This window comes from Haliotis rufescens, unplaced genomic scaffold (assembly GCF_023055435.1).
Source record: "Haliotis rufescens isolate VD_foot unplaced genomic scaffold, xgHalRufe1.0.p SCAF_15, whole genome shotgun sequence".
Taxonomy (NCBI): Eukaryota; Metazoa; Mollusca; class Gastropoda; order Lepetellida; family Haliotidae; genus Haliotis; species Haliotis rufescens.
The window spans coordinates 21,611,416-21,678,393 of NW_025963835.1; the positions used below are offsets into that span (position 1 = coordinate 21,611,416).

General features: G+C 41.4%; 1 protein-coding gene across 2 annotated transcripts; it reads right to left on the reverse strand.

Annotated features, from left to right (window-relative positions):
- Positions 1–29,341: 29,341 nt before the first annotated feature.
- Positions 29,342–60,743, reverse strand: LOC124135268. Of its 2 annotated transcripts, none has more exons than XM_048396297.1 (6): positions 60,597–60,743; positions 59,562–59,744; positions 54,431–54,550; positions 53,455–53,568; positions 52,726–52,920; positions 29,342–29,788 (listed from the first exon to the last, which is right to left on the reverse strand). In XM_048396297.1, the coding sequence occupies exons 1-6, from the start codon at positions 60,685–60,687 to the stop codon at positions 29,526–29,528; spliced, it is 966 nt and encodes a 321-aa protein (XP_048252254.1). In that variant the 5' UTR covers positions 60,688–60,743; the 3' UTR covers positions 29,342–29,525. The 2 variants fall into 2 exon arrangements, with proteins under 2 accessions (XP_048252254.1, XP_046356492.2); XM_046500536.2 differs by lacking the exon at positions 29,342–29,788 and adding an exon at positions 50,119–50,882.
- Between the last annotated feature and the right edge of the window lie 6,235 nt (positions 60,744–66,978).

The window sequence follows — 66,978 nt, forward strand, 5'->3', positions numbered from 1 at the left end:
AAATCTGTATGTAAATATATATGTCTGTTCGTTTAGGCTCACAGTCTCATTGCTATATGCAGTTACCACTTGAGGCATTCCCGTACGAGGGCAAAGTCAAAATGATAAGTGCGGTACAAACATAGAGAAGAGAACAGATGAATCATGACGACTTTCTTTATATTAATGGAAACAATCAGTATTTGTCAGTTATCGCGAGACAAGTGGAGTAAACCAAGACCAAATAATAGTTCCCTTTCTCAAGCAATGTTTTGAGGAAGGTGGCGTTTGAAAGAGGACACGAAAAACCAAAGCCCAGTGAAATTCAATTCCATCAAGTTTACCGGAAGAACAGAACTGCACATTTGCTGCCCATGATATAACGTCAAATATTGAGATAGTCAGTCAGGTAGAAGATCCACTGACTACTTTTATTGCATATGTTCCCTTGACGTGAGAGAGTCATGTTTGTCTTGTTGAAGGCAATACGAATGCCTAAAGGGAGGAATGCATTCAGTCATGGTCATGGAGTTAACGGGATGTTGACAATGTACAAGGAAAGACCACATTCTGTCTTGGCCGGGTTGTATGGCAACAAACCGCTTTCCATAAGAATAAGAAATAACTTCTACAAAGCAGTGTCACTTATAAGATTCCGACTACATCATAAGCATGTGTTGATGAATCAGTGTCAAATAGTTCGAGAAAAAATGTGCGTATCGTGCACTCCGATGGTACGCGTCACAAGTACACCATACAAAGAATGGTTACAGAATGGTTGTCTGGATGTTGACTTCACACCAAGAAATATCATATTTAACCATGGCCAACGGCTAGTTGTCTGGAACAGGAATTAAAATCCCCTGTTAGTTTTTGTGTCATTAATTAATATTTATATCGGATTGGATCTACATTTTGTATTTAGTCCAAAACCCACTTATTCTTCAGCCTCAACGTTGAAGGCTGCGACCACCACAAACAATTTTCACCACTTTTTTCAGTACATGTTCAGTAATGCTCATTAAATATGATTCTTTTTCAGCTCATTTTACAGTAGGATAAAAAGCGCAGTTGTTAAGTCGTTTGCCTTTTATGACTAAGTTTGATTCCCAATTTGGTACAATGTTTGAAGGTCATTCTTGATATTGCGGGGTTTCACTGCAACCACATTATCTTAAAATAGCTTTTGACTACACATCACAATCTTACCCGTGAAGACTCCGGGGTAGAATAGGTCTTCAGCAACCCATACTTGTCGTAAAAGGCGACTAACGGGATCGGGTGGTCAGGCTCGCTGACTTGGTTGATACATGTCATCGATCCCAATTGCGTGGATCGATGCTCATGATATTAATCACTGGATTATATGGTCCAGACTCGATTATTTACAGACCGCCGTCATATAGCTGGAATATTGCTGAGTGCGGCGTTAAACAAACAAACAAACAAACACATCACAACTTACATGTTTGTCGGTATTATAACATTATCGTGCTTTCTACGTGAATTCTCATAGCTGTTTGACAAACATAACGTCGAACTGGAATGCTATGACACATGGATAATAGATGACCTTAAATAGAATACTGAATACATATAGTAAATGCGGTATCCATTTCTCCATGCCGAAGCCCACGTCTGTCAGACTAAGGTATTGGGAAAATCCTATTTATCACGAACATAATAATAATGTTTTTCAACCAACCAGATAGCGAGTTTTACTTAAACGTCAACATCAGAAAATAATTCTCGATTGTCTGATTAAAACAGATTCCATTTGGCTTAAAAAGTGAGTGAGTTGGGTTTAACGCCGCTTTTTACAGTATTCCAGTTATGTCACGGCGTGTCAGCTTAATGTGGGAGGAAAGCCCGAAGTGATGCAGGTCTCGGACGTTTACCACTCAAGTGAAACCCACGAGCACGGGTATGGTGCTGACAAACCTAGAAACATAATCGGGGCGAACCGGGATTCGAACCCACAATCATAGGTTTCTGGCGTGCCCAGGGGAAGCAACTCTGCGATGTGAATGGAACACGAGAAATCAGTGCTGACACAAGGAAACGTTCCTGGTTTTCACGTATTGATGCCACCAGCAGAAGAGAGCACATATAGTACAACTGTATGTACAACCTACAGGGAACAATCCTGCATAAGGAAATGATGAGGACATGTCTACTGGTTCCACAGTGTCTGGCTATTGCGTTTGTGGTACGTACCGGACATACTTTGTGGAAAAACACTTAACAACGAAATATGCGGTCAGTCCTCTGGGCATGAAACACATGCATTTTTGACACATTACTTACTCATATCCTTTGAATGGATAATGAATTAGGTTGCCTTATTACCTCAATATTGTAAATACGTTCATACCACCTAAAGGTGTGTGTGTGTGTGTGTGTGTGTGTGTGTGTGTGTGTGTGTGTGTGTGTGTGTGTGTGTGTGTGTGTGTGTGTGTGTTTTGGGCAGATAATTTCTCGAGTCTTGAGCATAATCTTTTTAATTCAAATGGTCCGCCCCTAAACAATGTCCAGATTGAAGAGCGAGCAATTTAACGGTATTTGATGAAATGTTTTTAACTAAATATGTTAAGTGGCGACTAACGGGATCGGGTGGTCAGATTCGCTTACTTGGTTGATGCATGTCATCAATCACAATTGCGTGGATCGATGCTCATGATATCAATCACTGGATTTTCTGTTCTAGACTCGATTATTTACAGACCGCCGTCATATAGCTGGAATATTGCTGATTCGGCGTAAAACAACAAACCAAACCAATAAAGCCAATGTTGAATTGCAGAGGGAGGACTATCGTCTACTTACGAAGTCATTATTTTTCAACCTTTTGAATGAGTTCACATTCGCTCTGTTGCGACGAATACTGAAATATAATGTGGTTTATTCAACAAATCCTGCAACTTTAGTTAACCAACCTAGTTAATACTCTGTATTTCAACGTTCGAGTTCAAATTGTATTCTCTCTCAATGCGTTGATTGATTCTTGCAAAGCAGGTTAAGTATCGTTTGGTGTAGACAAATTATTCAAGGGATGAATACACAAACGCAGGAAGAACGTCTCCTTTATCAAGGAACAGCTCGTCCGTCTAGAGTACTTGTCAAACCTAATGATCTGTGATATATAGGAAGTCAGTGAGTGCGCTGTATATATGTTCTGAGGTCTGACAATCAGGGATGAAGGGCACATTCATCATTGAACGAGTCTTTTTGAATTAAGACAAAAACTGAAAAGACCACGTCAAACTGTCAAAGACAGTTTCTTGAAAGCGTCCCAGATGAAAGGAATAAACAACAGACTAAGTGGCCTATTATATATATTAACATAGTCTTGATGTTTTAGAACGATACAAATGATGTTTGGGCTTGGCAGCTACAGTTAATTGATCTCACGTCTTAAGCATGAAAGATTAACGACCGTTTAAACAGTGCGGTGAACTGATCTCATTGGCACGAGGTAATGGTAGGGTAAACGAAGGCAAACGTTGGTCCTCGCCGTGTGCAGCTGAATGTGGTGCTGTGTGGAGCCGAGTGGAGTTGAATGTGGCCAAGCACACCGTGGAGCTGAATCCGGATCTGTGTGGAACTGTTTCGAACAGAATGTGGCGCCGTGTGGAACTGAATGTGGAGCTGTCTGGAGCTGATTGAGGAGCTGAATGTGAAGCTGAATGTGGAGCTGTGTGGAGCTGTGTGGAACTGTTTCGAACTGAATGTGGCGCCGTGTGGAACTGAATGTGGAGCTGAATGTGGAACTGAATGTGGAGCTGAATGTGGAGCTGTGTGGAGCTGAATGTGAAGCTGTCTGGAGCTGATTGAGGAGCTGAATGTGAAGCTGAATGTGGAGCTGGGTGGAGCTGGGTGGAGCTTATTGAGGAGCTGAAAGTAAAGTTGAATGTGGAGCTGTGTGGAGCTGATTGAGGAGCTGAAAGTGAAGCTGAATGTGGAGCTGATTGAGGAGCTGAAAGGGAAGCTGAATGTGGAGCTGTGTGAAGCTGAATGTGGAGCTGATTGGAGTTGAATGTGGAGCTGGGTGGAGCTGGGTGGAGCTGATTGAGGAGCTGAAAGTAAAGCTGAATGTGGAGCTGTGTGGAGCTGAATGTGGAGCTGAATGTGGAGCTGAATGTTGAGCTGTGTGGAGCTGAATGTGGAGCTGACATAACTACATGACATCATCACACCACACTGTTACGACATCTCCCCGTCTTTAAACCACAACATGACAAAAGGAAATTGCATGACATGACAAAACACATGATACCACTAACCCGTGAAAATCCGGATCAGAATAGGTCTTCAGCAACCCATGCTTGCCGTAAAAGGCGTCTCTGCTTGTCGTTAGAGGCGACTAACAGGATCGGGTGGACAGGCTCACTGACTTAGTTGATGCATGTCATCATATCCGATTGCGGAATCAATGCTGATGATGTCGATCACTGGATTGTCTGGTCCAGACTCGATTATTTACAGACCGCCGTCATATAGCTGGAATATTGCTGAGTGCGGCGTTAAACAACAAACCAACCAACCATAACATCACACCACCAACTGAGAGTGAGTGAGTGAGTACGTTTGGAGTTACACATCGCAATAATCAAGTCATATCACTGCAGAGGACTATAGAAATTGGCTTCACACAGTGTACCCACGTTTTAAACCATTAGGTTACCAGAACAATCGCATCAGCTGACATCACACCAACACAGGATATGAGGACATCGAAAGAGATTATAATCCCCATCAACTATAGGTCCCATCAACCTATACTGGTCGTAAGAGGCGACCAAATGGATCAGTAGTCAAGCTTTGTGACTTGGTTGATTGCATGCCATCGTATCCTGACGGCGCTGATCGTAGCTTACAATATCAATCACTGGATTGTCTAGTCCAATCTTGATTATTTACAGAGTTAGGCGTTAAATATCAAAGAAAGAAAGACATTATGACCGGCGTCAACAAATAATATATAAAATAACATATAGCATCAAATACTGGCCCTGTGAACAAACAAATAATTTTTTTATGAAACAAACAACATGACATCAGCACATGATTTTACAAATTTGGTAAAAATAAAAATGTGTGTGAATTATGTCCACCGAATAAAACAGTAAAGACATATTTCCCCGTTTTCTCCTACCTAATATGCATGCACCTTATCATGATATATCGCATGATATCTACAGACACTCATCAAGAGAAAACGTTAAAAGAAACTCAAAACACCTGGTCAAAAAATTACAAAATACTTTACCACGACACGACTTAGGACTTCTGCAGTTCTGTAAGTGTTTATCGCCAAAAGCTCTGCAGTGTCTGTTTATCAGTTATGAGTTAAGCTCAGATGTTTCCGCAGACCATAAATCCAGGGTTTTATACACAGCGATGCTAATGAAGTATGAAAAAGCAATGTGCAATAATCTTTATGTTATCGATTTTATAGAAACGGTATTACACAATGTCATTCCTGGCAAGAACATCGAACAGCCAACACATGATGGAGTTTCACGTATTTTCCACATCAGAAGCTGTCATGTTCATGGGAATGGTATTTCTCCTACTCCGTCCTTGTGCTCAAATGCGTTACCCAAAAGACACGACCTCATAAAAAGGGAGAAATATTTTATTATTTCGGTGTATGTGTCTTAGCATTAAGAGAATCAATGCTTTGATCTGAGATGCCCAGGCCTTATGACATCAGTTGTCACCATCCAGCAAGACAGTTAATGTGAACACATCAATAAAACCTTCACAGCTACTCACATGATTTATAGCTGTTGCAAGTGCTCGTCGTACCGGTACTTTTGATGCGAGACAGGGGCAGCACGTACGGAACCATTCCAGGCTTGAAATTGGGCCTAAATCTGTGTTCGACTGACTGTCACTGCTATCAGCGCATTTTGTTAGGCGGGGTTACGTTCCTTAGTTAGGACAAGATCCGCGTATCGTATGTTCGAATCCCACATTCGCATTGGTATCTCTGGTTTGTCAGCGCCATACCCATGCTGGAGAGTTCCACCAAACTGGTAAACACTTTTATAAACTGTACGACCGCTCTAGTAGTAGAGCGTACGCCCGGAGAGCGGAAGGTCCGGGGTTCGATCCCCGACCTCGTCATACCAAAAGACGTTAAACGCTGGTACTTGTTGTTACCCTGTCTGGCGCTCGGCTTTAAGGGGCTAAGAGAAGGACTGGTCGGCTCGGAGTCCGTATACTGTGTCTGAGTGGGGTATTCATGTTAAACTGCGGCATGGTATCTCAATGAGCTACTACTATAAATCGGCACCAGTCCGGACTAGTACAAGCAGCCACACAAACACACACACGTACATGCACGTCGCTATATAAGTGCAATAATCTTGGACGCGACGTTAAACCCCATTTCACCTCACCTATAAACTGTACACATTTTTTTACGGATCTTGAATATGTTTGATGGTATTTTTTGTTGTGAAGACCCAGTTCACTATGTAATAAATATATCCCAAAAGATATTCATGATCCTTATCTTATTTTATTCAGTACAGTATATATTGCTTCTACCGTTTGGAGTAAATCTATCTGGTGATGCACTTGTAAAATCAAATCCGTGACAACAGCAGCAGTGCCACGAGCCCATAGCTTCCCGATATTACCGCAGAAACTACGTACGTCCATATATTCCCCACATCAGGTGAACGTGTTTATGCCAGAGAACGCAGTGACCCATGATCTTCAACTTGTTCTGCATCTGGCATCGGATCTATTATTTAACATTCAAAGCCTTTGACACTATTTCAGTCAACACGTGATGGAAAGTTCGAAAATCTGAAAGTCATAAATATCCACTTTGATGGTGAAACCTACGAGCATGGATGTGACTCTGACAGGGAAGGAAATAAAGGATTTAAACCCGCAACTAGTTAAGGAACACACTTCCACTCAATGGCTGTCAGCGATGGTTTTCATCAAGACCATCAATGCTCACTCGGATGAGTGAGTGAGTGAGTCGGGTTTAACGCCGCTTTTAACATTATTCCATTTGTATCACGGCGTGTCAGCTTAATGTGGGAGGAAAACCCGAAGTGATGCAAGTCTCGGACGTTTACCACTTCGGTGAAACCCACGAGCACAGGTATGGTGCTGACAAACCTAGAAACATAATCGGGGTGAACCGGGATTCGAACCCACAATCATAGGTTTCTGGCGTGCCCAAGGGCTGCAACTCTGCACAGCGAATCGCGGCGCCTTAGACGACTGGGCCACCCGTGCCACCCCCCATTCACACGGATGATAGATAAGATACCATTCTAAAATTCTTCACTGTTTCATTATTTAGAAGTCCACTGTACACACTGCAGGGATAATTATGTTCACCGCTTTGGCACCACACACACTGCCCCGTTGGGGTTCAGGGTTAAAACTGGGCCCACTTGCGATGTTAGCAGTAAGATGATCGTAACTCCCATACTTTAACATAGGCTTACAATAGTTGTAGCGCTATGATCGCTTTGTGTAAGTGGGCCCAGGGCCTCAGCAACCTGTGTTGGTTGCAAGAGGAGATTTAGTGGATCGGATGGTCAAGTTCGGTGACTTTGTTGACGGCGTGTCATCGTACCCCGACGGCGTAGATCCTTGTAATGAACGACGATCTACGTCGCCCGAGTACGACGACAATATCAATCAGTGGACTGTCTGGTACAATTTCAATTTTTTACAGGCCGCCATCATTTAGCTGGACTATTGCTGAGTGCGGCGTTAAACAAAAAAGGAAATGCAATCGCTGACTGACATACAAGATGTAAGGGAATTGTAAGCTTGGACTCCAACAATGAGTATCCATCAGTCAGCTACATCAGCATCAGTGATGAAGAGGTCTCTGTTGAAGCTGTGAGGTGGGTTCTTAAACATAATCAGAGCCAGATAGATCGTATACAATAAACTTGCTGTACTGTAGACCTGACAACTACACTTCAATTTATAAGAAATACCCCTCAAAAGCAAAGCCCCAAACAAAAAAAACCACAAAACACCCAAAAGCACACACCACATAAAAAGAAAAGATAAGGCAAAACAATGAATTTAATAACAATTAGAACGAAAAACAAACGTCAACACAAAAAAATAGGAAAAACAGTGCATTAGTCTTTGTCATAATGGACAATATGTTAACAGCTTTCTTTAATAAAGTAAAAGCTATGATTTGTGAAATACGTCATAGCAAACCGGAACAATTTTTCAAGATCTTTACAAAGTTTCAAGAATCTCAACCGAATTCACGAGATGTGCGATGAAAAAACCAATTATTTACAACAATATTTCTACAACAAACAGTCATTTCTACAACATACAGTCACCGTTACCATAATGAGTTGGCCCAATCATCTAAGGCATGCAGAATTGCGTCCCTTGGGCACGCCAGGAACCTACATTGTATGATTGTGGGTTCGAATCTCGGTTCGCCATTATGTTTCTCGTGAGTTTCACCGAAGTGGTAAACGTCTGAGACCTGCACAACTTCGGGCTTTCCTCCCACATCAAGCTGACACGCCGTGATATAACTCACTCACTCAAAAGACCCTGTGCCAATGACATGGTTAAATTCACAATGGAACAGTTAAAATAACGTTGTTAGGCTGGGACATTGTGTAATGCTGAATGTGTGAATTACATCAGTTATTTATCAGTAATCGCTCTTGTCATACAGTCTTGTGGATAAATTTTGTCATTTTGAATCAATTTGCAAAGATGAAAATATGCCACAAATGAGGAGGTCTCCTTGATCTCTTTTTTATTTCCAGCTCATGTTTGCAAATCAGCAGAAGTGAATTGGCCATGTGACAATTATTGAACGAAATCATATCACATAACTGGAGTTTAAATTGCCAAATTCCCATGGTTTGATATTACACGCCGTGATTTTACTGGAATACCGCTAAAAGTGGCATTAAACCCAACTCACTCATTACCTTATGACAAACGACATGAACTGTCTTTACTATATTGGGGGCGGTCGGGTAGCCTAGTGGTTAAAGCGTTCGCTCGTCACGCCGAAGACCCGGGTTCGATTCCCAACATGGGTACAATGTGTGAAGCCCATTTCTGGTGTCCCCCGCCGTGATATTGCTGGAATATTGCTAAAAGCGGCGTAAAACCATACTCACTCACTCACTCACTTTACTATATTGGTAACTATTTATTTTCTGCTACAGTTTCCATGACTTCAGTGATATGAAGATCTTTAATTCCCTCAAACCCTTGCGGAGAAAAAGTAAGCTTCAAATGTTGGAATGAGATTCAGGCGATGACTCCCAGCTGATGACGATTCCGACAAGCATCTGTCTACAATGTCGTTGCCTGGAGCGCGAGACTGTTGCCAGGTACAATTACAAAGTAATTTCATCTCTATTCCGTTTTATTTGATGGGTTCATTATGGGATGTGAATGATGCTTCGAATAATCATAAATGAATATTTTAGAATACAAACACCTGTCCTTTAGGGTGGTGGGCGGGAATATTGTTCGTAATTGCGGGTTTCGAGTTGGATAGTTTGTTTTGTTTGTTTTTTAACGCCGCACTGAGCAATATTCCGGCTATATGACAGCGATCTGTGAATAATCGAGTCTGCATCAGACAGTCCTATGACTGACATCATAAGCATCGATCTACGCAAAAGGCATACGATGACATGCATCAACCAAGTCACCTAGTCTGACCATCCGATCCGGTCACTCGCCTCTCAGAATAAACTTGAACTTGTTGCTGAAGACCAATGGATAGTCTGTTTAACCCACAGTCAGTTGAAGGGATAATCAGGAAACCTTGTGTTTAACACGTTCGGTAGTCACGCCGTATGAATGAATCAGTATTGTTTTATGCCGCATCAGCAATTTTACAGCTAAGGCCTTGATTAGCCATGAATATTACTGGATTATTGCGAAAAGCGCCGTAAAACCATACTCACTCATGAAAGAATTAAGAAATTAACGAATGGGAGTTGTTTATCGTACATAAAAAACACTGCAGGGAGAATAAACCATGAGGGGCGCAGCCTCGAGTGGTTCATTGTCCCTGCAGTGTTTTATTGTATGATAAACAACGACCACAAGTCGTAATACTTATATGATATATCAACATTATGTACAGGCTCTCTTAGGATGATGATGAAATGATTTACACGTATTTAAATAATGAAGACTCCCTCAATAGAATCCGACCTCGGCAATGTCGGACAAGTCCATTTTCTGCAGAGGTGGGTATTTCCCGCATATTCTCACAATCCGCACGTCGATTACCTTACCTTTTCTCCCACAACCGATTGTCACATCTCTCCCACGTTCGGATGCGATAGTTCATCCATTGCGTTTGTCCAGCTACATCTATGGGGAACAACTCACTCGACACTCCCCTCTCAAAAATAACGTCGTCCAATATACGACGTTATCCACTTGCGAGCGCCTGCTCGAATCTCCAGGAATGACGTCATGATAGAACAATGTTTTATTGCGTAGCTGTCTTATATAATGGCATAATGCATAAAATGTCATCCGATGGAGATGTTAATGGCGTCATATTCATGCTCTTTGACGTCAACGTCGTAGGCGTGATTTCACACTGTGCCGTGCAGCTCCGTGACGTCGTGCATCCGTGCGTACTGGTAAATATCAAAAGTCATATTTCACGTAACTGTTAAATATCATAAGTCATATCTCACGTTACTGGTATATATGACGTGACGTCATGCATCCGTAGTGACCTTGAGATTAATTAACATCATAATTAAAAAAGTATAATAGTGAGTGAGTGAGTTGTGTTATTTGGAGACTGCCCTCATATAGCTATTATAGAGATACTACTGCGTGCGGTGTTAAACAACAAACAAGCAGGCTTACCAGGGATGGACGATGGACTACGCGTTTGGGGTATATTTCTGTTTTCATGACGCGTTTGTGAACATTTTACGTCCGTTTCAGTTACTTCCTTCAGCAAGGACATGTTGATATGACATGACTATATTACCTCGTCCGGAATGGTGAATGAGTGAGTTATGATTTAACGTCACATCGGCAGTATTTCAGCCATATTGTAACGAGAACTGACATATAATACATGTATATAGATTTAAATGGAATAAATATCTCTCAGCGAAGGACAGTAAAAATAACTAGAGTATGACAGTTTCGATTTTAAAACTAGTTGAGAACATTAAAAAGATTATATTTTCAATCAACAATACAATATAAAAATGGGCTATAGATCACCAGCAACCAAAGTTAGGCCACCTTACTGGGGACCGTGGGGACTTACAATACTTCTGCTACCTGCACGACTCCCCAGCAGGATTTACACCATCCCTTCAGCCGCTGGTGATGATATGCAATTTAGCCAACAGTCGTCCAGAATGGAACATAAGGAATGTATATACATAATTTCATAGGCGATTAACTGATAACGGCGAACCGCTAGGTGTATTTACCGAAACACACAATCATCGGCTGTTATAAAATCAGTAATGATTCGCTAATCAGTACCCAGCCATTGTGGAATTTGTGGAAGTACTAATATATTTTAGATAAGATTATCAGTGTCAAATATGTATCTGGATATATGGATCTTCACAATCATATCTCATAGAATGGTGTATTATAACTGTCATTTCTGAAACAAAAGGTTGATCTGAACAGCGGATAGATACCAAAAGTCATATCTCACAGAGCGGATAAATAGAACATGTCATATCTCACAGAGCGGATAAATAGAACATGTCATATCTCACAGAGAGGATATATACCACATGTCATATCTCACAGAGAGGATAGATACCACATGTCATATCTCACAGAGAGGATAGATACCACATGTCATATCTCACAGAGAGGATAGATACCACATGTCATATCTCACAGAGCGGATAAATACCACATGTCATATCTCACAGAGAGGATAGATACCACATGTCATATCTCACAGAGAGGATAGATACCACATGTCATATCTCACAGAGAGGATAGATACCACATGTCATATCTCACAGAGCGGATAAATACCACATGTCATATCTCACAGAGAGGATAGATACCACATGTCATATCTCACAGAGAGGATAGATACCACATGTCATATCTCACAGAGAGGATAGATACCACATGTCATATCTCACAGAGAGGATAGATACCACATGTCATATCTCACAGAGAGGATAGATACCACATGTCATATCTCACAGAGAGGATAGATACCACATGTCATATCTCACAGAGAGGATAGATACCACATGTCATATCTCACAGAGAGGATAGATACCACATGTCATATCTCACAGAGCGGATAGATACCACATGTCATATCTCACAGAGAGGATAGATACCACATGTCATATCTCACAGAGAGGATAGATACCACATGTCATATCTCACAGAGAGGATAGATACCACATGTCATTTCTCACAGAGTGGAGAGATACACAAAGTCATTTCTCATAACGTGGAGAGATACACAAAGTCATATCTCACAAAACGGAGATATATACAAGTCATTTCTCACAGATTGGAGGGATACACAAAGTCATATCTCAAAGAGTGCATGGATACACAAAGTCATATCTCACAGAGTGGGGAGATACACACAGTCCTATCTCACAGTGTTGAGAGATACACAAAGTCATATCTCACAAAGTGGAGAGATACACAAAGTCATATCTCACAGAGTGGAGAGATACACAAAGTCACATCTCATAACGTGGAGAGACACACAAAGTCATATCTCACAGAGTGGAGATATATACAAAGTCATATCTCACAGAGTGGAGAGATACACAAAGTCACATCTCATAACGTGGAGAGACACACAAAGTCATATCTCACAGAGTGGAGATATATACAAACTAAGTCATATCTCACAGATCTGAGATATATACAAAATCACATCTCACAGATTGGAGAGATACACAAAGTCATATCTCACAGAGTGGAGGTATATACAAAGTCATATCTCACAGATCTGAGATATATACAAAATCATATCTCACAGATTGGAGAGATACACAAAGTCATATCTCACAGAGTGGAGGTATATACAAAGTCATATCTCACAGAGTGGAGCGATACACAAAGTCATATCTCACAAAGTGGAGAGATACACAAAGTCATACCACAGAGTGCACGGATACAAAAAGTCATATCTAATGGAGCGGCTCGATGCAAAAGTCATTCCTCAAGGAACTGGTTAATATCAAAGTCATATCTCACGGCACTCGTAAATATCAAAAGTCATATCTCGCTTAACTTGTTCATATCAAAAGTTATATCTCATGTTACTGATAATCGTAACTGGACAAGTAGACCAGGCAACACTGCATCCGGAACCTCTACAACGACAACAACTACGACAGCGCTGTCGACAAGAAAGACTGTTTGGTCACCATCTTCAACCAACTGATCTAAGTAGGTCGTGGTGCCATAGAAATTAACACTTCTTTCGTGATAAATTAAGTAAAATGACTTGAATGAACAATATTTGTGCATGAAGCATACAGAGACTAAAGCATAAAATAAGTCACTGGCATTCTGTAGAATTTTGTACACGGTTTGAAATATTTTGTTTAATAGAAACAATGTATGATAACGCAGTAGCTTGGGCACAAAACGAGTTGCTGATCATACATGGGTTTTTTCTTGGATTGTTTGGGTGGGGGTCGCATGTACTAAAGTGGTAAACGTCTGTATGACTTTGGGTGCTTCCTCCCAGATTGTGTATTGTTCAAAGCGGCGCAAAAGGTAACTCGCTAAAAAAAATGCTAAAGATGAACACAATGAAATACACACCAGTATTATGTCTGTTCTATACATACAGTACCCACAACGACTCGTGAAAGTTAATTGTATTCGTAACCACGCCCATAATTTGTAAGTGCAGGTTGCGATTGGAAAATCTGCTTCAGAACATACATAGACACCAACTGGGGAGAACAATATGAACATATTTGATTGCCTATCAATTCATATTGTAATGTTAAAGTTTGTAAAGAATGTGACGGGTGTACGACACGGAAATATGATCAATTATTGGCAGAACCATACCCGTACATGCAGGTTTTACTGTGTTAGTTAAAGCAGGTTTAAGGTTTTACAATTTGCCGCATTTCTAATTTTTAATTCACCGCAGTGCAGTCATTACACAGTTGTTACTACTATTCACTGCATTATTACAATTTAGCTTCCCAGCAACCTATGCTTACCCTCCGTACACATTGCCGCTTGTGTCACACGATGCACACTACATCGACTTCCAGGGGGACAGCCGTGATCTGCACATGGGCCCATCAGTTCCTTTTGACAAAATATACACGTTACAGAAAACTATGGGATCAGCAATATTTCAAGATCAAACCGTTCCCGAGTGAGTAAGTGAATAAGTGATTGAACTCTGCGTAATTGGTAGACAGCTGCATGATTGAATAGTCATTGGCCAGTGATTGGCTTCATGGTGAAATTTGAGAATGTAGTTGACACGTCATATAAAGAAATATTGGCACTATGAGAGCGTCAATAATCCGTGACCTCATTCCTTGAACAAAAGGAATGGGATACTGTGTAACATATTCATCAAAAAACATAATTTCTTTGAATTCCTTGTTATCAAACTGTCTTCGGAAATACAATTCGATGCTCTTTGTTTAAGCAGGAATATACAGAAAATGTTATGTAACAATTCCCTGTCTATTAAATCTGTCTGGTTATTATCTGTTCTGCGTTCTTGGGTACGTCATATACGTCATAAATATCTACCACATGCATGGACAGACAGATCACACTCACGGTGAGAAGGGTTGCCAAGACGCTTATGCGCCGGAATTCGCTTTGTATATTTTCGCACACAACTGGTATCATCAATTAATTGTCATTCATTAATACATACTTATGATATAGTCAGAATCGTACAACATTCTCTGCTTATAGTAGTAGAGATTTCTTTCGCGAACACCTGGTGTCAAAACTGATTTTTAGTAATCAAGTCATATTCTTTTCCCCGCTATTTTGCCTTTTACGCTCAATGGAATCTGTTTCGACTGGTAATCGTGATATGACTGGTTATTCTCCAACGTTTATGTATTATATTCGTCATATTTACGGAAGTGCCGTTGCAACTTTAATGTATATGATAAGATCTACGAGCAAAGCGGAAGTAAGTGGGGAGGGGAAGTCGCGTCATCCACTCCACTCTCCACATTGTGGGCTCACGGGAAGGAGGAAGTGTTCTGAGTGCTTCAATGGGGTTCACATGGCCAGGATTTCCTTACGTGGTTAGACGACTGTAGGATGACCTGAGTCCCAACCAAACGTTCCATCTGCCATCCCTGTGGGATCCGTCTCTGCTCAGAAGTAATGGCGACTTAACAAAGATGTTCATGCGCCATGACCATTTCATGGGTGAGCGAGCGCAGTTGGGTACAGCAAACAATGTCGAATATTATATAGCTTTTGCATTGTAACAGTGTAGTCACTGAGGTAGATGTAATTGTGTGGAGTTGATGCTCCAGGTCTTGGGGTATGTCGTGTTAACTGAAGCCTCGACAACATATTTAAGGATATGACCTTTTAACTATTGATTCGATGACACATATCTTTGGATATGACATAACTGTTGACTTAATTAATATATTTTAGGATATGACGTGATAACTGTTGATTCGATGACACATATCTTTGGATATGACATAACTGTTGACTTAATTAATATATTTTAGGATATGACGTGATAACTGTTGATTCGATGACACATATCTTTGGATATGACATAACTGTTGACTTAATTAATATATTTTAGGATATGACATGTTAACTGTTGATTCGATGACACATATCTTTGGATATGGCATAACTGTTGACTCAATTAATATATTTTAGGATATGACGTGTTAACTGTTGATTCGATGACACATATCTTTGGATATGACATAACTGTTGACAGGTAAATATATTTTAGGATATGACATGTTAACTGTTGATTCGATGACACATATCTTTGGCTATGACATAACTGTTGACAGGCTAATATGATATGCTAATCACTGACTTGTTAACTCATATCTCTGCGCATGACATGATAGCTGCTGACTTCAAACCACTGAATCGTTGACTCATGTTGAGATATGAACATGTGTTCTCTCAGACTCCTACCTTAGCATGCGACATGCTTACATTTCACCGTTAGACTTAAGTCTTAATCTGGATATGACTTGTTGCCCTCTGACTTACTCACTGTTAGTTCGCCGACTCATATCTTCATTAGGATAGCATAAATTAACTGATGTCTCACTGCGATTGCACCCCATTTGTTACACCTCAGTATCATATCGTATATGCAAAGGGAATTAATCAGCATCTTGTAAATAGCAAATCAAGTAAGCCATTCAGTTCATATTCGGATATCAAACGCTTAGCCTCAGTGAAACATGCTGGCCTCTGTAAACACGTTTCTCGTGTAAACCACCTTTGAACGCACGGCCAACACGGACATGACGTAAATACGTAGAACAGGAGACGTTGCATCCGGCCACTGAAGTAGAGACTCTTCACATCTACTACATCACAACAATATCGAGCCTCCTCTACGCGTATTCACAAAGTGAAATATTCAGTGATCAGTATGGACGCTGCAAGAGTTTTTGTCATTGGACTCTGCGTTGTTTTAATAGCTGTCGGCATTGTGACCAGTTCGGACAGCACTGTTATTGCATATCTTTTAAATGTCAAGTTAGAGGGTTGGCGAATTGAGGTCACCCAAGATATCAAGAAACAAGTACTGGATGACACTGCCCGGTCCCGCGAACATCAGATGAAATACTTGCAGAACATGTTCCTGATAGAGAAACACGAGTTGCTGGGCTTGAAAACAAGAATGGATAAACTCGAACAAGAAAACTCTTTGCTTACAGAAATCATAAGCAACCTTAACAACAAGGAAGATGAACCCCAGTGTTCATGCATCAGATCGGCAACAGATGAAAACAAGGGCAACTCGGGAATAAGACTGGCTGTTGGTGAACACAAGTCTGGGGATATCTTAGTTTTTGACACTGCAAGTAAAGCAAGATGGACGCTGAAATCCCCACCTGGGATCCTGGGTATTGCATATCACCCTATCACGATGCTGCTGTTCACGGCAACCGTTACTGATCGCAGTGCCATTAACACAATAAACTTAATCAGCGGGAAGACAGAAAGGTTTAAAGCATGTGCGCACTGCTTTTCGTTGGGGATAGACACGAGGGAAAATGTTCTTTATGTCATAGAGAAGGTTACACGAAGACAGAAATATTACGTTGTGCGGGTTCCGCTTAACCACGCGAAAAACAGTAGATTGGTCGAATACAAAATAAAACAAAAGCCATCAGGAATCGCTGTTGACGACATTTCAAGGTGTGTGTTTGTTTTTCTCCGTGGTGGAAGCATGATCGAACAGATCGACTACACAGGTAAGAAGGTAGGAGCCGTACTCGTAGACCCACTAGTCAATGATGAGGGTATTACTGCTACACTTACCCTGGACAAGACAGCACGAATTCTCTATTACAATATTGGAGATGAGATATGGCGAAAGATTCTGGACAGCGATGAGGATCCCGAATACATGGATACTGTTGAATGGTCCAGCCCAACAGCAATGGTCATTTTTAACAAGACTCTTGCTGTAGGCTACTGGGATACTCGACGGATTGAACTGTGGTGGGAAGAAGACAGTTTTCAGAAATGGTTTGAGCTGGGCCCAGAGGGAGAGACTGGTTCAAAACACATGTGTGTCTTAAACTGAGTGTGAAGAGAATCACATTGTTCTGTATACATACTTGTTGGATAAAAATTAGAATATGAGCTTTCTCAACGCTGGTTAGTAATGAGGCTACCGAACAAGACAGATTCATCGATATGGGTCTGTATGTATAGGGATAAGATTCATAACACATAATTGTAAGTAACGAATTTAGAAACGTTTCTAAACTTGTTTGAGGCAAATACCTTTGAAGCTAAATATGTCGTGTGGTCAGTAATCATATATCGTGACAGTGTACATCAGTTATTTTTATATACTTTTAAAAAAAAGATGGTCGAGAGGCTAATTGTCGCGGCGGTGGTAAATCGTTCGTCGCAAAACCGGGTTCAATTTCCCACATACGTAACATGTGTGAAACCCATTTCTGGTGTCCCCCGCCGTGGTATTAGTGAAGTTATGCCAGACTCACTCACTCAGTCATTGCCCTATGTGATATTATCTCTGTCGCAATCACTCAGTCATTGCCCTATGTTATATTATTTCTGTCGCAATCACTCAGTCATTGCCCTATGTTATATTATCTCTGTCGCACTTACTCAGTCATTGCCCTATGTTTTATTATTTCTGTCGCATTTACTCAGTCATTGCCCTATCTCATATTATTTCTGTCGCACTTACTCAGTTATTGCCCAATGTATTATTATTTCTGTCGCACTCACTCAGTCATTGCCCTATGTTATATTATTTCTGTCGCACTCACTCAGTCATTGCCCTATGTTATATTATTTCTGTCGCACTCACTCAGTCATTGCCCTATGTTATATTATTTCTGTCGCACTCACTCAGTCATTGCCCTATGTTATATTATTTCTGTCGCACTTACTCAGTCATTGCCCTATGTCATATTATTTCTGTCGCACTCACTCAGTCATTGCCCTATGTTATATTATTTCTGTCGCACTCACTCAGTCATTGCCCTATGTTATATTATTTCTGTCGCACTCACTCAGTCATTGCCCTATGTTATATTATTTCTGTCGCACTTACTCAGTCATTGCCCTATCTCATATTATTTCTGTCGCACTCACTCAGTCATTGCCCTATGTTATATTATTTCTGTCGCACTCACTCAGTCATTGCCCTATGTTATATTATTTCTGTCGCACTTACTCAGTCATTGCCCTATGTTTTATTATTTCTGTCGCATTTACTCAGTCATTGCCCTATCTCATATTATTTCTGATGCACTTACTCAGTCATTGCCCTATGTAATATTATTTCTGTCGCATTTACTCAGTCATTGCCCTATGTAATATTATTTCTGTCGCATTTACTCAGTCATTGCCCTATGTAATATTATTTCTGTCGCATTTACTCAGTCATTGCCCTATGTAATATTATTTCTGTCGCACTCACTCAGTCATTGCCCTATGTTATATTATTTCTGTCGCACTTACTCAGTCATTGCCCTATCTCATATTATTTCTGTCGCACTCACTCAGTCATTGCCCTATGTTATATTATTTCTGTCGCAATCACTCAGTCATTGCCCTATCTCATATTATTTCTGTCGCACTTACTCAGTTATTGCCCAATGTAATATTATTTCTGATGCACTTACTCAGTCATTGCCCTATGTTATATTATTTCTGATGCACTTACTCAGTCATTGCCCTATGTTATATTATTTCTGATGCACTTACTCAGTCATTGCCCTATGTTATATTATTTCTGATGCACTTACTCAGTCATTGCCCTATGTTATATTATTTCTGATGCACTTACTCAGTCATTGCCCTATGTTTTATTATTTCTGTCGCATTTACTCAGTCATTGCCCTATCTCATATTATTTCTGATGCACTTACTCAGTCATTGCCCTATGTAATATTATTTCTGTCGCATTTACTCAGTCATTGCCCTATGTAATATTATTTCTGTCGCATTTACTCAGTCATTGCCCTATGTCATATTATTTCTGATGCACTTACTCAGTCATTGCCCTATGTTATATTATTTCTGATGCACTTACTCAGTCATTGCCCTATGTATTATTATTTCTGTCGCATTTACTCAGTCATTGCCCTATGTTATATTATTTCTGATGCACTTACTCAGTCATTGCCCTATGTTTTATTATTTCTGTCGCATTTACTCAGTCATTGCCCTATCTCATATTATTTCTGATGCACTTACTCAGTCATTGCCCTATGTAATATTATTTCTGTCGCATTTACTCAGTCATTGCCCTATGTAATATTATTTCTGTCGCATTTACTCAGTCATTGCCCTATGTAATATTATTTCTGTCGCATTTACTCAGTCATTGCCCTATGTCATATTATTTCTGTCGCACTTACTCAGTCATTGCCCTATGTAATATTATTTCTGTCGCACTCACTCAGTCATTGCCCTATGTTATATTATTTCTGTCGCACTTACTCAGTTATTGCCCAATGTATTATTATTTCTGTCGCACTCACTCAGTCATTGCCCTATGTATTATTATTTCTGTCGCATTTACTCAGTCATTGCCCTATGTTTTATTATTTCTGTCGCACTCACTCAGTCATTGCCCTATGTATTATTATTTCTGTCGCACTTACTCAGTCATTGCCCTATGTTTTATTATTTCTGTCGCACTCACTCAGTCATTGCCCTATGTATTATTATTTCTGTCGCATTTACTCAGTCATTGCCCTATGTGGTTTTGTATGTATTGTACATCATGTCGTTTCTAAATATCGCACATGATACTAGGTTATGTTAACATTAAGTCATTCTTCTCGTCAAAACACATCCTATCTGTCCTGTATATTTGTAATGCTGATTACTTTGATGCCCGTAGATATTTTACTTCATACATTGTAAACTGTAACTTCTATCTAACTAACTACTAGTGATGTTCATAAGTTGAAAGGTACGCACTAACTCACGAATATAATATGACACCGATGCCGTATGCATGTTTTCTCTTAATTTTGCCTCTTTCTAAAACAAAATTTGTTTTTTTAACAGAATAAATATATGAATTTTCTCCTTGAGTTGAACTTTGGTTCAGATGGTCTGAGTGGACATTGCAAGATGTTAGATACTCCTGCAGGCCGAATTCAGAATACTCATGGTTGGCATGGCAGTACAGTAAACTACGGTTATAACGAACTCAAATGGACCACTAATTTTAGTTCGTTATAACCGTAGTTCATTGTAAGCATATATACAGCAAATATACAGCAAAAGGACGGGATCAAAATACATTTCGTTATTTCCGTCAGTTCGTTATAAGCGTGTTCGTTATAAACGTAGTTTACTGTATCTGGTTCCCGGACATTATATTACTTGGTGTTATCCATGACAATGACACTGGGGTTGTTTAGATTTGACATCAGCTGATGTTCCAACCAGTCTATAAACACATCACCATTCATTTCCTTATGATAATCACCAGGTATTTTTTCTTGAAAACTAGCTCCCATCTATCATTAAGCCCCAGATCAGGGTTCCGGTGAGCAAAACAATGCCACGATAACCTTTACCTGTTGGGACTATGGGTGCGCTTCGTCCATCTGACGGTAGACACATTAAGTCAGTGGAATGATTTTTATTCACCCAGGTTTCATCAAGGTAAAAGGTCTGGAAGCCGATAGTCATGAATGGTGCGCAGATTATGGGAACTCACAGACAGGATGTAATACTCTCCCCTGAAAACTGCTCGGTCATCGCTACGTGCATGGTATTGAAATCACATCTCGTGGAGTGAATTAATTAATGTAGTCAGGGAAACATTAATTGTGTCTTTAATATCCTTCCGAAGTCTACTTCAAGACGGGGGTCATACTGCTTGTAAAACTTTTAAAATGGATCAAAGCTGACTAATATCCTTTTACGTCCCTGTTTTGTTTTTGAGACGACCCCCCTGCGTTCTGTGTTTTATTTATCAAGCACACGGTAGACTTGTTGGTAAGCAAGCCCCAGAACGTAGGCAGTTCAGTAATACACCCAGTCACTCCCTATGTCTCTCTCAAGTGTAAAGAACTTGAATACATGTGCTACAGACTCCATGTCGTGTACCAAGGCTGTAGCTATGCACGTATAATGCAACATACATCAAGGGAGCAGTGTTGTCAAAACAAATATTGTTATTTTATAAGATGCACATCTAGAATTGTCTCCTACTGACTTGTGTATTGTGGATGTTTTACACGGAGTCACATATTTCTATAGTCCACCTCCGACTTCCCTCATTGAAATCTGAACCTGCTGTTTTCGTTGGAATTTTTACTCGATATAACAATAGCAATATTTTGTGAAAAAATTATTTCCATTTATAACAGGCAATTGTTTATAGCGATTCCGACAGTATTTTAGTTCGAACTAGTACAAGCAAACACACACACGAACGCACGCACGCACGCACGCACGGACGCGCACACACATCGCTATATAAGTGCAATAATCTTTAAACCATTTCACCTCAGCACCTCACTTCTTGTTTCCAGTGCATCTACAGTTCTAAGAATTATAAGTAAAGAGTAACTTACGAACACAATGTAGTGTATGAGCCACGTACTGTAACATAATCAACCTTCCACTGAAACCACAGGCCAACCAGGAAGTGTTGCCCCTGTCCATATAGCCTGGCTCCTGTCCAGCCAGTGGGATGATGTTTTATTGTTTGTTTGTTTGTTTCTTGGTAAACGCCGCACTCAGCAATATTCCAGCTATATGACGGCGGTCTGTAAAATAATCGAATCTGGACAAGACAATCCAGTGATTGACAGCATGAGCATCGATCCACGCAATTGGGATCGATGACATGTATCAACCAAGTCAGCGAGCATGACCACCCGATCCCGTTAGTCGCCTTTTATGACAAGCATAGTCGCCTTTTACGGCAAGTATGGGTTGCTGAAGACATATTCTACCTCGGAATCTTCACGGGTCTCATCCTAAGAGAGCCTTACATAATGTTGATATCTCATATAAGTATTACGACTTGTGGTCGTTGTTTACCATACAATAAAACACTGCAGTGACAATGAAGCACTCGAGGCTGCGCCCCTCATGGAAATTTTCGCACAATAATAAATGTTCAATTTAATTACTCATGTTTAATGAACAATTGCATCAATGAAGTAATGCTAGTTTTAACTGAATAAAAGCGACAAACCATTTCAATATTCTTAGCCGAGTCGTGTGTACAATTCCGACTACTAGTATGTCAAGAGCATGTGTCTTTGAATAACTATCAAACAGTAATTATATCAGCTGTTCACAAAAAGGTGAGTGTATCCTGCCACACCGGTGGCACCCGTTACAAATACATGCAAGGCCAAGTTAGTTTTTCACCTGGCACATCACGGAAACATAAGGTGCAATTCAAAATAGCGAAATCATTTTAGTCACTGATGCGTCAAATTCGAAACTGTTCTAAAAGGTTTTGAAAGATTTTGTTGGTTAATGTTGTAGCCATGATCAAGGAACTTTTAAGCAACTTTTAAGCATGACCTCTTTAAAATCATCGTAGGAAAAGCCCGCGCGGTTGTACCTGAAAAGTTGTGAAATGTAGAAACCAAAGGCTGAAACACATTTCACATATTGTTTTCTCATTAAACTTTGAAGATTTGAAACTATACCTATGGTCATCACGTTTAGTAACACATTCTCCATGGGTCAAGGAATCAAGTTCTTCCTCAAGTTAGTTATGTGGGATAGTGGTGTACAAAGACGAAAAATCAAATTTATCTTGGTCCTTTTCTGAGATAAATAATCAAGCAAACCCTTGGCGTTTTTTGAGAACTCACATTCACCAGGTATTAATTCTCCTCTCAAATAATTTCTGTGAATATAAAGAAAGTCCTTCCTAGAAAATAGTATTAAAACATGTCTTACTTCTACCATATAGTGGGCAGTCGGGTAGCCTAGTGGTTAAAGTGTTCGCTCGTCACGCCGAAGACCCGGGTTCGAATCCCGACATGGGTACAATGTGTGAAGCCCATTTCTGGTGTCCCCCGCCGTGATATTGCTGGAATATTGCTAAAAGCGGCGTAAAACCAAACTCACTCACTCACTCACTCTACCATATAGTGGTGAGTGACTATATGGTCCAGGATTCATCTCTTAAAAGATGTCCATTTGAAATGAATTCATGCAGCTGCTTCAGGAGTATAACCCGTTCGTACATATTAACGATATGTCTCATTGAGAGACAACATCTTCAGTACGACTGTTTGCAATGCCAGATGCCAAATTTTTAAGGAGAGGTGAATATTGTATGTAGTGTCTGTACATTGGAGAATGCGAAACATCCGCCAGATGTGGTGGCATTCTGAATCCCGCAGCTGTCTTGTCCATTGCATTTTTGGCATAAAACATATTCCAAACTCTCTTTAACCTTGTACCATCTGGCACATCCACTGGACACTACAAATGTGTCACATTATCTTATTCATTTAAATGTCATATGAAACTGTAATTTTTCATATAATGAATATACCTATTTAAGACAACCAATAAGTAGGTATCTCATAGGTGTCCTGTCGCCCACCAAACGTAGGAGAATGCCAGTTTGAATCGTCGGGGAATGCGTGAAGGGCCTCAGTTAAGCTTTCGAAAATGGTTTCTAGCAGATACAGTCTATGTGGAAGAGTGAGTGAGTGAGTTGAGTTTAACGCAGTTTTTAACAGTATTCCAGTCATATCACGGCGTGTTGGCTCAATGTGGGAGGGAAGCCCGAAGTGATGCAGGTCTTAGACGTTTACCACTTCGGTGAAACCCACTAGCACGGGTATGGTGCTGACAAACATAGAAACACATTCGGGGCGAACAGGGATTCGAACCAAATTTTATAGGTTTCTGGCGTGCCCAAGGGACGCAACTCTGCAAAGCGAATTGCGGCGCCTTAGACGACTGGGCCACCCGTGTGGAAGTCATTTACAAGAATGACGTATCCATAATGATGCCTGATGCATTTCCCTAGTTTCACTTTATGCCAACGAATCAAATTTTCTGCTCGAATTTGTAATATCAAACAATGGGAATTTGGCAATTTAAACTCCAGTTATGTGATATGATTTCGTTCAATAATTGTCACATGGCCAATTCTCTTCTGCTGATTTGCAAACCTGAGCTAGAAATAAAAAAGAGATCAAGGAGACCTCCTCATTTGTGGCATATTTTCATCTTTGCAAATTGATTCAAAATGACAAAATTTATCCACAAGGCTGTATGACAAGAGCGATTACTGATAAATTACTGATATAATTCACGCATTCAGCATTACACAATGTCCCAGCCTAACAACGTTATTTTAACTGTTCCATTGTGAATTTAACCATGTCATTGGCACAGGGACTTTTGAGTGAGTGAGTGAGTTGGGTTTAACGCCGCTTTTAACAGTATTCCAGTTATATCACGGCGTGTCAGCTTGATGTGGGAGGAAAGCACGAAGTGATGCAGGTCTCAGACGTTTACCACTTCAGTGAAACCCACGAGCACAGGTATGGTGCTGACAAACCTAGAAACACAATCGGGGCGAACCGGGATTCGAAACCACAATCATAGGTTACTGGCGTGCCCAAGGAACGCAACTCTGCACAGCGAATCGCGGCGCAGGGTCTTTTGAACCATGGCATGGTGGACATTTTCATCATGTAATGTAGGACATTACATGATTCACCAAATGTCATGGCAGAATAGAATAACCACGTCACCTCCATGTCTAATTGTGCCGAAATTAAGAACTGTTTGAAATAACTATTGTGTGAAACAGGTATTAGCTGACATTATGTCAGGTCCAATTATTTTAATGGAAGAATCTAAGTCTGCCACTTTGAGGAGTGAATGAACAACCCGTGCGCTTTTTCAACAAAAACAAAGATGATCACGCTCAGAAAGGCAACTGTCATCCATGCCATAGTTTCAGCGTACATTCAATTGCATTCTTAGGTCCCTTCTAACCCGCGGAGACTTGATATCAGTAAGGAAGCACTTCAAACATTCAAAAGAATAGGTCTTCAGCAACCCATGCTTGCCGCAAAAGGCGATTAGCTTGTCGTAAGAGGCGACTAACGGGATCGGGTGGTCAGGCTCGCTGACTTGGTTGACGCATGTCATCTATCCCAGTTGCGCGGATCGATGTTCATGATGTCAATCACTGGATTGTCTGGTCCAGACTCGATTATTTACAGACCGCCTTCATATAGCTGGAATATTGCTGAGTGCGGCGTTAAAACATCAAACACTCAATGGGGACATAAACCTGGGTGGTAATGAGGGTAGCGGAGGGTCCAGGTCTGCAACTTTTCCATCCGCCGGAATAATCTTTCCAGGCGGTTGCATCTCATCACACTGAACAACATGTATCAGCTTTTGTCATCAAGGGGTTTCGGGTGTCTCAGTCGTGCTGTATGTCGCTGTGTATAGTTGCGTCCCATTGGCGTGCAAAAAACATATGATCGCCGGCTCGATTCCAGGTTCGTCCTGATAATGTGTCTCTGTTTTTCAGCATCATGCTAGTGATTATGGGTTTCACCAATCGTTATAAGTCAGTGCGATTTCACTGAAAAAACATCTATTTGAGGATGCCAACAGTTTCACCAATGTTGGGGGTGTTTTTTAGGTTCGGAGAGTAATGTCTTACTTTGTATAGAATTAACCTTTTTATTCTACAGTTTTCTTTCGAGGAGCTCCCGTACTCACTGATCTGGGGGCACGGGTGGCCCAGTCGTCTAAGGCGCCGCGATTCGCTGTGCAGAGTTGCGTCCCTTGGGCACGCCAGAAACCTATGATTGTGGGTTCGAATCTCGGTTCGCCCCGATTATGTTTCTAGGTCTGTCAGCACCATACCCGTGCTCGTGGGTTCACCGAAGTGGTAAACGTCTTCGACCTGCATCACTTCGGGCTTTCCTCCCACATTAAGCTGACACGCCGCGATGTAACTGGAATACTGTTAAAAGCGGCGTTAAACCCAACTCGCTCACTCGCTACTCACTGATCTATTTGTGGATATCATTTATCGTAATTGATACGCTCATCTTAAATGATCAGCACAAGATATTTAGGAGTACACGTTGTACCCCAATGCTGAAACAATCGCTTCCTGTTACATGCACCTTACACTTCAGGAACATCGTTCCCTCGATCGCGCTAAGCTTGCGACAGGTTATTGCAATCCGACGGTGAACCAATGGTTGTCCCATACCGAACGAAGTAATTTTTCACCGTGATCCTTGTTTTCAGATGAACAATTTACTTGCCTTTGCATGTTTTTGTAACAGGAGCCTCCGGTGGGGCAGGATAGGCTCAACTTACACAAACACATGGTATCATCACAATTTGATAGTGATTCATACATGCATGGTTATGATATAGTCAGAATCGAACAACGGACTCTGATTTAGCAACGATTTTGTAAATATCATGGAAAAGATTTTGTGATTTTCAAAATATATATATATATGTTATTAAACGAATTGTATGAGATTTCTTATGTCAATGTTATTTTAATAACATAAACGCGTTTATCAATAAACACCAAAATATATTGAAAAGGTGCCTGTGAAAGGACTGCGTTGTTGTACCCCATCACAGCACCGACGACGTGAATGAGTTACCATAGTATCGGGTACTGGATCAACTGCCCAAGGTCAGACAGGAGATGACCCGTGACCGTTTCGGCTAGCTGCAGCATGTATGACATTTAAGAATTGAACGTCAGTTTGGATGGGTTCATTGAAGTGTGAACGATTTAAAAGCGCTGGTAAACCTGTTAAACCTCCGAGCTTGCGAGGCGTCAAAGTCAATATCGTTCAAAAAATCAATTTCGTTTCACCTCAGTAATTTTACAGAATTAATTTTCTTTACTTGCATTATTAGTATTGATAGATAGCCATTCCATATCCAAATCACCGTAAGGACAATCCATTTTCTTTCATGTAGCAGCTAGACGACATCAAACAATAGGACCAAAGCATTTATTTATTTATAAGTCAGATGAAATGTTACAAGACCAATACTAAATTAATTATATTGCTGATAAATGCAGGGATTAAAAAGAACATAGAAAAAACGAGTTGATCGTTAACACCGATCGAGAATTCGGGGAAACCCTGGAAAGATCAATTTCACAAAAAGTTGTTCACATCGTGTGAACTTTTTTTTGTCCGTTCACAGCTGTGTGTACTCCAAATATCAGATCACGTGACTACCCATTCAGCCAATCAGCATGAAAGAAACAGTGTAAACTTCAAAGTATGAAATTATTACAATATGAAAACATCATGCGCAAAGACGTATTGTTCTTTATTACCCCCGTGATGAAGATACATGTGATGAGATACTTACTTCGTACGTCACACGTATGTCGTACAAGGTTGATCTCGGTTTATCCGTTTTAATGAGACAATCGTGACCACACTCCGTCGCAGTGGTGACTCAGCATAACACCACTGCCACAGGCTAATTTGCATATCACGTGACCGGACTTTTCTCTTGTTTGTAAACAAACGCGCTTTTTCAGAAATCAGTATAGAACAGACTAATGCAAGTATTTGGGGGCGCTTCACATATTGTTTTGCATAACTATATAGATATGCTACTACAACTGCGACAGTGAGTTGCATGACAATATATATTTATGCATCAAAGTGACCGTGTCACTAGCTCACCGTTGGGTTTCGATGACAGCACGTGGAGCCGTACATCCAATGTAAACATAGGATAACTACGCAAAAACAAGTAGATTTTTACGTATTTGCATACTTTCTCAATGAAAGTTAACCATTCTTTGACATTTGTTTATGAAAATGTGTAGACTTGTCAAACATGAAACGGATGAAAAGCATATGCAATATCTTGAATGGACTGTGAAAGATGTGACGAATCGTCACATGGCGCTGGCCTGTGGCAGAGGTACTATGCTAGCTGGCTGCCGGTCGCATGGAACTCTGGGTAGGAGAGTGAATCGTGACCTTGGTCAAACCGGAACTTCTTTGTTACTCATAGACATTCACGAGACTTTTTACAACAACGAAACAGAACAGGCGACATGTTCAAATAATAACAAGAAATTGTAATAACATAATCACACTATATTGTGTCTTGTATGGACAAAACCCACATCTGATATGCTATTGGTGCAAATCGAAAAATGTGCCAAAATTTAAGACGTCAGAGGACGAGTTTTCCGTGTTGTAGCCACTTCTTTCAGTGGGTATAAAATCAAAACTATCAATGGTAAATTGAGCCAAGAACGGCACAGAACTCCCGTTGGCACCCCAACAATATATCGTCAGCCCTTGTCTCCGTTTTAGATGTGACACTGTACCAGAATGTGTCTTTGAGGACCTCTCCTTCTCTCCATGATGTGGGCGGTCGGGTAGCCAAGTGGTTAAAGCTTTCGCTCGTCACGCCGAAGACCCGGGTGCGATTCTCGACATGGGTACAATGTGTGAAGCCCATTTCTGTTGTCCCCCGCCATGATATTGCTTGAATATTGCTGAAAGCGGCATAAAACCACACTCACTCGCTTACTCATTCCAAAGCGTAACTCGGGGCGTATTTGTCAATTCCAGCATTTTGGCTGGTTTCTTGTCGTGCGTGAGTGCGTGCGTGCGTGCGTGCGTGCGTGCGTGCGTGCGTGTGTGCTTGCAGTAGTCCGGACTTATGCCGAATTTTATAGTGGTAACCGACTGAGAAGCCATGCAACAGTTTATTTTTGTTCGACAGATATGGTTAGGGTACGACACAGTGTAAGGTTCAATTGGTATCGAAAGATATACACCTTAGGGAGTTGCAAAGTCACGAGAATACTGTGTCGGTAACACTTTCTGCCAGAGTTGCTTCCCGGACATGTTTATTCCTCCGCCTGTTGTCTTATGCAGCTTGCAGATGTCACACTTGTTGTTCTCAAAGATGAAGTAGATACATGACGATCTTTCTCTGCATGCAACAGCGCACTCGAAGCCTGATCTAGCAGGAAAAGTCTCCGTGATAACTAGACGGATCGCCTTTGGAGTGTATCTGAACATGCTATATATCTTTTCCGCTGAAATGGAATAGCATTGTATATGATAAATAGTGTGAATGTATTGAAGACACGTTTAACTAAGTTCTTAAAAGGAGGCATTGTTACCGTCAACGACAAGATAGATTGGTGTGCCATCTTTCATCGCGTCAAAGAGTACATGGGCCTTTGTTAGTAAGGAAAAATGATGTCAACCAACGTCAAAGGTCTACCAACGTGTTAGTGAGATCATGTAACATCGGGTGACCTCAGACTAAACCATTGTGTACCGCTGTGTTACTGAGGTGATGGGCTGTCGTGTCATTGACGTCATGTACCATCGTGTTTGTGAGGCTTGTACCAGCGGGCTAGTGAGGTAAGTACTAGTGTGTCAGTGAGGGCTTGTACCACCGGGCTAGTAAGGTAAGCACCAGTGTGTCAGTGAGGGCTTGTACCAGCGGGCTAGTAAGGTAAGTACCAGTGTGTTAGTGAGGGCTTGTACCAGCGGGCTAGTGAGGTAAGTACTAGTGTGTCAGTGAGGGCTTGTACCAGCGGGCTAGTTAGGTAAGTACCAGTGTGTCAGTGAGGGCTTGTACCAGCGGGCTAGTAAGGTAAGCACCAGTGTGTCAGTGAGGGCTTGTACCAGCGGGCTAGTAAGGTAAGCACCAGTGTGTCAGTGAGGGCTTGTACCAGCGGGCTTGTAAGGTAAGCACCAGTGTGTCAGTGAGGGCTTGTACCAGCGGGCTAGTTAGGTAAGTACCAGTGTGTCAGTGAGGGCTTGTACCAGCGGGCTAGTGAGGTAAGTACTAGTGTGTCAGTGAGGGCTTGTACCAGCGGGCTAGTTAGGTAAGTACCAGTGTGTCAGTGAGGGCTTGTACCAGCGGGCTAGTAAGGTAAGCACCAGTGTGTCAGTGAGGGCTTGTACCAGCGGGCTTGTAAGGTAAGCACCAGTGTGTCAGTGAGGGCTTGTACCAGCGGGCTAGTAAGGTAAGTACTAGTGGGTTAGTGAGGGTTTGTACCAGCGGGCTAGTAAGGTAAGTACTAGTGTGTTAGTGAGGGCTTGTACCAGCGGGCTGGTAAGGGAAGTACCAGTGTGTTTGTGAGGCTTGTACCAGCGGGCTAGTAAGGTAAGTACCAGTGTGTTAGTGAGGGCTTGTACCAGCGGGCTGGTAACGGAAGTACCAGTGTGTTTGTGAGGCTTGTACCAGCGGGCTAGTAAGGTAAGTACCAGTGTGTTAGCGAGGACTTGTACCAGCGGGCTAGTAAGGTAAGTACCAGTGTGTCAGTAAGGGCTTGTACCAGCGGGATAGTTAGGTAAGTACCAGTCTGTACTAGCCCACAACAAATCAGTTGGTGAAGATCACGCTTTGAGCGACGAGTTAAAGCATTCATCAGACGTTCTTCCTGATAACTGACCATTGGGGTTATCTTGCCAAAACAGACAACTTTAGAAAGGTAAGAACATGGACCAGCAAGTCAATCCAGGCATGTCAAAATGTGTTGCTTGGGATATACTTCTTGTTACCAATGAATCTTAAATTCAAATAATTAAAAGCGAAGAATAACTTACGGACACAGTGTGGTGCATGGGCATTGTATTTGAGAGTCAACGTTCCATTGATACTACAGCCCACCCATGAGGAGGGACCCATGTTCATAAAGCCTGGCTGACACTTGAAGGACATCCTGTCCATCCAGTGGGGTGTTGTCTGAAGTGAGGCCACTGCGTGAGGGAAGAGGATATTTGGATCGCCACAGGTTATATCTGAAAATGTTATCGGAATTGGGCTTATTAAATATCATTGCTTTATGGTTGTAAAATTTATTTTTCGGCAATGTGTGTGTTTATGTGGGTTTTTTTGGTGGTGTGGTGGGCTGGTGCGTGTGTGTGGTTCGTGGGTGTGAGGTGAGGTGAGGAAAAATTGGGTTTAACGTCGCGTCCAAGATTATTGCACTTATATAGCGACGTGCATGCACGTGTATGTGTGTGTGTGGCTGCTTGTACTAGTCCGGACTGATGCCGATTTATAGTGCTAGCTCACTGAGATACCATGCCGCAGTTTAACATGAATACCCCACTCAGACACAGTATACTGACTCCGAGCCGACCAGTCCTTGTTTTAGCCCCTTAATGCCGAGCGCCAGACAGGGTAACAACAAGTACAATCTTTTAACGTCTTTTGGTATGACGCGGCCCGGGATCGAACCCTGGACCTTCCGCTCTCCGGGCGGACGCTCTACCACATGACCACGGAGGCGGTGGTTCGTGGGTGTGGACGTGGGTGAGGATGTCAGTATGGTTGTGAGAGTGGATGTGAGAATGTTCTATTGATGTGAAAGTGAGTATGGTGTGGGTGGTAGTGTCAGTGTGAATGTGGGTGGTAGTGATGTTTTTTTTGTATATTTCGCTTTCTGCTTTAGGACCTACATTTATTCCGTCAAATCATATTTTGGGACTTTCACACATTATATTCTCGACCATATCTAGAACTGCAATTTCTTAAAATATTTTTTTATTTGAACAATTAATGATTTCCAAAAGGTCCTGATACAAACACCCTTAATCAACGAGGACAATGTTTAGGCAAATTTTCAGGTTATACAATTTCAGTAGAATTATGTATATCGTTATTATCACCAATGAATATTAATATGTCACATTTAACGCCCGCTCGGTGTGGACTAAAATAATGAATAAAAGTAAAAACTAACACCCTCTTTCATGGGGGAAATTGAAGGCTACTCACTGGCCCTAAGGGAGCAGGTGTAAGGGCAGACAATGTCCCGGATGGCAGCTTCCTTTTCACATCGTCCGTGCCTGGCATAGATGCCACACTGACAGTCAGACTCTCCAGATTCTCCTTCAACAAGCACATGCTGGCAGATAAATAGTTGTATGTGGCGATTTTCATTGTATCATATTATCCCCATGTTACTTTTGATATTATGATATCTTGTAGTTAACGGAATGAATTTCACAACATACCCGTCACAAAAACATACAAAGGCAAGTCAATTGTTAACCTGAACAAAAAAAACAAAAAGTCCAAAAAGTCGACACGAAAGGATGGAGCTGCTTGACATAAAGGGAAAGTAGACTGTTGGTTGAAATAAAGACCTGTGGAGAGTTTTTTTTTGTCACACGGCATCCCCATGCATTGGTCTAACTATGAAACAATTCCTTTGTTATGATCTTGCTAATCGACGTTTGCTTTCATGTTTGACACATTTTCCTCTTAACCTCTGATGATAGAGATTTGATTATAAGAGAATAAATTTATGGAAAGGAAATCCTACTTTCGTTATATGAGTATTTATTTTATTTGTGACGTCCGACCTGTCATACTTGTCTTGGAGATAACTAGAAGATAACTGAGAGGCACTTTTGTTACTTACGGTGACAGAGCGCTGGTGTATCACATGACTGTCCACATTTCTCCCAGAACGTTACGGGCCGGAACAAACATTGGTCGTCCATCCCTGATGGACACGACTTGTCACTGTTTAGACACGAAACTGAAAACAAAGAGATTGCTTCAAAGTGCTTGTATTATTATCGAAGCTTTATTTTGTGTTGGATTCTCCTGTTCATAATCTGGAAACCTCTATGACGTTCAATGATCTTTTATCGATTCCCCTTTCCTTTTGCTTTCGATAATTGAGATAAAAGAGATATGAACATACATTTAACTGTACGTCTAAACTAAGACATCGCCAACTTAAAAACAATTGTGGAAAATCTACTTGATCTAGATATGTATAGTTTCTATTTTACGCTGAAAACTGGGAAGGCAATCCAGTTTGATGTCATTTGTTAGTTTAACGCCGCACTCAGCAATATCAAGCTATATGACGGCGGTCTGTAAATAATCGAGTCTGGACCAGACAATCCAGTGATAATTATCATGAGCATCGATCCACACAATTGGGATCGATGACATGCATCAACCAAGTCAGCGAGCCTGACCACCCGATCCCGTTAGTCGCCTCCTACGACAAGCATAGTCGCCTTTTACGGCAAGCATGGGTTGCTGATCATGAAGACCTATTCTACCCCGGATCTTCACTGGTTCAGTTTTATGAACTCGAGTGTGGAATTGTAAATGGAGCCGACAATCAAACTGCCATATTTATCATTTACCACAATTTGAAAACAAAAGAGACTGAGATGCGAAGCGTTTGTTTCTTCCCATATTTGCAGGGCAGCTCCAGATGATAATTCGTATATGTTAAGGCTGTGTGCATCACGTACATCTAACGGGAATGTGAATATACATTTCACTGTAATGATGTTGAATTGCGGATATACAGGGATCGGCAAAATGTATGTTCTCATGCTGGCGGGTATATTTTTTCAGTTGTACACCGCTGTAGCTGGCTTCATGGAAATTTATCAAAACGTCATTGATATGAATGTTAACTAAGATGTAAAAACAAAGCACACCATGCTTGTATATTTTGCAACGATTAATGTCTACATCTGCCTACCTGTACAGTTTGGTAATGTAACTTCATCCCGCGTGCCGTCCGGTTTACATTCTGAGTCCCCCCAGGTGTCTTGTCCATTGCATCCTTGGCAGGAGAAATATAGCGACGTGTTATACTCCAAACTCCCTTTTATCTCGTATCCAGCTGGCACATCCACTGGACACTCCAACGTTGTCATATTAACTAAAACCAAACATAAATGAAAGACGGCGCTAAATACCACGTGTAACTGTCAAATATCAAAATAGTGTCTATACATTTAGTTAAGTAATACATGCAACTAATTAACGTACAGCAATAAGTCCCGAAAAGGTTTTCTAAGAGACATACTAGAGGACGTTAAATCGTTACCCTGCATGCATGTTGGTGTAATGTTCATTCTAGTGAGTGAGTGAGTGAGTGAGTTAAAATTCAACGTCGTTAAAACACCAACGTTAACGCTAGGCAACCTCGCTGGGGAGCATGGGGACTTACAGTACCTCTGCTTCCTGCATGATACCCAGCAGGATTTACGTCATCACTTTAGCTACTGGTAGTTGTACACAATGATAGCCAATATTAAAAAATACGCGGAATTGAGTAGGCTTAAAAACACTGGTTAATGATAGTTACATCGATTATGATAGGAGTACGTGTCACATAGGGGGACAATAATACTTTAACCCCCTGGACAGAGCCTTCAATAATGTCAGTTCATAATAGCATCACACCAAACTTAAAAACAAGTATATAATTATTCACATACATACGAGGGCTGGCTGAAAAGTTCTAAGCCTAAGTGGGATATTTTGCCACCAACAAGTACAATCATTTAATGAATCATAGACATAAGAACTGCAACTGTGGTGTTATTATTGTCTTTGTACCAGACCATCTGGTGAACCTACCCATTGAAATCACCAGAAATGGCCAAAACTGGCTGTAGGGCAGTCATAAAGTACCTGCAACTGAAAGGGCTAACTCCAACACAGATACATGCTTACACGGTCTCCACTTTAGGGGAGGATGCCCCTTCCTTTTCCACTGTAAAGAAGTTGGCTGCGGAATTCAAGCGTGGCAGAGACAGCCTTGACGATTATCCGCGTCCAGGAAGGCCTTCAACAGCAACCATTCCGGAAAACATAACCCGGGTGCATGACATGGTGATGGATGATCGACGATTCACCACTCAACATATTGCCAGTGTTGTGGGCATCTCTCATGAGAGGGTTGAGCACATTATCACCAACGAGTTGGGAATGACAAAACCTTCTGCAAGATTGGTGCCAAAGCTCTTGACAGCGGATCAGAAACTTGTCAGATTCCTGACGTCCCGTGACAATTTATGCCGTTTTGAAGCAGATCCCGATGATTTTTTGGCCCTATTTTTAACCATGGATGAGACCTGGATTCATCACTTTCAACCAGAAACCAAAATTGAGTCTAATCAATGGAAGCATCCGGAATCACCAGCCCCCCCCCCCCCCCCCCCCCAAAAAAAAGAAGACAAGTCAGTTCCTTCTGTTGGAAAGGTGATGGCTTTAGTCTATTGGGATTCCAAGGGTATTCTGCTGATTGACTATCTTTAAAAAGGCCAGACAATCAATGGAAGATATTATGCTGACCTACTGAGACAGTTGCGTGAAGCTATCAAAGCTAAGCGACGGGGAATGTTCCACCAAGACAATGCTCCTGTTCACAAATCGGTGGTTGCCATGTCAGCGATCCATGATTGTGGCTTCGAACTCATTGACCACCCCCCTTATTCACCCGATTTGGCCCCGTCAGACTTCCACCTTTTTCCCAAAATGAAAAAGGAACTAGCCGGCCGCCATTTTCCTAGTAATGATGACGTCATTTCCGCTGTGAATGACTTTTTTAGGGTGGAAAATTTCTTCTTGACCGGCATCCAGGCCTTGCAGCATCGCTGGCAAAAGTGTGTAAACCTGGAATGGGACTATGTGGAGAAATAAATGAAAACCATCGACTTGGTCTTTCACAGTTAGGCTTAGAACTTTTCAGCCAGCCCTCGTATCTATAATTTATTACACAGACCATTTTCTTTCAAATAGCTGATAATAAAATGCCCGCTGACACGGAAAAGAGATCTTTCAGATTTACGCAATATATGCTTGACGGTGAACCTTACATCACAAGGGATACACTTTGGAGGTTCGTCCTCATCTGTCTTAAGCAGATATTCGTGGGTAAACCGACTGTGGCCAATACAACATTGTCGTAAAACGACCTCGTCATGTCTTGACTGACAACGCAAGTAGGTATGACTGATTGTTGGTTTCAATTCGTGTAGTTATTGCTTCCTACTTGGGTGTCCCACCCACCTCTTTTGCATGAGACCCCGTGGAAAACTGTACGGGATCAGAACTGGAGACAAAGATTTGTCAAGAGCTGCTTTAGCTGCAGCATCGACTTTTGAGTTACATCGAGTTTTTCCTACATGACTTGGTAACAAGCAAAAGACGATGTCACATTGGCCAACAGAAAGATCACTATATAGTTTTAAAATGTCAAGGATAATAGGTTGATATGGTGAGACACTTTTAAGTGCCTGAAGGCAAGACAACGAATCAGAGAAGATGATGAAATTTTTAGATTGGTTTTGTTGTTAAATATGGGTCAAAGCTGTTAGGATAGCTTTGGCCTCAGCAGTAAAAATTGAACTAGAATCTGGAATTCTTGAGGAGACAGTTCTGGATCCAATTATGGTGGCACTTGCAACTTTGCCTCCATCCTTGGACCCGTCTGTAAAAATGGACCTGTGGGAATAACATTTGGAGCGTAATTGGTTATATGATTGTTGATATGCCAAAGGATTGGTAACCGACTTTTTTAGATGGGGTAGCGCGATGTCTACTTCTGGCTTCAGCATCTGCCAGGGAGGAGAAGACAGAAGTCGGTAAGGTGATATAATATTTAAAACTATTTTAGCTGCAGTGATGTGTGGTTGAATTCTGATTCCAAGTGGTGGAACCAGGTTTGATAGATTTTGAAACAGGTTTTCATATTGAGGGTGGAGAACACAATTGTATGCCGGATTAGATTTGAGTGCAATTTAGTGATATATTGCAGTGAAGGTTTAATGCGGTGCTGTTCGAGTGAAGGTTCATCAGCTTCCACATACAAACTGTCCTGTCCACGAGAGAGGCCCTAAAAGCTCCAAGAGAGCCTTAAGCCCTGATGGCGTATTGTGTCTAATTTTTCTGAATTGCTATTTTGCAGGCTCCACCATAAACAATGGAACCATAGTCTAGTTTGGAGCGTATTAACGATCTGTACAAGTGAAGGAGTGTTATCTGATCCCCTCCCCACTCGGAATTTGAAACGACTTTTAACAAGTCGAGAGCCTTCAGACACTTTGCCTTTTGATATTTGATGTGTGGTAAGAATGTGAGATGATGGTCAAATATGAGGCCCAGGAATTTGGCCTCCTCTACTACCTTGATAGGAGTACCATCTAAAAATAAGTCTGGATCCTTATGCGGGTTTGTATTTATGACAAAAATGATAACAGTTTGTTTTGCATTTAGAAGATTTGAAGCCGTTTTCGTTTTTTATTTTTGTTATTTTGCGAAGGCAGAGCCGTAGCTGTCTTTCTATTGTATTCATATTCTTACCACGACAAGAAATATTGAAATCGTCCACACACAGTGAACCATCAAAGCTATTGTTTAATACTTTAGTGAGCCTATTAATTTTGATGCTGAAAAGCGTGACTGATAGTATGCTGCCTTCAGGGACGCCCTGATCTTGATCGAAATGATCAGACAGGGTAGAGCCCACTCGTACTTGAAATTGTCTGTGATATGAACTGAGGTAATCTGCCCCTGAATCCAAATTCATACAAATCTTTTAACATACCATGTTTCCACGTTGTATCCAATGCCTTCTCTAGATCGAAAAAGATTGATACAATATGTTGTTTGTTGACAATAGATTTTTTAATAAATGATTCTAAACGCACCAAATGTATCGATACCTACTTGGGTGTCCCATTTCTTTTGCATAAGATCTCTGATGTAACATCTGATGACAAAAGACGATGTCGTATTGGCCAGTTGAAAGATCATTATAAAGTTCTAAAATATTTAAAATAAATGGATGACTTGAAGAGCTCGATTTTATTGCCTGTAGACAAGATAATGAATCAGAAAAGATTATGAACTGTTTACAGCTGGACTGTTTTCTAATATATTCCTGAGCTGTTAATATTGCTTTGGCTTCTGCAATGAAAATTGAGCTATGGTCTGATAATCGGGATGCTATGGTTTTTGATCCATTGACACTAGCACTTGCGACCATCCTTTGATCAATCTGTAATAATGGAACGATGGGATTTATATTTATTTCTAACTTGTAGATATTCTTGTTGATATATCAATTGATTTTTTAAATTGTGTTAGTGTAAAGTCTACTTCCGGTCTGACAAGTTGCCAAGGGGGAGAAGACAAAAGCCTGAAAGGAGAAATATTATCTAAGTCAATATTGGCAGCTGTAATGTGTAAAGGTTTAATCCTAATTCCTAGTGGTGGGACCAGCTTAGGCTTACTGTGGAAAAGTGCTTCGTAAAGGGGTTGAAAAACACAGTTGTATGCAGGGTTAAATAGGTTAGAATGTAATTTAGTAATATATTGTAGTGATAATTTTATACGGCGTTGCTTCAAAGACGGTTCTTCAGCTTCTACATAATGGCTGTCCACAGGAGATGTTCGGAATGCGCCAAGACATAGTCGTAGGCCCTGATGGTGAATTGAATCTAATTTTTGTAAATTGCTCTTACAGGCCACACCATAAACGATGGAGCCATAATCTAATTTAGTGCGGACCAGAGACCTATACAAGTGGAGAAGGATTGTCTGATCACCTCCCCTCTTTGTATTAGCAACAACTTTCAACAAATCTAGAGCCTTCAGGCATTAAGTTTTAAGATTATTAATGTGTGGCCTAAAGGTCAAATGATGATCGAAAATAGGTCCCAAGAACTTTGCAACCTCTACAACCTTGATAGGAGTGCCATCTTAAACAGCTCTGGATCTCTATGATGCTTGTATTTCCTACAGAAATGAAAACAATTTTGAAAACATAAAACCATTTTCAAGACAAAAAAAAAATCGATTTTGTTGAGGCACAGCTGCAACTGTCTCTCAATGGTATGCATACACCAAAGTCGTGTAAATCTTTTAAAATACCATGCTTCCAAGTGGTATCATAAGCTTTTTCAAGATCGAAAAAGATATTCACAGCATGTTGTTTATTCACAAAAGCATTTTTAATAAATGATTCTAAACGAACCAAATGGTCAATTGTACTTCGGATTTTACGGAAACCGCATTGGATATCACTGATTAGATTGTTGGTTTCCAAAAACCAAACTAATCGATTATTTACCATGCGTTCCATAGTTTTGGAAATGCAATGAAATGGGTCGATAATTTGAAGGATCAGTATGATCACGTCCAGGCTTAGGTATTGGTACAACAATGGCATCACGCCATGAGGAAGGGAACTCGCGCGATGTCCATATGTCATCAAAAATTAGCAGAAGGGTTTCTAAACATGGTTCTGGTAAATGCTTCAGGAGTTGATAATGTATATTATCAGCTCCCGTCGCAGTATCATGGGCTTCAAGTGCAGTATGAAGCTCACTTATGGAAAATATTATAATCTTCTCCATTGTCTGATAGTTTGTGAGAAAATTTGTTTAAAAATACATTAATCGTTCTTAGAAATGAAATCTTCTAAATATCTTCCCTTTACCGTTTGTATTGGCACTACCCCAAACTGGATTGTGCCCATTTATGTCTCCCGTTATGATACAGGGCTTAGGGAGATGTTCATACAGCGCCTGAAGGTCAGTTTGATGAAGATAAGAAGATGGAGGATTGTAAAGAGAGCACAGAGTAAAAATGTGCATGTGCATTGTTACACTAACAGCAACATCTTATAGTGGGGATTTGAGAGGAACAGGGTTCTGGATGACACCCTGCCTCACCAAAACTGATGAACCTCCAGTTGCCTTAGCTCCTGGAGGCGAAAAGACATTATATGAATTGTACTGCCTAATATCAAAGTGATCGGTATTTTTTAAATAGGTTTCCTGAATACAAAAAGCTGATGGCTGAAAGTTTTGTACTAATAATTGCAATTCATTAAAATTGGTCCTAAGTCTTCTGCAATTCCATTGTGTACGATTAAGATCTCTGTTCATGGAGGTCCACTGGGGAACGTGGGCGTGTGAAGAAGCCATTCCCATGGTCTGAGAGGGAAGGAGAGACCTCCGTGGTCAATGGTTCAAAATGATTTTTCAGCGATGGACGGAACCCAATAATAGACAAGACAACTGGATTCGAACAACACACCTACGAAATCGATTCCAGCCAGCAACAGTGACTGCAAGAAGCATCCCTGGCCTTTCGACGAATATCTTCACAAACCGTATGTCGTCACCTCAGATGTGCAGTGGTGCAGACAGCGTCTACGCTGGACGGCCATGCAGTGGGGACAAGTTCTATTCACTGACGAGTCTCGTTTTCACCTCAGCCACACAGCGTTTAACAGAATCTAGTGTACCGACGTCGAGGCGAACGTTACGTCAATCATTGTGTCATGGAAGAGTGAGTGAGTTGGGTTTAACGCTGCGTGTCACCGCAGCGGTAACAAACAGCAGAGGCATGGCAGGATTTGGATCCATGTCCAAACGCTTGGCAGGTGTAGCACCGGAGTGGATTGGGGATGTACACCTCCACACCAATGCTAAAGATTCCGGGGTAGAATAGGACTTCTTATTTACAGACCGACGTCATATAGCTGGAATATTGCTGAGTGCGGAGTTAAAGAACAAACCAACCGACAACCAACCAATGCTGCAGTAACCAGTTTGACAGCTGTGACGGACTGTTGGTCAAGTTCCTTGGCAATGTCATCTTCAACCATGCCGGACAGGCAGCGTGCTCTGTCATGGACAATGCCCTTACATGAGTTCAGTGTCTTGTGCGCTGAGACAACAACCTTGATATTGACAAACTCTTTTAATTTGAGAAGATTGACAGATTGTTGTCTCTGTGCACATTCTACAAGGAGAGAGCCAGAACGAAGCTTGGTGACATGTGTAACCTTTCCGCAGATACCAGAGATACCTTTGGAGATTTAATTTAATTGGTTCTTTGTCTGAAGCTTCGATTACCAAGAAACGTTGCCAAAAGTCCGATTGATTGGATGTGCCGTCGTTAGACGAGGTATCTATGTATCTTCTTTTTCAACCAGGTGTTGGGAAGCAATGTCGAAAGGAAATTGATTCTGCACCCCTTTTCCCCACCCATCATGGAGTGTCGACAAGGACAGTCTTATGCTGTAGCGGATTTCCAAGTTGCAAAGACCGAGGATAAAGGGGTGGTATACTCCAGCAAATTAGACGCGAAAAGCTATAACTATCTACCAAATTAAGGGTCAGGCTATTTAGGCCCATGACAATTAATTGGAGATGTACAGAATTCGGAGGACAGCATCACCAGATAGGGCTCTAAGCAAGTTTATAAATTCAAACATTTTGAATAAATTTATTTTTAAGTACCAAACGTTTGCGCAAAAAGGTATGCACAGGGCATGACATGACCAGCCGATTGATAGAATGGGGCCAATTCTACCGCCCGTCTGGGCAAAGTTAGGGTCGAAGTGGTTTGTTGGACTAAGGAGCACTATTGCCAGCTCCGTCGCCCTCAACCACCAGAATCCCTTCCTCTGCCGACACAGGGTCACAGCCAACGGCAAACAGGCTGCCAAATTCGGTCGCCTTTTACGACCAGCAATGGGGTGCTGAGGACACATTCTTGTTTATCTGCCCCGGGTCACCACGGGGACACTCATTCTAAATCATTCAGGTGTACCCGATACTCAACAAAACAAAACAATCAACGCCAGAGAATAACCAGTTTGATATCCAACGATACAGATTCCATTATGAATAAAAGGTAAAATGGCAGTGACAATAATATGAATGCATCTCTGAAAATCGGTGATGACAGCAGGTGTTCACGAAAAGGGGAGGGTGTCCTGCCCTACTGGCAGCGTACACAGGATTTAGAAAGCGTTGCTTGAATACAATGAACATCAAATGATTCTATAATCAATGTGACAATGTGTAAATAAATGAACTTTACCTGAGATACATCGTAGCAGCAATATTGAGAGAACTACATACACAACCGACACAGAAGCCATCGTGCAGACAGTGCGACAACTGTGTCGAATACACACAAGCGAGTTCACAGAGATCTGAATCATGCCATGGATGATAGTTATTCAGGGGTGACACAAAACATCCCTTAGATTCCCCTTTGTTCTGAATACTGACAAACGTCACAGGGCAGGCAATAATATCGTCACAAAAGGTGCAATATAAAATAATTCCATTACAGGTAATCTTCAAAGACGTCGTTGAAATCAAGTACTATTGCGAAGTCCAGCTACACAAAGCACCGTGTGAGAACAATGGTGGGGATTCAAGAATGAAAAAATCACCAAAAGCCATTTACAAGCCAGTTAAATTGACATCAATTCCAGTGGGAAAGATAAACCATAATATTGGGAAATGGTTTTGCTCTTCCTTACCAATAATCAGATTTAGCGAAACGTCTCTCGATCTTATTCCAAACCGCTTTGGAAAGATCTTGTTGCTGTTACCCAAAGGAAATGTATCCTCTGCAACAGCTAAAAAGCAACCTTTCACAACACATTTGATTGTGAAAAAATACTTCGCTCCTGGCATTGTGGATGCGATTGTGGAATGTCCCGTATTGCGTGGATCGATGCTCATGATTTCAATCATTTGATTTACTGGTCCAGAATTGGTTTATTTACAGATAGTTTATTGCTGGCTGTGGCGTTAACCAACAATCAAACAAACAAACAAACAAACAAACAAACAAGTAAGCATGGTCAAGCCAGAAGTCGTTTTTATTCAGGTCACTTACAACATGTATCATCAATATTGTATGAGCCCGTTAGCTCATTGAAAAAGAGATAGCTGGGGATAAATAGCAATGACTGTTAAAAATCAGTGTAACCCCGTTATAAAAGATAGAAACTAATACTGCATTTCACGCTCCATTTTGTCACTGTTGCGGAACCGGTACTTTCAATTCGGTGATTACGTGACGAAGGAAACGCTAAAGGACAAAATGGCAAGCGTCAAACTTCATAGTCGTGTGACTATGTTCACACAGTTTTTTATATCATGATGACATCTCAACAGTATACGAAACCTGATCCAGACAAACGTGATAGGCAGCTACAGGCTTGTTGTAGGGGTGATAACTTTGGTCATGATAGAATTACCCAAGGCACTAATGTTTGGGGACACGGACCTATCCTTGAAATGAGACCTCGATCCCATTCCTGACATGGCCCGTGGTGTACAACGGAGAATCTTCGAGACGAAACACGCCGATACCGACACCAAAAGACAGCACACTCCGGCGCAGTGGTGACTCAGCATAACACCACTGCCACAGGCTAATTTGCATATCATGTGACCGGACTTTTCTCTTGTTTGTAAACAAACGCGCTTTTTCAGAAATCAGTATATAGGACGGACTAAACCAAGGATTTGGGGCGCTTTACATGTTTTTTGCATAATTATATAGATGTGCTTCTACAACCGCGACAGTGAGTTGCATGACAATATATATTTATACATCAAAGTGACCGTATAGCTAGCTCTCCGTTGGGCTTCGATGACAGCACGTGGAGCCGTACAACCAATGTAAACAAAGGATAACTACGCAAAAACAAGTAGATGTTCACGTATGAGGATACTTTCTTAATGAACCGTAACTATTCTTTGACATTTGTTTATGAAAATGTGTAGACTTGTCAAACATGAAACGGATGAAAAGCATATGCAATATCTTGAATGGACTGTGAAAGATGTGACGAATCGTCACATGGTGCTGGCCTGTGGCAGAGGTACTATGCTAGCTGGCTGCCGGCCGCAAGGAACTCTGGGTAGGAGAGTGCAAAAGACAGGCCAACATCACCCGTTAGTCACGATCATATCACCGGTAATAGGACAACTACTGATTTGTGCCCGAGGTATGTGCAAGCCGGATGACCGCCCATTATGAATATTTAATTTGAACATAGGCATTATTGTTCTAAACGCTCAACAATTATTATGACGGGTGCCACCGGTGGGGCAGGATGAGCTCATCTTTTCGCGAACACCTATCATCGCTAGTTTCTTGGGATTCGTAAACACATGTTCATGACATAGTCGGAATCGTTAAATGGATATTTCTTATGAATATGGAAGGAGATTTTGTCGCTCTCAATATTATGTAATTATGCATGATTAATGCAATTTATCCACTGAAAGTTTAAAAAGATATTCTTGTTTCATAGGATAAATAATTTACAAGTGGAAGAAATGAAATCTTCAACCTAAGCCTTCTCATCAGACCAGTCAGGCAAGAGGATGAAAAATCATAGTAGAAGCACTGGTAAGAGTATCATAACACTGAACCCTATACACTTGATCCAAAGTTTTCAAACTCAACTGTTCGATTGATATGAATCATTATACGGTCTTGCAGTTTGGAAATGAAGAGTCACGTGTCAGAAATGTTTGGTTCAGAAGAGAGAGAGAGAGAGAGAGAGAGAGAGAGAGAGAGAGAGAGAGAGAGAGAGAGAGAGAGAGAGAGAGAGAGAGTCTGTGCTTTGTTGACAGACGTTGAAGCAGTGATCTTCAGTGAGGCTATGTACGTTTCACGTTTTGAAAAATACTAGAATTCGTTATGTTAATAGAGCATATTAAAAACTTATAATTAATCAGAGCATCTGATTTAGCGACAGTGATTAGCATGATATATCAGTTTGAGAGTTCAGTCCTATGCAGTTTAAATCACATACAAATTCAAGCGTAACACAATGTCCCAGGCAAACGCAATAATCTAACAATAACTTAATATGTTAACCGTGCAATTGTGAATTCAACTTGTCATTAGCGCTTTTATACAAGGAATTTCGAGCAGTGAAAAGTACGTGCATTTTCATTATGTTGCGTAGGGCATCAATGATTGACCATATGCCATTGCAGAATAGAATACCCACCTCACATTCATTCATGAGATACAGAACCAACTAAATCCGGATCAGAATAGGTGGAATTTTCGTGTGATGTTGGATCAAACCATATGTTTATCGTCATTTGCCTGTACAAAAAACAACAACAAATATTAAGGATGTTTCAAATAGTTCTTGAATTATCGTGTTGCGAATATCTTCTTAAATGTATATTGAATTGTTTCTTAAACATGTATCAGTTGACATCACTTCAGCTCCATACTCAGGTTGTTCAGTGTCAATAGTTAAAATTGTGGAATCTTTCTCCCTCACTTTTAACACGAAATATGCATGCGGTATATCAATTATCTTTGAGGTGTGTGTGAACAAACCGCGCGCTTGGCGTGCAAGAAACATGTGGTAGCTGGTTCGAGTCCAGGTTCTTCCTGGTAACATCGGGTGACCTCAGACTAAACCATTGTGTACCGCTGTGTTACTGAGGTGACGGGCTGTGTTACTGAGGTGATGGGCTGTCGTGTCAGTGACGTCATGTACCGTCGTGTTAGTGAGGGCTTGTACCAGCGGGCTAGTAAGATAACTACCAGTGTATTGGTGAGGGCTTGTACCAGCGGCCTAGTAAGGTAAGTACCAGTGTGTTAGTGAGGGCTTGTACCAGCGGGCTAGTAAGGTAAGTACCAGTGTATAAGTGAGGGCTTGTACCAGCGGGCTAGTAAGGTAAGTACCAGTGTGTTACTGAGGGCTTGTACCAGCGGGCTAGTAAGGTAAGTACCAGTGTATAAGTGAGGGCTTGTACCAGCGGGCTAGTAAGGTAAGTACCAGTGTATTAGTGAGGGCTTGTACCAGCGGCCTAGTAAGGTAAGTACCAGTGTGTTAGTGAGGGCTTGTACCAGCGGGCGACTAAGGTAAGTACCAGTGTGTTAGTGAGGGCTTGTATCAGCGGGCTAGTAAGGTAAGTACCAGTGTGTTAGTGAGGGCTTGTATCAGCGAGCTAGTAAGGTAAGTACCAGTGTGTTAGTGAGGGCGTGTACCAGCGGGCGAGTAAGGTAAGTACCAGTGTATTAGTGAGGGCTTGTACCAGCGGCCTAGTATGGTAAGTACCAGTGTGTTAGTGAGGGCTTGTACCAGCGGGCGAGTAAGGTAAGTACCAGTGTGTTAGTGAGGGCTTGTACCAGCGGGCTAGTAAGGTAAGTACCAGTGTATTAGTGAGGGCTTGTACCAGCGGGCGAGTAAGGTAAGTACCAGTGTGTTAGTGAGGGCTTGTACCAGCGGGCGAGTAAGGTAAGTACCAGTGTGTTAGTGAGGGCTTGTACCAGCGGGCGAGTAAGGTAAGTACCAGTGTATTAGTGAGGGCTTGTACCAGCGGCCTAGTTAGGTAAGTACCAGTGTGTTAGTGAGGGCTTGTACCAGCGGGCGAGTAAGGTAAGTACCAGTGTGTTAGTGAGGGCTTGTATCAGCGGGCTAGTAAGGTAAGTACCAGTGTGTTAGTGAGGGCTTGTACCAGCGGGCGAGTAAGGTAAGTACCAGTGTGTTAGTGAGGGCTTGTATCAGCGGACTAGTAAGGTAAGTACCAGTGTGTTAGTGAGGGCTTGTACCAGCGGGCTAGTAAGGTAAGTACCAGTGTGTTAGTGAGGGCTTGTACCAGCGGGCGGGTAAGGTAAGTACCAGTGTGTTAGTGAGGGCTTGTATCAGCGGGCTAGTAAGGTAAGTACCAGTGTATTAGTGAGGGCTTGTACCAGCGGCCTAGTAAGGTAAGTACCAGTGTGTTAGTGAGGGCTTGTATCAGCGGGCGAGTAAGGTAAGTACCAGTGTATTAGTGAGGGCTTGTACCAGCGGCCTAGTAAGGTAAGTACCAGTGTGTTAGTGAGGGCTTGTACCAGCGGGCGAGTAAGGTAAGTACCAGTGTGTTAGTGAGGGCTTGTATCAGCGGGCTAGTAAGGTAAGTACCAGTGTGTTAGTGAGGGTTTGTATCAGCGAGCTAGTAAGGTAAGTACCAGTGTGTTAGTGAGGGCGTGTACCAGCAGGCGAGTAAGGTAAGTACCAGTGTATTAGTGAGGGCTTGTACCAGCGGCCTAGTATGGTAAGTACCAGTGTGTTAGTGAGGGCTTGTACCAGCGGGCGACTAAGGTAAGTACCAGTGTGTTAGTGAGGGCTTGTACCAGCGGGCTAGTAAGGTAAGTACCAGTGTATTAGTGAGGGCTTGTACCAGCGGGCGAGTAAGGTAAGTACCAGTGTGTTAGTGAGGGCTTGTACCAGCGGGCGAGTAAGGTAAGTACCAGTGTGTTAGTGAGGGCTTGTACCAGCGGGCGAGTAAGGTAAGTACCAGTGTATTAGTGAGGGCTTGTACCAGCGGCCTAGTTAGGTAAGTACCAGTGTGTTAGTGAGGGCTTGTTCCAGCGGGCGAGTAAGGTAAGTACCAGTGTGTTAGTGAGGGCTTGTATCAGCGGGCTAGTAAGGTAAGTACCAGTGTGTTAGTGAGGGCTTGTACCAGCGGGCGAGTAAGGTAAGTACCAGTGTGTTAGTGAGGGCTTGTATCAGCGGGCTAGTAAGGTAAGTACCAGTGTATTAGTGAGGGCTTGTACCAGCGGCCTAGTAAGGTAAGTACCAGTGTGTTAGTGAGGGCTTGTATCAGCGGGCTAGTAAGGTAAGTACCAGTGTATTAGTGAGGGCTTGTACCAGCGGCCTAGTAAGGTAAGTACCAGTGTGTTAGTGAGGGCTTGTATCAGCGGGCTAGTAAGGTAAGTACCAGTGTATTAGTGAGGGCTTGTACCAGCGGGCGAGTAAGGTAAGTACCAGTGTGTTAGTGAGGGCTTGTACCAGCGGGCGGGTAAGGTAAGTACCAGTGTGTTAGTGAGGGCTTGTATCAGCGGGCTAGTAAGGTAAGTACCAGTGTGTTAGTGAGGGCTTGTACCAGCGGGCAAGTAAGGTAAGTACCAGTGTGTTAGTGGGGGCTTGTACCAGCGGGCTACTAAGGTAAGTACCAGTGTGTTAGTGAGGGCTTGTACCAGCGGCCTAGTAAGGTAAGTACCAGTGTGTTAGTGAGGGCTTGTACCAGCGGGCTAGTAAGGTAAGTACCAGTGTATTAGTGAGGGCTTGTACCAGCGGGCGAATAAGGTAAGTACCAGTGTGTTAGTGAGGGCTTGTATCAGCGGCCTAGTAAGGTAAGTACCAGTGGGTTAGTGATTATTTGTACCAGCGGGCTAGTTAGGTAAGTACCAGTGTGTTAGTGAGGGCTTGTACCAGCGGGCTAGTAAGGTAAGTACCAGTGTATTAGTGAGGGCTTGTACCAGCGGGCTATTTAGGTAAGTACCAGTGTGTTAGTGAGGGCTTGTACCAGCGGCCTAGTAAGGTAAGTACCAGTGTGTTAGTGAGGGCTTGTACCAGCGGGATAGTTAGGTAAGTACCAGTCTGTACCAGCCCACAACAAATCAGTTGGTGTAGATCACACTTTTAGCGACTACTTAAAGTATTCATCAGACGTTCTTCTTGATAACTGACCATTGGGGTTATCTTGCCAAAAGAGACAACTATAGAAAGGAGAGAACATGGACCAGCATGTGAATCCAGGCATGTCAAGCTGTGGTAATGTTTCTCTGTTTGTCAGCACCATGAGCGTGATCATGGGTTTCACCAATCGTTATAAGCCAGTGCGATTTCACTTGACAAAAGAATTTCTTTGTGAATGTCAACAATTTCACGAATAGCGGAGATGTTTTTTTAGGTTCGGGGAGTTATGTCTTTTTATTCTAAATTTTACTTTTGAAAGGTTCCCTTACTCACTGATCAATTTGTACATATCCCTTATCGTAACTGATATGCTCATCTTAAATGATCAGCACAAAATATTTAGGAGTAAAAGTTGTACCCCACTGCTGAAACAATCCCGTCGTGTTACATGCACTCTGCACTTCAGAAACAACGTTCCCTCGATCGCCATCTACTCGCGACAGGTTATTGCGATTTTTCATCATGATCCTTGTTTTCAGGTGAACAACGGACTTGCCTTTGTATGCGTTTGAAACGAGTGCCTCCGGTGGGGCAGCATACCCTCAATTATGCGACCACATGTTAACATTATTCTTTGGTTGTAACACAGGTTTATGATGTAGTCGGAATCGCACAATGAACTCTGATTTAGCTGCAATTTTATTATGATCATTGAGGTTTTGTTGCTTTATTATTATTATGATTATGGAAAGGATTTTTCTGGCTTATATTTATTTTGAAGTGTAATTTACTCTTCCCGTTATAGATATATATTATCATTAATATTATTAAACGAATTGTATGAAATTTCTGATATCAATGTTTTTTAATAATATAAACGTGTTTATCCATAAACACCAAAACATATGGAAAAGGTGCCTGTGACCTGACTGTGTTGTTGTACCCCATCACAGCCCTGACGACATGGACCCGTGAAGATTCCGGGGTAGAATAGGTCTTCAGCAACCCATGCTTGCCGTAAAAGGTGACTATCCTTGTCGTAAAAGGCGACTAACGGGATCGGGTGGTCAGGCTCGCTGACTTGGTTGATGCATGTCATCGATCCAAATTGCGTGGATCGATGCTCATGATTTCAATCACTGGATTGTCTGGTCCAGACTCGATTATTTACAGACCGCCGTCATATAGCTGGAATATTGCTGAGGGCGGCGTTAAATGACAAACCAACCAACCAACCTGACGACATGAATCAGTTACCATAGTATCGGGTACTGGATCAACTGCCCAAGGTCCGACTGGAGATGTCTTTTGTGGTAAGTTGCAGCATGTATGACATTACGATATGAAAAAAAATCATGCGCAAAGAAGTATTAATCTTTATTATCAACGTGATGAAGATACAGGCGCATGCGTGCGTGCGTGCGTGCGTGCGTGCGTGCGTGCGTGCGTGTCTCCTCTCCATGATGTGGGCGGTCGCGTAGCCTAGTGTTAAAGGCTTTCGCTCGTCACGTCAAAGACCCGGGTTCGATTCTCGACATGGGTACAATGTGTGAAGCCCATTTCTGGTGTACCCCGCCATGATATTGCTTGAATATTGCTGTAAGCGGCATAAAACCACACTCACTCGCTTACTCTTTCCAAAGTGTAACATATTTGTCATTTCCAGCATTTTGGTTGGTTTCTTGTCGTGCGTGCGTGGATGTGTGCTTGCAGTAGTCCGGACTTATGCCGAATTTGATATTGGTAACCGACTGAGAAGCCATGCCACAGTTTATTTTTGTTCGACAAAATATGGTTAGGGTTCGACAGATATGGTTAGGGTACGACACAGTGTAAGGTTCAATTGGTATCGAAGGATATACACCTTAGGGAGTTGCAAAGTCACGAGAATACTGTGTCGGTAACACTTTCTGCCAGAGTTGCTTCCCGGACATCTCTATTCCTCCGCTTGTCCACTTATTCAGCTTGCAGATGTCACACGTGTTGTTCTCAAAGATGAAGTAGATACATGACGATCTTTCTCTGCATGCAACAGCGCACTCGAAGCCTGATTTAGCAGGAAAAGTCTCCGTGATATGTAGACGGATCGATTTTGGAGAGTATCTGAACATGCTATATATCTTTTCCGCTGAAACGGAATAGCATTGTATATGATCAATAGTGTGAATGTATTGAAGACACGTTTAACTAAGTTCTTAAAAGGAGGCATTGTTACCGTCAACGACAAGATAGATTGGTGAGGCGTCTTTTATCGCGTCAAAGAACACATGGGCCTTTATTTCAATGCTTCCCTGTTAGTAAGGAAAAATATTGTCAACCAACGTCTAACGTCTACCAAAGTGTCAGTGAGATCATGTAAAATCGGGGGACCACAGACTAAACCATTGTGTACCGCTGTGTTACTGGGGTGACGGGCTGTGTTACTGAGGTGATGGGCTGTCGTGTCAGTGACGTCATGTACCATCGTGTTAGTGAGGGCTTGTACCAGCGGGATACTAAGGTAAGCACCAGTGTGTTAGTGAGGGCTTGTATCAGCGGGCTAGTTAGGTTAGTACCAGTGTGTTAGTGAGGCTTGTACCAGTGGGTTAGTAGGGTAAGTACCAGTGTGTTAGTGAGGGCTTGTACCAGCTGGATACTAAGGTAAGTACCAGTGTGTTTGTGAGGACTTGTACCAGCGGGCTAGTAAGGTAAGTACCAGTGGGTTAGTGAGGGCTTGTACCAACGGGCTAGTAGGGTAAGTACCAGTGTGTTAGTGAGGGCTTGTACCAGCGGGATACTAAGGTAAGCACCAGTGTGTTAGTGAGGGCTTGTACCAGCGGGCTAGTTAGGTTAGTACCAGTGTGTTAGTGAGGCTTGTACCAGTGGGCTAGTAGGGTAAGTACCAGTGTGTTAGTGAGGGCTTGTACCAGCTGGATACTAAGGTAAGTACCAGTGTGTTTGTGAGGACTTGTACCAGCGGGCTAGTAAGGTAAGTACCAGTGGGTTAGTGAGGGCTTGTACCAACGGGCTAGTAGGGTAAGTACCAGTGTGTTAGTGAGGGCTTGTACCAGCGGGATACTAAGGTAAGTACCAGTGTGTTTGTGAGGGCTTGTACCAGCGGGCTAGTTAGGTACGTACCATCGTGCTAGTGAGGGCTTGTACCAGCGGGCTACTTAAGTAAGTACCAGTATGTTAGTGAGGCTTGTACCAGTGGGCTAGTAAGGTAAGTACCAGTGTGTTAGTGAGGGCTTGTACCAGCGGGCTATTTAGGTAAGTACCAGTGTATTAGTGAGGGCTTGTACCAGCGGACTAGTTAGGAAAGTACCAGTGTGTTAGTGAGGCTTGTACCAGTGGGCTAGTAAGGTTAATACCATCGTGTCTGTGAGGGCTTGTACCAGCGGGCTAGTAAGGTAAGTACCAGTGTATTAGTGAGGGCTTGTACCAGCGGGCTAGTAAGGAAAGTACCAGTGGGTTAGTGAGGGTTTGTACCAGCGGGCTAGTTAGGTAAGTACCAGTGTGTTAGTGAGGGCTTGTACCAGCGGGCTAGTTAGGTAAGTACCAGTGGGTTAGTGAGGGTTTGTACAAGCGGGCTAGTTAGGTAAGTACCAGTGTGTTAATGAGGGCTTGTACCAGCGGGCTGGTTAGGTAAGTACCAGTGTGTTAGTGAGGGCTTGTACCAGCGGGCTAGTTAGGTAAGTACCAATGTGTTAGTTAGGGCTTGTACCAGCGGGATAGTTAGGTAAGTACCAGTCTGTTCCAGCCCACAACAAATCAGTTGGTGTAGATCACACTTTGAGCAACTACTTAAAGTATCAGACGTTCTTCTTGATAACTGCCCATTGGGGTTATCTTGCCAAAAGAGACAACTATAGAAAGGAGAGAACATGGACCAGCATGTCAATCCAGGCATGTCAAAATGTGTTGCTGGGGATATACTTTTTGTTACCAATGAATCTAAAATTAAAAAAAATTAAAAGTAATGAACAACTTACGGACACAGTGTGGTGCATGAGCATTGTATTTGAGAGTCAACGTTCCATAGATACTACAGGCCACCCATGAGGAGGGACCCATGTTCATATAGCCTGGCTCACACTTGAAGGACATCGAGTCCATCCAGTGGGGTGTTGTCTGAAGTGAGGCCACTGCGTGAGGGAAGAGGATATTCGGATCGCCACAGGTTATATCTGAAAATGTTATCGGAATTGGGCTTATTAAATGTCATTGCTTTATGGTTGTAAAATTTATTTTTACATGGTTGTTAGAGTGGATGTGAGAATGGTCTATGGATGTGAAAGTGAGTATGGTGTGGGTGGTAGTGTCAGTGTGAATGTGGGTGGTAGTGATGTTTTTTTTGTATATTTCGCTTTCTGCTTTAGGACCTACATTTCTTCCGTCAAATCATATTTTGGGACTTTCACACATTATATTCTCGACCATATCTAGAACTACAATTTCTTAAAATATTTTTTTTATTTGAACAATTAATGATTTCCAAAAGGTCCTGATACAAACACCCTCAATCAACGAGGACAATTTTTAGGCAAATTTTCAGGTTATACAATTTCAGTAGAATTATGTATATCGTTATTATCACCAATGAATATTAATATGTCACATTTAACGCCCGCTCGTTGTGGACTAAAATAATTAATAAAAGTAAAAACTAACACCCTTTATTTAGTCTGTCTCTTTCATGGGGGAAATTGAAGGCTACTCACTGGCCCTAAGGGAGCAGGTGTAAGGGCAGACATTGTCCCGGATGTCAGCTTCCTTTTCACATCGTCCGTGCCTGGCATAGATGCCACACTGACAGTCAGACTCTCCAGATTCTCCTTCAACAAGCACATGCTGGCAGATCAATAGTTGTATGTGGCGATTTTCATTGTATCATGTTATCCCCGTGTTACTTTTGATATTATGATATCTTGTAGTTTACGGAATGAATTTCATAACAGAACCATCACAAACACATACTAAGGCAAGTCAATTGTTAACCTGAACAAAAAAAACAAAAAGTCCAAAAAGTCGACACGAAAGGATGGAGCTGCTTGACATAAAGGAAAAGTAGACTGTTGGTTGAAATAAAGACCTGTGGAGAGGTTTTTTTGTTACACGGTATCAACCTGAACAACAAAAACACGGGAACAAGTCCAATAGGGAATATCGTTCACTGATGCGTCCAATGTGGACATGCCCTCCACATGTCCAAAATAAAACCTTTTGAAAGCCTTAATGAACGTTGTAACCTTGATCACACAACTTTCGAACAAGCGCCTTCTTACTCTCTTTGTACGTACTTTCGTTCGGTTGTACTTTAAAAGCTGTGAAATGGCGACACGAAAGGATGGAGCTGCTTGACATAAAGGGAAAGTAGACTGTTGGTGGAAATAAAGACCTGTGGAGAGTTTTTTTTGTCACACGGCATCCCAATGCATTGGTCTAACTATAAAACAATTCCTTCGTTATGATCTTGCTAATCGGAGCAGAGGTCGACTTCAGACGACGTTTGCTTTCATGTTTGACACATTTTCCTCTTAACCGCTGAAGATAGAGATTTGATTATGAGAAAATAAATTTATGGAAAGGAAATCCTACTTTCCTAATATAAGTATTTATATTATTGGTGACGTCCGACCTGTCATACTTGTCTCGGAGATAACTAGAAGATAACTGAGAGGCACTTTTGTTACTTACGGTGACAGAGCGCTGGTGTATCACATGACTGTCCACATTTCTCCCAGGACGTTACGGGCCAGAACAAACATTGTTCGTCCATCCCTGATGTACACGACTTGTCACTGTTTAGACACGAAACTGAAAACAAAGAGATTACTTCAACGTGCTTGCATTATTATCGAAGCTTTATTTTGTGTTGGATTCTCCTGTTCATAATCTGGAAACCTCTATGACGTTCAATGATCTTTTTTCGATTCCCCTTTCCTTTTGCTTTCGATAATTGAGATAAAAAGAGATATGAACACACATTTAACTGTACGTCTAAACTAAAAAATCGCCAGCTTAAAAACAATTGTGGAAAATCTACTTGATCTAGATATGTATAGTTTCTATTTTACGCTGAAAACCGCGAAGGCAATCCGGTTTGAAGTCGTTTGTTAGTTTAACGCCGCACTCAGCAATGTCCAGCTATATGACGGCGGTCTGGAAAAAAATCGAGTCTGGACCAGACAATCCAGTGATAATTATCATGAGCATCGATCCACACAATTGGGATCGATGACATGCATCAACCAAGTCAGCGAGCCTGACCACCCGATCCCGTTAGTCGCCTCCTACGGCAAGCATGGGTTGCTGAAGACCTATTCTACTCCGGGCCCCGGGATCATGAAACTAACTTAAGACCATATTTTGTCTTAACTCTAAGATTTAGACTTAAGACCAAATTTTGTCTTAAATTCGAGATCACGAAGCTCAATCGGCGAGAATATCTTAAGTCTAAGACAATATTTGATCTTAAGTCCTGAGATTGCCCCTGAGTAGACTTAAGACAAAATTTGTAGCAAGAAAGATGGCAGAAGTTGTTCGCCTCATGCGTCGCCTAAGGGCTAAAAAGAACAAAATAGCAATTCATTGGACATTTCGAGACCGATTCAACCCTCTTTATCTGTACAACGACGAAGAGGTCTTTGAGATATATAGATTTCGTCGTTCTACCATTTTTGTCATCGTTGGTCTAACAGGTGATGAACTGGCATAGATTCTACACCACTCAGCGTTCCCACAGTCTCCCACCTATCATTCATGTTTTGATATTCCTTCAGTTTGTTGCCACTGGGGCTTTTCACCTTTAGTTGCTCAGTCGTTTTGTGTCAGCAATATTGGATAGTGTTTACAAAATCACGTTATACGTACACCAGTAATGAGACGCAAATACCATCACGTATATTTCAAAATCAGCTGCGATACCTACATCCTTGCATTCCTCATACATTTTAAAATCAAATGCCAAATGGTCATTGTCACTAATACAAAATTGTATAGATGTAATGAAGCAAAATAAATGAGGTGTGAAAACGAACGCTGAAAAAAGTGCACTTGTTGGAAATGTAAACAAAGCCTTTCGTCTATTCGTTGAGTACATTGGCTCAGCATTTTCAGAATATACACGGGAAGAGAATCGTAGGGAGAATTAGGGAATTAAAAATATATACATTGCAATGATTTGATATTTTCAACAGAACTTGTCGAAGTTCCTGTCCTGTGTGACGCCATGACTGACGCAAAATCACGCCAAACGACAACGGTATTTATCGGAATTTCTGTCTATTTCCGTTGGTTTCAATGAAACATAAAACAACAAACAACAGTACACAGATTGTCAGAATGGGTCTGATTACTTACATGTCACATTTATGTATATACAAACCCTGAATCAACGAAAGTCCCCTTGTAAATTCCCGCGTACTATTGACAGTCAACACGCCATTTTGTAAAGTCAGTCACCAGTAGTGATGTCATACGTCAACATTGTTGTACATATTAGGTAATTTCTTTGAGGTGAAGGTCCTTGAATGAAAGTACACACGATCATTGTATCCTGCTATTTACAGTTTCAAATTATGATGTAGATCGTGCATGTCTTGTGTACATCTTTTCACACATTTAATTTCACTTTGGATATTAATCAATGTTCAATATGATATCATACGTAGATATAGGCCACAACATGTTTGAAACTTTAAAAAAATCTCCTGTTTGTTTGAACAATGTTTACATATGAAATTGATAAGTTTATAGTGTCATATACGATATTTCTTTATTTTGAACAAGTGATACTAGATGAAATGTAATTGCAACTACAACATGTATGTATTTCTAGGGAGTGTAATTGTCAATATTATAAGTTCCTGTAAACTGTGTCCACGAATAGCCGTTTCATTTTATTTTATAACTTAACTGAAGATATAACTTAAAGAAAATTGATATTATATTTCGTTAAAATATATGCACACATTTCTAGAAGAATTGTCTTTGTCTTGGATTTTTTTTATGCCGTGATATCTAACGATTCGCCAGGTGCGCGTTATTCACAAACGATTTATGAATTATTCCTCTCGTTTTGCATTGTATAATCAAATATTGTGACCACAGGATATTAAACTGTTTACTATATTTCTCCAAGAATTGTAAAAAGTTTAAAAATATAACCCGTGCCATGTACCCCGTTGGATGACGATTATCCTTATACGATTATCCTGGTAATTCTATACCAAGACAACTTTCTTCGCATCTTTTATTCGATAATTTTGAGACAAGATGATGAGAAATAATTACATAATAATGAACAAATACATGTCCAATACTGAATAATAATTTTGTTTGGTTTGAAATAATCTTTTGAGTACTTGATTACGTAAAATTGATGCCAAACAGGTGCGTGTCTTGTCCAATTAAGATACACTGTACATTATCGAATATTTATGTATTCGAGACATTATTTACATGGTAAACGCAGTCTTTTTAATTTATGTTGTGTCGAAAAAGAGTCAAATTCCGTTTTACAATTTTTCCATACCATGAACGAAAATTAGGGGAGATATATATCAATCAAAATACCAGTGTCGTCTTTCTCCGACGTTATCAAAGACATACAAGCAGCCATGACGTCAAATAGAATTGTGTCATTTTCTTAGTAATTAATTACATTTGATGATACTGCTAAAAACTCACGGAAATGAAAAAAACCCTGTTTTGCTGGATTTAATAATCGACACAAAGCATTACGTAGATGTAAATACGAAATAACAAAAAACTGGAAAAGTACTACTCTGGATTTGCTAGTTTTATCTCAGTGCTCAATACAAAATGTACCTTACAGGAGGTAATTTGTAGGCACTTTCAACATTCAAAAATAAAACTAAGTCAAAATTGACATGGCAGAAACAGGCTATAGGCATTATGCAAATTAGCCTGGAAAAAGGTTATCAAAACAACAATGAAAATAACAGCTATGTTTATGTACATAATAATAATGACATGTAAGTTGTTGTTTGAGAAGGGAATATGTTACTTTTACGTTCTGATATTTTGACGATGATTCACTACCCAACAATGCCACTGACAAATCACTAACCACTGACAAATCACATGCACATCGGTTTCAAGCACCTGTTTTCACCTGTCGTCAAGGTGTCGTAGGTCATGGACATTCACCTTGATCTACTAACACACCTGGTTATGCTCAGTTTCACAATAGTCTGTTTTGTTCATATTTTTACACACTTTTACGTGTGAAAAGACATAAAAACCTTTGATACGCTGTATTTGTGCCAAGGCCCAATTAGTACTAATTGAGTTGTTTGAATATATATATATATTTTGTATATTATCTGCATTTATTTAAAATCTGACATCGAAAAAAGTTATATAGGTGCAACATTAGTCAAATTACACTTGCACAATCAGGAGAATGTTGGAATCTAAGGACTAAGTTATAGGTTAGATAGGGCCATCCATTTCTCCCTTACCTCTTTTAATGAAGTACGATTTCATCATTTCTTATGGGGTTTTTTATAACTAAACGTTTACAGTTTCTATATCGATATTTGTGTTGGAATAGTGTTGGAATAGTTTGGTTCCTCGTGAACAAAACACCACGAAAATACACTGACCTTACCCACAGCTAATTCTCACCAAGTGACCTAATTACAATAAACTAGTTCTCAGCATGGCTGAGTTATGCCTCCTTTCCTTTGAACGTGTGTAACCTTTCTGTCGCCTTTTGACGTTATAGAGGTAAATCAGTTTTCGTCATTTACGGCAGGCTATTTTTTCCATTGAATTTATGTCGTTAAACATACTCATATAACTCCATTTGATAACTATTTATGTCGTTCAAATATTAGGCAGTATTTTGTTCGCTCACAGTTTCGGTAAAGCTGCTAAATGAAAATAATGTCCCACAGTACTTTTATCGGTGTACGCTAAAAAGCGGAGAAATTTCCTGTTTTTCGACGCAGAATAAATTCTCGGACAAAACTTAGCAGCGTCTTTTTTTCAAACTGGTTTAATTTTTACAGATAAATTTACACCATCAGATAGGAAATGTAATATTCTACATATCTGCGTTGTTTTACAGCCGGAGGTAGATCCAGCGCCGAGTGAGCGCAATTCTCGCACAACCTTCACTTTTCCGATCTTATGAAAATGTGCGTCAGAAAAATAACCTCGGCATCCAATGATTACCGTAGTGCGATATTACGTGCGCGTGTCCCTATGACGACGGTCTTAGACTTAGACTTAGCTCAGATTTTGCTGAGACCGTTTCAAGATCCAGTCTTAGACCGAATCTTAGCTAAGCAAAATCTTAAAAACTTAAGACAAAATTCGTGCTTAGCAAAATTTGAGCTAAGACCACTTTCATGATCCCGGGGCCGGATCTTCATGGGTTCAGTTTTATGAACTCGAGTGTGGATTTGTAAATGGAGCCGACACTCAAACTGCCATGTTTATTATTTACCACAATTTGATAACAAAAGAGACTGAGATGCGAAGCGTTTGTTTCTTCCCATATTTGCAGGGCAGCTCCAGATGATAATTCGTATATGTTAAGGCTGTGTGCATCACGTACAATTAACTGGAATGTGAATATACATTTCGCTGTAATGATGTTGAATTGCGGATATACAGGGATCGGCAAAATGTATGTTGTCATGCTGGCGGGTATATTTTTTCAGTTGTACACCGCTGTAGCTGGCTTCATGGAAATTTATCAAAACGTCATTTATATGAATGTTAAGCTAAGATGTAAAAACAAAGCACACCATGCTTGTATATTTTACAACGAATAATGTCTACATCTGCCTACCTGTACAGTTTGGTAATGTAACTTCATCCCGCGTGCCGTCCGGTTTACATTCTGAGTCCCCCCAGGTGTCTTGTCCATTGCATCCTTGGCAGGAGAAATATAGTGACGTGTTATACTCCAAACTCCCTTTTATCTCGTATCCAGCTGGCACATCCACTGGACACTCCAACGTTGTCATATTAACTATAACCAAAATAAAAAAGGGCTCTAAATACTACGTGTAACTGTCAAATTTGAAAATATTGTGTATACATTTAGTTAAGTAATACATGCAATTGCAACTGATTAACGTACAGCAATAAGTCCCGAAATGTTTATCGAAGAGACATACCAGAGGACGTTAAATCGTTACCCTGCATGTATGTTGGTGTAATGTTCGCTGTCACGGAAGAGATCTCGCGCAAACGTTTAGAGAGTGAGTGAGTATGGTTTTAAGCCGCTTTTAGCAATATTCCAGCAATATCACGGCGGGGGACACCAGAAATGAACTTCCCACATTGTACCCATGTCGGGAATGAAACACGGGTTTTTGGCGTGACGAGCGAACGCTTTAACCACCAGGCTACCTGACCGCCCTTAACGTTTAGAAAACGCTTGTGGGTAACGAAGTCTAATATTCCGATCCATAGTAAATCATTTAAAACGGTTTGTGGAAGACTATTGGAGGACATGGCAAAGACTGGAGTAAACATTTCCCTATTTAAGTTATTTTGGGGAGAGGCAATATCAACTCACTCATACTAAAATCATCCAGGGGTACCTGATACTCACATGAACAAAAACATCAACGCTAGAGAATAACCAGTCTTTGATATCCAACGATACAGATTCCATTGTGAATAAAAGGTAAAATGGCAGTGATAATAATATGAATGCATCTCTGAAAATCGGTGATGACAGCAGGTGTTCACGAAAAGGGTAGGGTGTCCTGCCCTACTGGCAGCGTACACAGTATTTAGAAAGCGTTGCTTGAATACAATGCATATCAAATGATTCTATAATCAATGTGACAATGCGTAAATAAATGAACTTTACCTGTGTTGTTCTGTACATCAGCTTCACATGAGATACATTGTAGCAGTAATATTGAGAAAACTTCATACACAACCGACACAGAAGCCATCATGCAGACAGTGCGACAACTGTGTCGAATACACACAACCGAGTTCACAAATGTGAGAATAATGCCATGGATGATAGCTTTTCAGAGGTGACACAAACATCCCTTAGGTTTCACTGAGTATTGATTTAAGGAAATGTATTCTCTGCAACAGCAAAAGCAACCTTTCACAACACATTTGATTGTTAAAAAATCGTTCGCTCGTGGCATTGTAGATGTGACACGAAAGATTTCTGGAAAATCATTGGTAGATTAAGTGCAGTAATGACTTTGAGAATTTATACGGTTACGACCCACACCCTGATAGAAATGAACACCTGGAAAGTATAGTGCGAGAATTATTAAATTTTGTTATAACAAAGGATGATAACACAAACTGTGATCCCTTGTGTGATCCCTTGAACGTCCCTATTTCATTGGTGGAAGTAGAGAAAGCAATAGAGCGCGCTAAATCCAGAAAGGCGGCGGGTATTGATAATCTTCCTGCTGAGTGTCTGAAAAATCCTGTCTGCGTTGACATATTGTTTAAAATGATGACTCATTGTTTTAATAATGGTGTAGTACCTGATGCATGGCAACAGAGTATCATTAATCCTATTGCTTTATCTGACACCGATGTTCACAATCCTGTCATACAGGGGTATCTCTCTTATTTTTGTACCCTGTAAAATTTATTGTGACATTTTAAATGTGAGATTAAGTGAGTGGTGTGAAAGAAATAGCATTTAAGCTGAGGAGCAAAATGTCTTCAGAAAAAAGGAGCTACTTGGATCACTTCTACAGCTTTTGTACCATAATCAAAAATAGAAAACAATCAAAATTATCAACATTTTGCTGTTTTATTGACATGAAAAAAGCGTTCGATAATGTAAAGAGAGACATGCATCAACCAAGTCAGCGAGCTTGACCACCCGATCCCGTTAGTTGGCTTTTACGACAAGCATAGTCGCCTTTTACGACAAGCATGGATTGCTGAAGACCTATTCTACCCTGGATCTTCACGGGTCGATATAAATTTGGGTAGTGGTGAGGGTAGAGGAGGGTCCAGGTCTGCAACTTTAACCATTTGACAAAGTAAACTTTCCAGGCGTTTGCATCTCATGGCAATGAACTCTTGTCATTATGGGGCTTCGGGTGTCCCTGTCTAAGGTGCCGTATTTCGTTGTGCAGAGCTGCATCCGATAGGCGTGACTGAAATATATGACCATCGGTTCGAATCCAGGTTTGCCCTGACCATGTTTCCCAGTTTGTCAGCATCGTGTTCACCGAGGTGTATAAATTAGTGATATTTCGCTTTGCAAAAATATCTTTGTTGATGTATGTAATCATTTTTACGAATACGCTTTTATATGTGTGGAGTCGCGATTGTTTTGAGGGCAGGCGAGTTACCTCTTTATTAAAAATGTAAGGAATTAACCTATTTATTCTAAAGTTTGCTTTTAAAAGGCTCCCTCAGCCACTGATCAATTTGTAAATATCATTATCGTAATTGATACATGCATCTTAAATAGTCAGCACAATATTTTTGGGTTCAAACGTTGAACATTTATCTGTCGCAAATGGATCTCGATCAAGGGACAACAATTTAATTGTACAGTATGTTCCCGTGGTTTTTTTCAGGTGTAGAGTTGACTTGATTTTGCATGTCTTTGTGACAGGTGCCTTCGGAAAGGCAGGATACGCTCATCTTGCGCAAACATGTGGTATAAAGTTTTTGATTGACACAAAAGTCTTCAAAATACAAACAACACATATCTCTTATTCTTGTTTTGGGTTGGATCGTTTCAGTGCCCCTCATGACGATTCTATCGTATTTGTTTGGACGCTCGTAACTGGGTCCTTGAAATTGGGAGAATTGTTGACACTCAAATGCTCAAAATATTCGTCTTTTAGACAAATTTTAGCCCCTCAACAGTCCTAGTCTAATATGTTTTTTGATGGCGGAAATTAGTGTGTCAGGACTAGGTTAATCATCTATCTCCACAATCTTCCCTTCACCTCCGATCACTTTACTGTCCTCATTTAATTGGCTCCCTGTCCCATTGGCTTCCACCTATGTGTTCTCTGTCCATCATGTTGTTACAGTATTATCCTTCTGTTGCCACTACTTATTCATGTTATCCCACTCATTTATGCAATTGTTGTTACTGTTAGTCCTCTACTGTGAATCATCCACTATATATTCTGTATAATGATCCCACACTTGGCTTGGGACTCAACCTGAAGTAACCTTCCAAGCTCTCTACAATGAAAGACATAAGCAAAGCTCTGCCCAGGGAGTTAGTCTCCATCCTGGAACCGCTCTTAGTGTACCGGGATGGCGACTTCTCTCTGAAGACGTCTTACAGCTCTGAGACCTCGATCCTCTCCATCTCCATTGACTTAGGGCAGGGTAAGAGGCTCCAGGCAAGTCCAAGCCTCAGGAGAAACCAAACCTGGCCCGACCCCTTCTGCACCACACTTGGCGCAGAAAGTCAGACCACCCAGGAGGAAGAAGTCCCCATCAGTCTCCATCATGGAGATTGAGGACACCCTTCACGGGAGAAAGATTAGGAAGAGGAGAGAGATCCCCACTACCGAAGCTGTCTCCTGGACAACCCCTACTCCAGATCTACGAAATGCTAGACCGCCGAATCGGTACCTCTCACTCTCAACGATAGCTATGCGCAGACAACACCAACCAAGGAGCACAGCTCTGCAGCAGCGCTAGAGCTGAAGTCTCGTCAGAAAGTCACCAGGAGGATCCTGGACCACCACAAGGATCTCCCCATCCCCTGTAGTCACCAAGTGTAGGACGGCCGCATGTACATCAGTGCACGTCCCCGGTTGACCATGGTTATGGTGCAGTACTTGGGGGAGGAGAATTTTGAGCACGAGATCAGCTCATTCCAGGAATTCATGGGCTTCCTCTCCAGCTGCGACATGGCTTCTTCACCAGGTTTCATCACGATCGCCGCCGCCCAGCTCGCCATGAAAAAGCACCAGGACCTACCAGACAGGGAGGAGCGCATCGTCAGGAGACTCCTGACGGGCAAGCTCGCCTAGTCAACCCAGGACCCCTCGTGCCACACATGCTGCGCCTTCTATCGCTTGACCCCACCCCCACCAACCCAAGCCCTACTTTTCCCATGTTATTAAATTATTTCTTACATCCAAGTCCCTCCCAGCTAAACCCCTCCCCCTAGCTTTTTTAGATTAAGAACTGTAAACGTTTATATTTTTTGGGATTACATTTTTTTATTTATTCTTTACGTTTTTTCCCCAATAGTCTAAGTGCAACCAAGTGTGTGAAATACGCGGGTTGTATCATTTTACATCTCCACATGCGGAAATCATACGTTAAATCTCCAACGTAGTTAGTTAGTCCTTATTCAGTCAACTTGACAACGGTATAAGGATCTATACCGAAACATCGCCTTTACAGTATTAAAGACGTTGTTATCCACAAATTGTGCCTACTTTGTCATCCGTCAACTTCTAAGTAATGCCTATCAAACAATTTTTGTAATTCACGTTTTGAAAAGTCCTGGGGTACACCCAAAATAGCTTAGTAGGGTTATGCTTGCAAGGGTTAGTTTGCAGCCTGTAAACCAGGAATTGTATTGGTCCATAGGAGAGGCTTAGAAGGGACAAAACTCATAATCACCACTGGTGGCGCTACGGTCGAGCCCAGGAATTCCAGCCTAGGTCGGGAAGGGTGGAAACTGGAATTTCATAGTCAGTTAACTCTCGTGCCTCTGGAAGATGCGGTATTACTGGCTAACGACACTACTGTTGTCAATACTGGTGTACAATGACTGAATATGTCTCTTGGTACTATCCACAAGTATTCTGGACTACCTTGAAAATCAAAGCAGACGATAGAACGTGACCGTTCACGGTGTACCCAAATCTTGGCCAAATGAAACCTGGGATGATTGTGAATCGGTGGTAAGAAAAGTCCTTAAAGATCGTCTGAAACTGGATGACTCTAGGAGAGTGATCAATCGAGCACAAAGGATCATGGGAGGTAAGGCAACAATAGCTTGAAGCCCCGATGATCACCAGAGACGAGAAATAATTACATCAGCCAAGAAATTAAAGGGTACATCGATGTGGATAAGCGAAGACTTCTTGAGGACAGTGAGAGAGGAGAGGAGACATCTGAAATCGATGATGAATTGAGGCCAGGAGAAATGACCAACGATTTTATCAAAGATTTGACAAGTTGTATATTGACAGACGTGTGTACACCTATGATCTTGACAAGGGCAAGGTTGTTGTTTTGACAACGGGGCAGGAACTTCACTGCAGACTCACAAACCGATATCAATCTCAACGCCAGTCAATACAGATAGGAGTCCGGCCTGGCCTTGTGTAACAATGAAATTGACAATGCCAAGGAACTATCTAGCATGTGTTGGAACGTGAACGGTTTGAAAAATAAGCTAAATAATGACAGCTTCAAGTATTTTTGCACTGATTACAGTATCTTTGGTCTTGTAGAGATATGGAACAACTGCACCAAGGAAGCATAGACCATGTGCCCCGAGTACAGTGTCTACACGAACTACAGAGAGTATAACTACCGAGGGCCCGTGTCTGTCACTATTACTGTGTTATTACTGACTACAGAGACATGATATTTCTGTTATTTGATAAGAGTATATGTAATCTCACACGCAATTTACTTATTGGTATTGTATATATCCATCCTGTAAATACTTCAGTAATGACAGACAATAGAATCCATAAGGGTATAGAGTACTGAGATAAAAACTTGCCTGCTGTGTTATTTGAACATCCAGATTACAAAATTATTCGCTGTGCAGAATTGCGTCCCTTGGGCACGCCTGAAACCTATGATTGTAGGTTCGAATCCCGGGTCGCCCCGATTATGTTTCTAGGTTTGTCAGCACCATACCCGTGCTCGTGGGTTTCACAGAAGTGGTAAACGTCTGAGACCTGCATCTTTTTCGGGCTTTCCTCCAACATTAAGCTGACAGGCTGTGATATAACTGGAATACTGTTAAAGGCAGCGTTGAACCCAACTCACTCACTCACTCATCGAATATCTCGCAACGAGTAATCTCTCCCTCTACTCTTTAATGCAACGATCGTGAGATATGAGACGATCAGCGAGACGGCAACACGACAACGCTACTTTGCATGACCTTCACAGGAGATCCTCCAGAGCTGCTACAACTCAGATTCTAGGATTATGGTCAATGCTTGGCAAGGTGGAGAAAATTAAGTTTCTCTTTCTGGGATGACATCAGAACTGTGTCTGCTCTGGCACTCTGAATGTGATGGCACCTATTGCTGTGCTGTGCAGGAACAGAGAAATGTGCTTACAGGGAAATACCATTTGAATAGTAACAGTTCATAAATTACACATCTATTTATGGTTTTAGTAGTTAAGTAGACACGGGTTGGCATGAAACTAGATTCACTTATAATGTCATGATAGTTTGCTTTACTGCATTTTATAGCTAAAACTGATAGAATTATCATTAAAACGCCCGTATGTTATCAGAAATGAGCGGGCCACTGTAACTTGATAATGCCCCCATATTACTTGACGACGGGCCATTATCACGCCCGTTGTTGGGTGACGTCACAGGATAGGGATACGTGACGTCACGTTCAATAGTGACGTCATCTGGTTTGTTCTATGACGTTTCCATATTTGTAAAAGTGGGTCAGTGACATTCGTGTTGATCGCAGTAAATGTTTCAAAACCGATATTGTTGTTTCTTTTTATTTGATAACAAATTTCATCCATTTTAGCTAAAATAATGGTAACACTATTTTTCAGGTCTTTATCATTTGCAGAAGCCCTCGGTCTTTCCAACTGCCCTCCTTCGTCGGGCCTCGGGCTTCTGCAAATGATAATGCCCTGAAAAATAGCGTTACCCTTTTAACAGTGTATAAATTTGAGGCTTTCCTTTTTGTGTTTGTAACAGAAATGCATGATAGTTAGTTTGTATTATATCCAAACATTTTCGGTCACATCATAATTGTTCAAAGAATTGTTATTGTAGTTTGAGGGTAACCATTTGGAATCTTATGATTAAAAGCGGAGACATGACTCTATGAAGAAGACTGCAACACTGAGCAAATCTAAGAAAACACTCTTCCACAAAGTGTTCATGCCGAAATCACTGGTGTGACAGAAATAGTTGCTTTTGTATGTCCGTTATCAGACAACATATGTGAGCACTGTTTTATGAAAGACAACGTGGAGGAAATATCCAAATTTGACAAATCAGTGACACAACTAATGTCTGATGCAATTCCTTACTTTGACAATTGACT

Bases quoted from the DNA above. Each gene is read 5' to 3' on its own strand.
- LOC124135268 (XM_048396297.1), bottom strand. From the start codon at position 60,687: ATGATGGCTTCTGTGTCGGTTGTGTATGAAGTTTTCTCAATATTACTG. The intron at 54,551-59,561 runs GTAGGCAGATGT...CTTTGTTTTCAG, and splicing joins TACATTACCAAACTGTACAG to TTTCGTGTCTAAACAGTGAC. The intron at 52,921-53,454 runs GTGAGTAGCCTT...TAACATTTTCAG, and splicing joins CACCTGCTCCCTTAGGGCCA to ATATAACCTGTGGCGATCCG.